Source organism: Mustela nigripes, chromosome 1, assembly GCF_022355385.1.
Source record: "Mustela nigripes isolate SB6536 chromosome 1, MUSNIG.SB6536, whole genome shotgun sequence".
Lineage (NCBI taxonomy): Eukaryota > Metazoa > Chordata > Mammalia > Carnivora > Mustelidae > Mustela > Mustela nigripes.
The window spans coordinates 196,992,155-197,064,243 of record NC_081557.1 but is presented as its reverse complement, the minus strand read 5'-3'; the positions used below and the strand labels follow the sequence as shown (position 1 = coordinate 197,064,243).

The window sequence follows — 72,089 nt, the reverse complement described above, 5'->3', positions numbered from 1 at the left end:
AGACAAAAGAATAACTTGACCAGACTTATATATTCACTATGAAACAGAGGGATAGTTTTTTTTTGTTTTTGTTTTTGTTTCCCTCCTGGGATTAGTGATTGCAGGAGAGGCATGACCGGGGTCATACTGGTGTAATTTATAATGATACTTTCTGAAAATGAAACCAAAAGAGAATGAAAAGCAGAGAGAGAGAAAGCACCCAGTAGTATTTTGAACTCACATTCTAGATTGAACACTGTCCCTTTCTCAGACATAGGAGTTAACAAATTACGTTTCAGTCTAAGGTAGTTTTAGTTGAATATAGGTCATTTTGCAGTTGAAAAACTACCTTTTTGCAAACATATTAGACTTAGTTTGAGTTTTTCTTAGGAATATTCTTGGATAAGAAGAAAAGGGAGCATGATACTGAGCCATTACTCTAAAAGTCCTCTGTAAATCCATAATGAGTATCATCTGGTATGTATTTATTTATTCAACAATTTTTTTTTGAGTGTCTCCTTTGGGCCAGATGTTGTTCTAGGAAATGCAGGTACAGTTATCTTCCAGATAAATATTCTGAAACCTTTAGTATGGAGTGGTATACATTAAATACATAAATAATTTCAATAATAGTAATTACTACACAAGAAAAAAAATACCAATGTCTATGGGCTGTTAAGTAATGGGTAGTTAAGAAAAGCTTCTCTGAATATAACTTTTAATGATGAGGCAGTCTAACACACAATAATAGAGGAGAACAAAGAAAAGAATAAGCCTGTCTTGCTCAAGAGACTTAAAGAAGTTCAGTGCACTGAGACACAATGAATGAGGGGAGAACCATAGGCAATGATGCTGCGAGCATTCCATTGTTGTCGGTGTTGTTGGCTATTCTCATGAGTTCATATTTTAATTTTGAAGGAAAATGGTTAGAACATTTCTAATAATACAAATGTTATAGTATTTTCTTTTTAATTCCTACTAAGTGTTCTATGGAGACTGTATCAAGAAAGAGCAGAGCAAGACTGACAAAGGATACCGTGATGTAACATGGGAAAGAAAGACATCGCATGGAGTAAAGTAGCAATGGCTATTCTAATAAGTAATCAGATTAACTGTATGTCTTGGGAAATGGTATAATAAAAATGACAAATGGTTGGGGCTGCAGAGGGAAGGGATAGTCAATACTAAGAAAAAAAATTCAAGTATGAAACGTGTTAAAACTGTGAGAGGACCTTGTATGCTCAGGCTGTTCTCAGGATTAGAGATTACCTGGACTCCAAAAAGAGACAGTCATAGTGATTTAAAGTTTTGCTTTTAATTTAGAAATGTCTGAGCTCAATTCCTAACTCTACCATTTCTTAGACTTACAACTCCTTATTTATTTGTTCGACACTTGTTAGGCAAACTGATGTCTATTGATGTGTTAGGCATTAGAGAGACAAAGGTGAGCAAGACAGCTATATCCTCTAATCGAGAGGCAGGTAAATGCCAAATAAACAAATATAGAGGTAAAATAATTAGAAATTACACATAAGTGCTACACAGGAAACAAGTAGGAATAAAAGAGACTGGCTTTAGATGACATGGTAGCCACAAGAGTCCTCTCAGATGAAGTGATGTCTATGCTGAGATCCCACTGTTGGGAGGAAACAAATTAAACAGAAATTGAGATAATAATGTTTAAGGGGTAGAATGGCATACAAAAAGTCTGGTGACTTGAGTTTCTTCATCTGTTACAGGGGGGTGATGATAATCTTTATAGAAAAATTTTTGAGAATTAAATAAGAGAAAGCCTGTGCAAGACTAACTATAGCTCTAAAGGCATAGCAAACATTAAATACAGGTTATAAAACTCTTCTAATCGGTAGAATTGCTAAAATAGGAACTAAGTATCGCATTAGTTTTATGTGCAATGGTTTAATTTTAGACAGTGAGCCTAGTTGTGAAGCCTCCATCATTTATACATAAACTTTATAATCTCAGGCCAATTGCTTATTAAGGTCATAGATTCTGAGATTCCTCTTCTGAAAAATGGGATCAGTCCTGGGATGTCAGCCTCCTCAGCAGGGAAGACAAGGGCAGAGACAATCTGGAGGGACAGAAGAAAATAATCAGCACAGGGTCATTATCTCAGGTTTATAGACGAGGACACTATGGTAAGAGATTTCATATAATCTAAAGGCAGATTCTGGATCCAAAGTTCGTGATAGATTATATAACTGCCACTCAGTGTCTCTGTATCTTAATATATTACCTTCCCCTTACATAAACTTTGAAGCTGGAAACTATGTAGATGATTCTGTATTCATGTAAGAAACTTAGAAAGTTTTTTTTTTTTTTTTTCATGTTCTAAGATGGAAATGTACAACCTAGGATAGGAGCATGAAGTGTCCTCCCAGTGGACATTTGGCAATATGTGGAAACCTGCTTAGTTGTCAGAACAAGTATAAGGAAAAAAAGAATTGCTATTAACATCCAGAGGGTAGAGGCTAGAGATACTGGTAAACATCCTATAATACTTAGGAAAAGCTCCTGTGATAAAGAATTATCCTGTTCAATATGTCACTGCGCTGGGGTTGAGAAACCCACGGTTAAGATAATAAAGAGATACATATCCTATTGATGATGGAGGAGGTACTGTATAAAACAAGAACAACAACAACTGAAAGGGATAAGATAAAAATATTCAGGAATACACGGAGTGCAGTTCCCTAAACCACAAGGGATAAAAGTTTTTACTTTCTCTGGAAGCTGTAATCTATAAGAATGGCATGAGGGATGGCCTCTATAAATAACTGCTTTTTGATGTAACTTACCCTTGGAAATATGATACTGCTTTTCAGAAGTTGTAATATGGAGGAAGATAATAAGTTTTAAAACCTAGATATTTTTCCAACTCACAGTTATGTATAATTTTTGAAGTCTGCGGTGACAAGTAGATGAAAGATCATGAGGTCTCCTTCAGGAATAAGGGACAAAAATCCAGAAGGCCTCTATTAAATCTTACTGACGTACATGCTCTGATTGGGAATTTGAAAAAAAAAAAAAAAACCTAATAATTCAAAATCTTATTTCTATCCTGCAGTGGAGTCTCTGTCAGTTTTTTGGCCATCCAATAATTGATAATTCTTCTATATCCTTATATTTTGGCAAGAAATCTTTTGGTGGGATCTATCTATTACAAACCTCATGGGCAAGGAAGATGACAGTGGGATGGGTGACAAGAGTTCGTGGGCACCACTAAAACTGTGACTCATAACCATATGCTCAGGTGTCTCAGAGAAAGTAGAAAGAGCCTCAGTTACAATGGGCATGAACTAAAGTGAATCTGGGTATGGTAAGAGCAAGAGCTCTGGATTCAGATGCAAATACAGCAAGTGACTTAATAGAACTCCACCTCATTCCCTTGAACACTAAAAGGGAAATGAACAATAGTACTTACTTCGTAAAGTTTGGATAAGGAACAAGTTATGTAATACATGTAAAGTTACTAGATGAAGGGTAAACATATTTTTCTAAGTGTTATCTTTATATAGGAATGAATGTTGAGCTAATGAAAAACGGGTATATTGTGATTTATTCCATTGTAAGATCACATACTCAAAACATGTCTTTTCATACAGATTCAAATTAAATTCAAATAAAAGCTATTGAATATGTTATTTAAAAAATAGCTGAACAGAGGAGCGCCTGGGTGGCTCAGTCTATTAAGCGTCTGCCTTTGGCTCAGGTCATGATGATCTCAGGGTCCTGGGATCTAGCTCTGCATCAGGCTCCTTGCTCAGAAGGGGGTCTACTTCTCTTTCTTCCCTCTGTCCCTGCCACCCCCACTCCCACTCGCCCCTCCACTCTCAAATAAATAAAATATTTAAAAAGAAAAAAGAATAGCTAAACAGAACCTGCTGGGATTTGGCAATATATTTATTAACAATGTAACTAGAAAATATTTTCCAAAACACGGAGCAAAAAAAGAACACCATTAAAGAATGCTTGTTCTGCAACTGATAATAAAGGTTACTTCCAGGATCAAAGGTAGTGTAGTCTCAACTAATTTGAAATGCATGTTCCTTAAAGAGAATGATGCAACAGACAAACCTGAAAAATGGCACACTTTAATATGGGATCTTCCTTTGTAGATAATACTTATACACACTGTGAAGAGTTTTTCTTCCTTTAAATAAAGGATATGAATTTGCCTAAGTAATTATAATGTTTCATGAGATGCTTTTTTGGAAAGGAATAGGACCTTCTTCACTTAAAGTTGGGATATGTTATCCTTTGGACTGGGGAGGAGAGAATTGTAGGAGAATTATTTCCTGGAGCTCAAGCCAAGAAACACATGAGATGGAGAAAATCAGGCTCTCATATCTATTTGTGAATTGGGGAGAAATCTCATGCTATTCCCAGTTGATTTGGGGGAAATGGATATTTAGCTGTTCAAATGCTGATAGTTCTCTGTCTCACTCTTCATAGTTAGGGAGGGACGTGGCAAGTTTGTGAACATCTCACATCAGATTGAGAGGCCTGTATCATGCACTTCCTTTTTATGACATGTTTGGAGAAAGAGAGAGAACTCATTATTTTTCTTTTGAAAGGAACAACACTCCTTGGATCCATCAGCGCAATGGCTCTTTGGTCTTGGTTTAGCCATTGGTCATTAGAGAATAAGGTCTTATCTAAAAACTCAGAGACAAGAAAAGTGGCTAGCTGCAGGAACAATAGATTAGCAGGAAAATGCAGACAATTAAAAGTTCTGAAGGGAAGATTGGGTCCGCAAGGGCAGGTGTTGTGCGTAGCTGTTTCTCTGGAGTAAGAGCGTGGGATCACACAACCAGACCACTGGATACCATACGAGGCTATGCATTTTATTTTAGGGGCTACCTACAGCTTGGACTCATATCAAGGATTAGTGTAAAAGTTCTAACAATAGCACAGTAATGAAACGAGCACCAATATAATGGAAGTTATTTTTCTTTTGGTTTCCTCTGAAATGGAAGGAAAATAGGAATGAGCAGTCACTCCGTGATGAATATAGAACATCACAAAATCACTTCCCATCTGCTAGCTAAACAGACAAATAACCATCAATCTTTTAAATGATAAAAACAAGAAAATGTAGTACATACATCAAGAAAACTCTTTGACATCTCCTACCAGAAACCTAAGAAGAGGTATTTGTTTAATTTTTAATGTGCTGGGGGTTTTGGTTTTGTAGTGAGATTAATGCTAAATTAACGTTTTAGAAAATAATAAAAAATATTATAGAATAATAGAGAACTTTGAGGTTTTTCTGATGGTACTCTCTAGGAAAGTTGATTTTTAAATGAGAAAAGTGTTTTAAGTTCATGGTTATACTGTCAATTATAAAGAATATTACTATCTATTTTTTAAATAAAATACATGAAAAGTTTTACATTAGTCTTTTCCTTATGCATGGTATTTTCTAAAGGCAGATTTATTGAAATTTAATTGATACTACTTTTGCCTTTTTATGTGCATAGTTCTATTAATTTTAACAAGCGTGTGCAGTTGTGTTTTATTAACATTTTAATACTGGTTTCTAGTGTCTTTGGGGGAGAAAATTGTCAATAAAAGATGAGGTCCTATATTCCCAGCTTTTAAAAACTGACTGAAGCTTACTCAAAAATGCTTAAGAGAATTTCAAAATTGAACCTTTAAGAGACTGAATATACATACGCAGTCTTCTCTTAGAGCTGGGGAAAGAAAAATGCATATATGTATATTGACAATAAAACATACATGTTAGTGGCACTACAGCATAATACTTAGAAAATGGTCACTATTATTTATTATTACATTTGACTTTAAAGTTCTACTCATTTTTTAAACCCTTGATACCACAGGTATATATTATTAAACACTTTTATATATCAGTGATTTAGTGTCTTAATTGAATACATGTTGTCCTCTAAGAAAATTGTATCTTGTTGTAAGTAACTATTGGTAAATTAGCTTCCCAATATACTTTAAGTTGATGTGTTAAATATTCAGTGCATGTACACATATAGCTTAAAATAAAATATAAATGTCTTTCATAGCTTAATGGTTTTAAGAAAAGGACACATCCTTTATTAAGATCCATAAATGATAAAATTGATAAATTTTTCAAATGTTTTAGGATGGTTGCACAAGAAAATAATAATGATAATGATATGATGCCAGAATAATGTTATCTATTATGGCAAACTAATAACCTCCAGGGTGCTCAACTTCCATGAAATTCATTTCATATCTCATCTATTATGGAGGATCTGTGAAAAATAGTTTACGATTCCCCTTTCGAGGTATTTGGCAATGCAGGCCTGGCTTATGAAAGCAAAGAGATTAGATATTGTCATTTTCAAAGGGTAAAATCTGTGAAAGCTGTTTTCTAATTCAAGAAGTGTCTGAGTGATAAAAATCCCTTTATGCAAATAACATGGGAGGAACAAAACCCAGTCGCTTTTCTCAGCTTCCAAAATAGATAAATTCTTTTGTTTTAAGCAGTACACTTCTCAGGGGTTGGGGGCTATTTCTATATACACACTATCAAGGATATATGCTCACCTAGGTGATGTTTACCTCCTGACAGCATCCACCCTGGGAGTTGTAGAGCCCTTTTCAGAGAAGGGTTTTAATCCTTCCACATCTAAGCAGTACCATCAGAATTTTAAGTCCACGTTGTACTCAGAGTTCTAGTTGGTGATGACGGGATTCACATGGAATACAGAGTTGTTCGCATTTTATCATCTTACTTTCATATTCTCACTGAGTTCCCGTTGCCTACAATCAGAACCTATCAATGGCTCAAGGCCTCCTGTGAAATCCTGAAACTGTGCAAAATGTCCCATGAACGGGTACATGTACTTGAGAAGTAAAAGCTTTCAGTGGATCTGCAAGGGAGTTTATAACCAACCTAAAGCAAATGTCTTTTAACTGGACCTTCAGGTTTTCAGACCTTCCATATTTTCTCTTTGACCTGAATAGCCAGTTTTATCCTCCACAAAAGGCACCTTCCCTGGAAATTGTCTCCCCTTTTAATACTCCTGGGGTCTGCTGATTCCCTTCTGCTCCATCTCCAACTATACATATTCTGCACAATCCTCCTGGCCCAATTTATATGCAACCTGATCCATTAGTCTGTGACAGGAAAAAAAATAAACCTCTATGTTCCTACAGCCTCATTTCCCAGCTACGGCTCAATTGAGCACTCCTGGTTTGGGTTTCTCTTTTACGCACATCTCCTCTCCCTTTGTTTTATAGTGAATGCTTATGGCGACTTGTTTATTTTATATCTTCAAAAGTCTGGTCCTGAGCCTTGAACACATATTGAGAGAAATCAAGTTGTGTTCCCAGTCTCTATGCATTCCATGATGAAGTCAGAGGAAGAAAAGGAGTAAAATGACCATTTAACCTGAGCGATCATTGTTTATCCTATTTCTTAATTTTTTCTTCCTGTCTTCATCCCAGAATTACTTTTTTAAAATTTTTTCCCTTCCTCTACTTTCTCCTTTCAGTGATGGTATTAGAGAGCAAATTTTGTTGAATTCCATTACTTTCTGCTATCTTCTGGAATCTTCTATGGAAAACAATTTATTTCATAGGAACTTAACATTTGACAATTTTTTTTATTCCCTGAATTCAAATATATAATTACAAAATTGAACATGTTATACAGGGTTTTGTTGATTGTACTTCAGAATCTCAATAGATGTGAAAATGCAAATAAATAAATAAATACATAAATACATAAATAACAGAGGTTCTCACTCATTTGTTACCTTCCTATCACCTTCATGGCCACAGAAATGATACACCGATGTATTTACACATGTGCTATCTCCAAATATCTGGGTTTTTCTTTCTCACAGATTTGAAGACTATTCTGCAAAACCTATAAACTCCTACTAAGTCAGCAATGTCCTTCTCCCTCCATGATGCAATGTACATCTCCCAAACCAGCTCTTTCTCAATCTCATCACTTTATGTTGTGGGAGTCCTCATCCTTCACACACTCTTCCATTCTTTCCAACTGCTAGAAGTTGTGTTTTTCTGTCGCCCTCTTTATTCTAGTCCTTTCCCAGCTCACAGGGAAATAGCCTCATATATCTCATTGGATAATCCCTGAACTCTCTTGGCATAACTCATACTGGCTTTTCCCTTAAAATTGTTGATTTTATTACAAATCCCATGACACTAGCTAGAATCATAATTTTCCTGTGTCTCATGTCATTTGAATAGGATGTAATCTCAATATTCTCTTAGATCCTACTGATACTCCCTCACCACTAATCTCCTTTTTCTGAGAAACCTTTTGCTCTTTGAAGCTTACTTCATTTGATTATATTACAAATTATTATATTATTGTCTCTCTTCTTTGTTTCTATCTACAAATACTCCAATCACTCTCTATCATTCACTGAAAACTTTGGTATACTGAACTTTGGATTCTTTTGTAACCAAACTCCTTCCACTACCACATAAACTTTTTGTCTCTAAGGAGGTCTTCCAAATGCCAACTTCAAAGTTCTCTGACTTTCCTTAATAACTATTCCACTTTACTAACCAGTCGCTTCTAACTCTGATAGTTATAATTCTTAAAATCAGACGACCTACCATAAAATATCAGTAAGATCTCAGCCGTTTCACTAACGCATCACATTTATTAAATGGGAATATGGGTACTTGCTCTTCTCAACTTTTAGTACTTGTGGAACAATCAGAACACATAACATGTGAAAATACTTGTACACCATGAAATTCTCATGAATATAAAGTAATATGTCTTTGACAACTACCCTTTAGTCCAATAGTGACCATTATAGAAGTATATGATTTCAGGTGGGTCCATGGAGGAACTTTGATTTTTATGACAATGATTATGTGATTTATGTGTTGCATGTACAATCTTTTGTGTCAAAATTAGAGGTCTACTGAAAATGATGGTTCACTCATATTGAAATGGCACTGCCTGGGAGGATTTGGCAGACTCGAGAATACTGAAAATCAAAATGCTGAATAACAAACCAGCTTGAACAATCCCTCTCTTACCTGAGACAGCAAACACAGCTTTTTATTGGAAAAATATAGCCATATCTCAAAAGTCATATCTAATTGCCATTTGGCTGATTATCAAATCCAAAATGGTTAGGAGTGAAAAAAATAATAAGAAAAGTAAAGGGGGTGGTTATTTTTTGAATATATATAATTTTTCTTCCCTATGTCTTCAAAAATATGGTAGAAATACATTTATTTAACAAAATAAAATTCTGTATTGTGGTTTGGGCATGGTACTACTTGCTAGAGACAAAATGAGATGCAAAGCCATTCATAATCACAGACCTCCTAAAATTTTGAAGGTAATAGGACAGAGATTAGTCAAATAGTCACAAAACCAAAAATAATCACTATTTTGACAAGAGCTAAAATAGAATATAAAGCTGTAATAAGGTGATTTGACTTGATCGAAGAGGTCAGAAAAGACTTTAGGCTCTGACTAAAATATAAAGAATAAACCAACATTAACTAGCTATCAAGAAGAGGAAAAATTATCTGGGTCATGGTAATGATAAGTAAAGGCCCTGTGATGAGGACTCAGAAAAGAGTACAACGGATTGAGTGATATTTAGTGTCCTTCAGAAGATAGTGAGGGGAAGTATGATAAGAGAAGCTAGAAGGGTAACTAAAGTGTGGAAATATACAAGGTCTTATAAAAGTCCATAATGAAGGGCTATTGATTTAATCATTATCTTACTTTTATTTTAAAATTATGGATTCTCTTCATTGGATACACTTTTTTATCTGGCAAATGATTAGGTTTTCCATTTGTTTTCTTTACCACTCTTTAGACTAATATAAGTTTTATTTCTTAAAATTTTTAAGTGAAAATATTCAGTCAGTTTGACAAAAATTTAATTTTGTGAAATTAACATAGTGCTCAGATAGGATAAAAGCTTATAGGTGATGCAAAAAGACTACAATTATGAAACATTGCTTTAGTCTAATATATTTTTTTAAGGAAAGAGTAAGCTTTTCAGAGATATTTTATCATTAAGTTTGGAATTTGCATTATAATTAATCAAATTTGCTTAAGGGAAATAAAATAATAACAGTAATTTTGACACAATTTTAAAATATTTTGAAATCATTTGAAAATAGAATGTCTATATTTCAAAAAATCTTGTTTATCTTATGACATATGATATATAGGACTGGAAATTGATCTTTTTGTTCTCAGAGACACTTTGTTGCATAACATGTAGATTCTTATGGAAATATTTGAGACAGTTCTAATCTGAGGGTCCTGGTTTATGACAAACCTAAAGAACCACATTTCATCATTGTTAGTTGGGGATGGGGAGAGTCACAGAATTTTAGACTCTTCCTTTAAGACTAGGTGGCTTGAAACAGAAATTTTCAGGCTCCATAAAGATAATTCAAGCACAGAAAGTAACAATACTGAGAAGAGTCTCTTCTGAATTTAACCCTTTCCTCCCTGTATTCATAGTCTCTCTCTATACTATATTCTCTAATAATTCATTACTCATAATAAATGAGTAAATTACTAATCCTAGTTTACCTAGTTCATCACTTGCTGAGTACGGTCTAGGTGACAGAAACTGTGCTAATGCTATAAATTCATTACCTTCCCTAATAGTCACTGTAAAATTTTGAGGCTGGGATTTTAGTGTCCCAATCTTAAAATGAGATTGTTGAGAATCAATGAGTATCAGTAAGTTGGTCAAGTCTACATGACTAGTTGACGGCTAGAACTGGAATGAATCCCGGGAAAATCTAACTTCTTAGTATTTGTGCTGTTCACCATTGTGAATTGCTTCTCCTCTCTCTCTGTCTCACACACATATTGCTACGAACTCATGTACACACGTACATTTATAAATTTGTATAAGCATATTCATATAGGTATTTGTAAAAAAATATAAATACTTGGAAATAACATGAACAGATCTTATAAACTCATGACCTTGGGTAATTAAAAGAACAACTTAAAGATTGAGCTTAATTGTTAATGAATATGTTTCTTTGATCATTTACCATTTTCCTTCCTTGTATTCTAATTACTCGGGGATCTATTTCTCACCTATTAATTACACAGTATTAAATGTTTGCACTTCTACTAACCAAAACACAAATACTGGTACCAACACTTTAAAAATTACTTCCTAGTACTTTCAGATTGTATGTCAGATTCAGGAAGGACAGTTGCCAGAAAGCCACATTGCTTGGAACAAATTCTGAATTACTGGCACTGCATATTGCCATATTGATTTATTGATTAAACCAACAACAATAACCTGCAAGCTTAAGTGGCATCTGAAAGAAATGAGTGATTTTTGTGCTAATTGTACAATTAGTTTTCTTAATATAAAATTATTACCACACATTTAATTAACTATAGAAATTATCTTTTAGGATGCTTATCAAAAAAAAAAAAAAAACCTAAGGGTTGACGTGATGCTTTTTTACTGAATTAATTTTTTTCATGAGGATTCTTTAATCAAACCTAGCCACAATGCCATTATCACGTTAAAAAAATGCTTATTATGAAAAATTTCCAATTGTTTTCTTTCTTTTTTTTTTTAAGCTTAATCTGTTTTTTTGAAATGTGAATAAAAAGAAGGGCCAAATTTTGTGATTAATTGAAATGTCTTTTAACATGAAGTTTATCACCTTGTCTCTTTAATTTTACCACATTTTTCATTGAAGATCCAGGTTCTCTTTCCTATGGTTTCCCACACCGTGGGATTTGTTGACTGCATCCTGACAGTCTCTTTAGTCTTTCCTGTATTTCCTGTAAATTGGTAATCCAGAGGATTGAATCCTTTTAGGTGTTTTTGGCAGGTCTTTTTTCTAGGTGGTGGTATATATTCCCATCAGGAAGGACATAATGGCTCTGGTTGTCTCTTTGTACTATTATTGGTCATTGATCATTATTGCCTAGATCCCTTACTTCATTAGAGATTGAAAAATGATGGTATTCTAGTTTTAACAAACTGTAACAGACTATAATGTCTTTATCTTCTCTTATCAGATGGAATAGCTCCTTAAAACAGTCCCCATATCAACCCTGATTAATAAGAATTAGAGGTTATTTAGAAAAAGGAGGAAAAAATCCCAATTGTTTCCTCTAAGGTATAAGCTATTTGGTTCCTTAGCAGATTTAAAAGGTGACCAATAAATTTTTTTGTTGTCATTATGAATCCTTAGGTTTAAGCATTTTTTTAATGTATTTCAATACATCAAAATTATTATCCTTAATAATGCTCAACTGATTCCATCTTTGGCTAGTGGGTGTCTATTCCAGTTTGCTCCTAAATGGTAAAGACATTATCCTTCAGGACTTTGCTGACACTTTTATTTTCTGTTATGACAAGATGGCCAGGTCATCCTACACATTTCCTACCTCAGACCAAGAAGTAACCATTCCTCCAAGGAAGACTAGATTATTTCAGTAGAAAAACATTAGTGAAAGATCACAATTAGACCCTAAAGGAATTCATCCCTATTGGATTGGTCAGTGATTCTGGGTCTTTTCGGTGATAAGAAATAGGAAATGTAGGGCACCTAGTGGTTCAATGGGTTAAGCATCTGCCTTTGGCGCAGGTCATGATCGCAGGGTCTTCTGATTAAGCCCCATGTGAGGCTTCCCTGCTGAGCAGGGAGTCTGTTTCTACCTCTCCTTCTGCCCCTCCACCCTGCTTGTGAACTCTCTCTCTCAAATAAATTAAATAACTAAGAAATATATGTATGAATTATATAATTTTGGAAATATTAAATATATATTTATGTCATCTTTTTCATGTTATTTTTATTTTAAAATACTTTAAAAATTTATCTGTTTTATAATGATAACACATGTTTATGTGATTTTAAAGTTTAATAAATAAAAAGGATGAATGCAAAGAAATTCAGCTGATATCCTTCTCACCTTCACCTTCTTCTCTCCATCCTTCATCTCTAAGCTTTCTAAAATTGTGTGGATTCTACTTCTGAAATGACTTGCAACCTAGTCTAATTTTCTCGATAACCTGATGATCTCTTCATAGAATGGCTACTCGTTCCAGCTAGGTAGTTTTACATAAGATGGATTTTTTTCACAGTTTACTCAAACAGCACACTATTGGTAGGTATCTGTGTTCTACTTTAAATTGATTTTGCGTGTGATTATAATAGAGCTACAATAAATGGCTTTGTCCCAATAATTTATTTGTATTCTTGTCATTTAATGACTTGATTTTTATAATAATCATTTTAAGGTAGGTATTACTTCATTTTTTTTTAAGATTTTACTTATTTATTTGACAGACAGAGATCATAAGTAGGCAGAGAGGCAGGCAGAGAGAGAGGGGGAAGCAGGCTCCCTGCTGAGCAAAGAGCCCAACGTGGGGCTCCATCCCAGGACCCTGGGATCATGACCTGAGCCGAAGGCAGAGGCTTAACCCACTGAGCCACCCAAGTGCCCCAATTACTTAATTTAATAAAGAAAGATAACTATTGGCCAGAAAACAAAGTGCTAAGAATTGGCTGACCAATTAGATTGATCTAATCGAATAATTGTAATGTATACTGTGAAAGAAATTAGGACAGAAAGAAAGTAAGATCGCTTCGCATTTAATTTTCCTGAAGGTCATATCTCCAATCAGTGGAAAAGCCTGTGGTAACTTAGACCACCTTCAGCATAGTGTCTATCAGAAGTCTTCCCTACTCAGACTTTTGTCTCTAGTTCTTTCAAACCATGCCTCTACTTTTATTGTGCTCATCTTTTTTTCTCTTTTTTTAACACTTGCCCTTTCCCTTTTCTATCATTTGTCGTCCATAATACATCATTTAAGAGAAAAATTAATGTTTAATAATTTTAGTACTTGAACTCTACAGTGAAGTATCAATTTCACATTACTCAAGTAACTTGGCACACATTAAATAGTCTTCCAGGCACTTCCCCATAGTGATGGGAAAAAAGAAATCTCTTTAACTCTTTAAAACTCGACCCTCTTCCACCCTACGCACCCCCCCCTCACCTGGCCTAGCTGGATATTCCATCTCCCTCACACAGACTGCCTAATTCAGTTTCCTCAGAAAACCACTGCACTTGTTTGCACATGTTTGATAGGGATATGTGGCTTACCAATTTGTCTCAGAGAGACTTTATTTGTCCCCATTTCATAACATTTTAAATTATTTAAAGTGTAACATTTGTATTGCAACACATCTATCACCATTCCTCTCCAGGATTGCCTCTGAATTGACAGTTCATTTTTCAGGGAGAGTGAAGGTGACTTTTAAGCCAGATTCAAGGATCTGATTTTCATACTACTAGAAGACTTGAGTGGAAATGTGTGACATCAGCTATGAATCTGTGAGTACTGACTCCTCCTCAGTTAGAAAAGCGACTCATTACTAGGAAATCACAAAAACCTGGTCTGTTTCCAATTTAGCCTTTTTTTTTTTTTAAACAGGGCAACAAATACCTGTCCTTTTATACTGGTGTTTTGTTGTTTTTCTCTTTCCAATATACGATTATTTATACCCAATTTGTATTCTTAAGTGAATCATAAGAAGACAGAGGATTGTAAGGTAGAAAAGTCTGAGAGAAATGCTTTACCTCTGCATATCTGTCGCCCTGCATTACACACCTACTCGCTTTTCCTTTCTGCTCCCAAAGATGCTCATGCCTCTTCCCCTTCCCCTCTTTCCTTCCCAAGACCAGCATCCTTTGTGTGCTTTCTCCATTGCTGTACTCAAATCTCAAGTGAGATAAGTAACACAAATTTTGCCATCAAATCACAAATAAGTTTACTTGTTTCAATATTTCATGCATAACACAGACATAATCTTTGTTATAGTCATGTTGCTGTTATTAGAAAAAGTAAAATAAAATAGTTCTCAACTTTGACTGTATATTACTGTTAGCTGGGAAATTTCTCAAAAATACTGAGGAAACCAGGCAAACCAATTAAGTCAGATCTCTGAGAGGGAGATCCAGGCATCAGTAGTTTGTAAAGCTCCTCGGGTGATTCTAGTATCAACCAAGGAGAGAACCTCTCACCAAATGCCCTCTGTGAGGATCATACACGAGCAGTTGAGAATCCACTCAAGGATAAGTTAATAAGGAAAGAAGTTAATAAGGAAATAAGTTAGTAAGTTAATAAGGAAAGTTGTCATGGCCCTGAATAGAAGGTGTGTGAATCAATATCATCCATTCTATAAAACAACCATTCATCAAAAATCTCATTGATTCATCTTCTATTTATAATTAAAAATAGCTAAAGTAAAATACTATTTTGAAGAGTAAAATATAAACACCTCTATGTTGTGATTTTTTTTTTTAAAGAGTTAAGCCTAATATTTAAACTACCTCTTCAAGATACAGAATATAAACTTCAGGAATAATATTCAGCTTACTCAAGGAATTTGACTAGTGTAGCATTTATAATAGTTACACTCCAAATCCATTTATACCCAGATATCCTATTATATAGAGTTTTGCTTTTATCCACATACAAATGTCTTTAATGGAAATTGCCCATATGCCATACAATGCATGGTTGACTTATTTTACATTTGCTCAACAGCCTATTCCATGATTTAAGGGGACTTTTGTAAGGGCAAAACAGTCAAACAATATCTTAATAACATGATGGCTTGAAAAGGGCACTCAAAGGCAAAATGTGAATATGACATTTCAACATTGATTAGCAACATAAGTATAATGTAGATATTCCACGTAAAAATGAAATTCAGCACATCAATTTTGTTGGTGGCATACACAGAATTTTTTTTCCCAAGTAAATGTTAATATTTTGTTTTTTAATAAGGAAAATGATTTTTTCACTCATAAAGAATAAGGTAACATTTGTTGATATTTGCATATATGCTAGAGTTTGAAAATTTGGTTACTTCTAATTCTTATTATGAAACTTTTAAAATTTGTATATTTTTAATTTGTGAGAGGTGATACCAGCTGCTTCATTATGCATTGTGTCTGTTTAGGGATTTAACTCATGTGCCTGGGAGCATATGCTTTTTTAGAAAACATTTTAGTAAACCATTTGGATGTTGTCATACTTATAACTCTGGAGAGAAAGTACGCTCTATTATTTTAATTATATTTTAGTATGTGGCTGTATGTCATTATATTTACTCTAAGAGTTATACTGATATATGAAAATTCTATAAAGTAAATTAAAAATATATGTGTATACACACATATCTACATGTGTATGTTTATGGTCATATTAAAATCCTTAGAGAAAATATGGTATTTTTGTTATAATGGTGACACCTGGTTCTTATTTTCTTTAGCATAATAATTTAACCAACTACTGAAATTGACTTATTTGATATACCCTGGCTTATGTTTGTTTTATTTTAGTCACAATAAGAAAATGATACCTGAAATTCACTAATACGATTCACAAAGATAAAGCATAAAGTTGTTGCTTTTGAAGATCTAATTTTGAATTAATACATGCTTGTGTTCCATTATTCTTAACAATAGTATCAACATCTGCAATACCTAAAATAGAATATAAGCAGTTGGCATTGTTCAGTTTCTATAGAGTTCCCATTTGTGTAATGCATTAACAAATAGAATTATGACAAAAATCTCATGTATGTTATGAACATAGGTAAGCATGATGACTAAGACTTGGTCAGCACATAGCACAAGATCAGGAGGGGAGAGGATCTATATCCAGAATCTCTTACTGGAGCACAGCAACTTCTAGGAGTCTCATCCAGAGCACGGAGATCCAGTGCAGTGGGGAGAATATCAGTGGGTCTGGCAGTGGACCACGAACGGCCGTTCTATGAGCACTTGGCAGCATCACATGAGATTGTTAGCACTTTCATAGGCAGGTGGTGCAAAAGACGAAGATTCCAGGGAATATTCCCAAAGGAATGTCAGCATCAAAGAATTTGACCAGCTGATTAAAAGACAATGGACAAAAATTCTAGAGCCGGAATAAGTAATTTGGATTTAGAATGGCACAAGAATAAAACTATCAAAACTAGGGGTACTTGGGTGGCTCAGTGGGTTAAGCCTCTGCTTTCGGCTCAGGTCATGATCCCAGGGTCCTGGGGGTGAGCCCCACATTGGGCTCTCTGCTCAGCAGGGAGCCTGCTTCCCTCTCTCTCTCCCTGCCTGCCTCTCTGCCTACTTGTGATCTCTCTCTGTCAAATAAATAAATAAAATTTTTAACAAAAAAACAAAAGCAAAAACAAAAAAACTATCAAAACTAAGGAGCATCCAAAGGTCAACTTTAGAATAAGGACAATAAATGCAGAGGGCACATCAAGTATAAGAAAGAAGTTTAGTTAAAGCCAGGGACCAGGCTTAGGGACAGACTCAAGAAAGCATCAGTTACTGGTGGACACCAACATTTATGCATCTGTCCTGACTCAGGACAAGATTGGTTCCAGATACACTGGGGCAGACCTCTGGGCAGTACAAAGGCAGAGTTCAAATAGTGCGGAATGTAGAACAAGAGATACAAAAGTTGTAATGGAATGAGAGAGATACAAAGGTTGAGGACCAAACAACATTTTATATGGGTACCAGAATTCGAGAAACAACATAAATTTCATTCCCATAGATGCAAATTTCAAAATAATCTGGTACCATGCTTCTACGGAATAGAGTTAGGATCTGAGTCTACAGCCTGACCGTGAGAGCCTGTGTGGACTTTCTAAGTACCAGCAATTTACACTAGACCCCTAGCATACACAAATAACTTCAGGCATTTCATTCTAAGCCGTGAAGAAATTCTAGGTACATAAAGTTTCTTTGTGGAGCGTTATCACTTACAGCAAGACAAGATAGAAGGATTCAGAAACTCATTTTTATTTTGTCTAAGCAGCCTGCAGCAATGCATTTTCTGCAGATTCCATTATATATTACCTATCCCCCAAATATGAATTGAATTATAACAAACAATAAGCATTATGATACTTAATGTGAGGGTTGGTTTGTTTGTTGTTTCTCTATTCACAGGATGATGAGTTTGAATTATATCACACCCTAAACATTTATTTTCTCCCATGTTTTACTTGAGAAAATGGCATTTGGAGACAATATAAAATGGCATATCGAGTTTGGTGACTTAAATTTATAATAATAAATTTATAATCTTAAAGAAAATGTCTTTATTCCTCCTAAAGCCAAATAAATTATATACACAGAGAGAGATGAAATTGTATGTTTTGACTTGTGATGTTTAAAGGAAAAGCAATATAATCAGGATCAATAAGATGGTTTCCCATTTCTAAGACAATACAAAGCTCAATAAATGAGAATTTTTTTTAGTGATATCACACATACTATGATTTCTCCTAATTGTAGTCACTGGAATAAAGTTTTACTTATTGCAGAAAGACCACTGTGTAAACTTTCTCTCTCACAACCTAATTTGTTCATAAAAGTACAAATAAAGCTTCACAGCTTTTACCACATAGCACAGCTTCCCTCACTTTTAACAGCCTAATCTTTCTTTTGTTGTTTCAAACAAAGGAGCCTTATTCCATTTGAGCCAGATTGTTTTAATGCTTTTTCTTCAAAATTAAGTTTTTATCTTTAAGAGAAGGTGCAGTTTTATATCACTTATTTAGTAACAAGGAAGGAGATTTTCTTTTAACCTCTTTGTAGTCTACATGTCAATAGTGACAGATTTCTGCTATTTAAGCTAGAAAAAAAAGTCATACATTATCACCTCGATCTGGCCCAACATAAACTTGTTAATAACTGCAGTTTATGAATATTTATTGTGAGACAAGTGGTTAAAGAGACAGTACGGTTTTAATTTTCAGGTAGCATTCCTGATAATTATGCGACATAACACTGGTTAATCAGATTGAGTGAGGCTCTAAAAATATGGGCATGCCTGATTTTGTCATATCTTTTGTGAGTCCTTCCCTCCTTGCATCTCATGACACTCCTCTGAAAATTACTCAAAACCCTTCTGGAGACACTTAGTCTTGACCAAAGCTTCTACAGGCTGCAAAATTGGAACTGGGATCAATGAGAACAGTTGACACAACTGTTGTTAACTAATCGTAGTTCCTTAACTGAAAATATTAGGAGATCAAACAGAGGTCTTTGAAATGTGATACAGTCTTGAAAGATGTGACATGCTGTTAAGAACTGGAATAAGATTCTGCATTCCAGAACCTCAGTTCCTTCCAGGTGTTTCTTTGGTCCTTAGCCATTTCTCTGCTCCTTCACTCTCCATTCCTAATGCTTTCCTGTGTGAGATCTGTTTTCCTGAGAAAACTTTCCAGGGAGCTCAAAGCCTGAGAACTCTTAAGTTCAGATGAATGATAATGAGCATTGTCAGAGAAGCAGTAAAATTGAGTCCTTGGTTCTGGCTGCTGAGCAGAGAGCCACAGGAGTTAATTGTGTGAATGGTAATGAGACCAGGGAGGCAGCAGATGCTCGCGTGCCTTTACAATCCAAATCCCACCAACAAATTCCTCCCACAGAAACTTTAAGGGACATCTTGGCACCCTGGAGATGGAGATAGACCCAGCCATAGCCACATGCCACCTGCTAGACCTATTGTTTAAAAAAAAAAAAAAAAAAGCTCCATTACAATAACAAAGTTGTTTGCTGTCTTTTGCAATGACTTTATGGCCCTGGTTTTACCATGCTTTAGGGCGGGAAGGAAAAGGAACATCTGATTCTTTATAGAGAAACATTTGCACCCAAAACAGTTAAAGACTTGCATGGAAAGACTGACTGATGGGGAGTACATGATGCATATTCTTCGGATAAGCCATGCCTGCCTTTTCCTCTTGCTCCTCCCCCTAGGCTGTTTATTCTGCAACAGAGTTATGAGACCACGTGGTTTTTGATGACATTAAGAAAAGGAGCCATTTTTGTCCCTACAGAAAAATCAAGAGGAAAAGGTTAGGATGTAGAATTGTTATAAATATTCATTTCTTAGTAAAAATAAAAACGCTTGACCTTTTGAATAGCCTTAGCCCAAATGCTCTGTTTTTATTGAGTTAGAACTGTTGTCGCTCACTGATCATTTAGTAATTTTTTGTTGTGGTGGTGGTTAGATATCTAAGACTAGGAAGGCAGCATGCCCTGACTTAGAAAAAAATAAATGATCAGAATGGAGGCAGGCAAAATTAGAAAGGACTCTCACCTACTGGGCATCTGAAGGCTTGTATGGCAGTATTTTCCATATGGAAAATTCTCCATGAGGAGAGCAGAACAGCATGAAATAGTAAGAAACTCTATTATGCATTAGTGACGTTCACATTTGAAGATGTATATACCTGTTTGGCAGAAATGGTGGTATTCTATTTCTTGTAGGAAAAAGTGGGCTTATTTCTAGTAGTAGGGACATAGGGTTTGTTTTGACAATGACCACAGGTCTGGGAGATGTGTCATGTTTATATTGCCGGAAGAGAGTGGCTCAATGTCTCTATGGAGGTTCAACAAAAGCTGCTTAGATTCTCACTGTCGGTTGACCCTCATTACTATAAAAGCAGTTAGTGAGGCTGGAATGTCTGCATTCATTGTGGATAACCTTTGTTGATCTTGCATTAACAATACAGATTTTTAGACTGAAATGCTTGCATGCTATGTACGTTTATATTGTTATTATCAGTTCAGATTTCAGCTCTATAAACTCTATGGTGCTAGATTATTCTGCTTGTAAAAACCCAAGATTCTATAGTAAATAAAAAAAAAAGAAAGAAAGAAAAAAAAACCTGTGCTCTTTCCATAACAATAAAATATGTGCTTCTGACTTACTGAGAAGTCAGATATGGAAGCATGTGGGAGCAATATGTAAATGCCAAGCAAGCTGTTTATACTGGGATATGCTCCTGCATAATAATCATAATCCAATTCCAGCAGAAACCTCTTGAATTTAAAACATCGGAGAGTTAACAGCAAAACAGAAAGAACCACAGCACATGTTGTAGTCGCTGATTATTTGTGGAAAAGCTCAAATATGTTTACTTTTTTTGCACATCAGGAATATCTATAAGTTTAACTCTATACAGGAAAATCACTTTCAAACCATTTAATTGTGCTTTGGTAAACCACACTGGATAAATATGGGGGGAGATGAGATTTGCTTTCTATATTCCTGTTACTAGAAGAATCCATTAAAAAGAAATGTACAGTCATTTTTGTCTAAGAAAGTTCGTACTGGGGCTTGTGAAGAAAGAGATTATTATTTTATTATTTCATTAAGTTAATGTTAGAAATTCAGAAACTGGATGTACAGAATTGATGTGCACACCATATATGCTTCTTAAAATTGAAAGAAAGATTTTTTATTGTTGTTTATTTGGATTGCTAAATTCAATACTTTGGGCAGAGAAACATAAAGCACATTTGCTTGCCTTAAATTGTGGTACTTTCTTTGCCAGGAATGTTAGTGTCTTTCATTTAGCCTCACAACGGAAAGCAGAGTTTCTAGAAAAGTTTGTCAAAATAAATAATATTCTCTTGAGTACTCAATGTAAGCAGGATATCCAGGTGCACTTTTTATGTCTTCCTCCCAAATATAGGATTCATTACTTTATCCAAAAAAAAAAAAAAAAAATGTGGAGACGTATCTCTGGGAAGACTGGTGACGATATGAACAATGATGCAACATCAAAGAGCTGTTGAGTGGGAAGTGGATTTCTTTGATTTCAGGTCAGTATCTCTTGTAATGCATTATGCTACTCCCTTGTGTCAGTCCTCTGGTTAGCTTTTGCTCAAACACTGGAATGTTTCTGCTTATAGCATACATGTGAATCTGAATCTCTCCTCTCCTTTTCTCAGTTTCCCAGACTTTCTATTTGCACCTTTTAATCTACAGATAATTCAAGTGTTTCCTTCAGGCCGAGCTTGGTCTTCAAGAAATATCACCTGGTAGGTGAAAATGTCCTAAGGGATCTGAGATTTTCAGAGTCAGAAAAATATCACCTCTACCTTTGCTTCCTCTGTTTTCCCCACCCCCACCTAAGAATCAGTTTAATTAATCTTGTAGCATTAATAATTTTCAAGGATAATATCCAAAGGACAGTGATCATTTTTTTGTTGTTGCATGGATGACAGTATTTTTCCATGAGGTAATTCACCTTGATGTGTACTGATATGTTTTCCCATAGCTCCATAGTTTTGAAAAAAGAAAGAATTCTAAAATGGGACAGGTTTTCTCATTTAATACAAAACAAAAACAAAAACAAAAACAAAAACAAAACAAAAAAACCCAAAACAGGTATTTATTAGTGTACAGGAAGATTTTGGAGGCAGATATAAATATATAATTCAACATCAACTATATATTAGCTGTGTGAAAATTTATTTAAACTTGTGAGTCTTGGTTTCTTTATCACAAAATTGTTCTAGGATTACTGTGTCAGGAAACACTTCCTTTGCTCTCCACTGTACTTTGTTAACTGAACCACAATATTTTAGCATTTTGTGTGATGTGAAGGAGCTATTCTTATAACCCAATCCTAAAACTTTATTAATCTAGGCCAATCACAGCAATTCTGCTCTTCCTTGCTGGAGGTTAAGGAGTGATCATGTGACACAAATCTGACTATAAGCATTAAAAGGGTATTAGTAGAAGGCTCCTAGAACATCTTTTTTTCCTTCTCATTATTATTATTATTATTTTTAATTTGAGTATCCTTGACACACAATGGTACATTAGTTTCAGGTGTACAACTTGATGATTTGGTAAGTCTATACATTATGCTGTGTTCACCAAGCAGAGCTACCATCCGTTCCACTCCATCACTGTTTCAGTATCATTGAGTATAGTCTGTATGCTGAGCCTTTCATCCCAGTGACTTATGCATTCCCCCTCCCCTTCCCACATTTTGCCCAACCATCCGCTTGTTCTCTGTATTTATAGGTCTGATTCTGCTTTTTGTTTGTTTCTTCTTCTTCTTCTTCTTCTTCTTTTTCTTCTTCTTCTTTTTAAGATTCCACTTTAGAGTGGAATCCTATGGTATTTGTCTTTATCAGTCTGACGTACTTCAACTAACATAATACCATCTAGGTCTATGCTTTTTTTCTTAATGAAAGAAGATCTGTGAAGGAAATGTTGCCCTTTTGTAACTCTATTCTGCTGATTGGGGAGATATTTCCTGGAATTGTAACAACCATCTTGGGAAGGTGAAGGAACCCATGAAAGCAGGATAAGGCAGCACACTGAAGAAAAAGGGGCAGAAGGATGGGAAAAACCTGGTTCATGATGGTATTGCTGAGTGGCTTACTTATTCTGTGTCAGAAATCTCTTATCTCTGTGGATTTTTGTGTCTTGAGATGATAAACTCCTTGTTGACATTTAAGGTTCTAGTAACTTGTATCACATATGCTTCTAGCAATCATAAACATTTCATTATTGAGATCATAGTGAAAATTATATATATAAGGAAATATAAAGAAAGCAGTTGACACATAATGGTGTTAAGTAACTACTGCCTTTACTTTTATTGTGTTCCAAGGCCCTGACATTTAACTGCTATGTGAAATGTTACTATTTCAGATGGTATTTATAAGAAATTCAACCTCAATGTAAACTCTCAAAATTTGTCCTCTTAATTACATTTTGGAGTTGATATTTTTTAAGATGCTTTATTTTTTAAGAGGAGAATATTCTTTGGAAATTAAATTCCTGTAAATAGAGAATATAGGTCATAATTGATTAGTTTATTATAGCTTAATTAAATGATCTAAATTAAAAATAAATATTAGATGATAATAAAGAGGCACCATGTTGTCACAAAAGGTAGCCCACTATGTGCCTTATGGAAAATAGGCAGTATTTTCAAAGAAGGCCTTACAGCACTCCTCAGTTTTATTACAACTGAAACATTTTTCTGTAGTATAATTAATATACATTCAGACATTTATTATTTAGAAAGTTTGTGCAAACTGTTCGTTTTCATCCTAGTTTTGTAAAAGAGTAGGAAGTACACACATTTCAGAGAGCAGCTGTACAGCTAGGCAGATATCTGTGTTCTCAATCTATAAATCAAGTGTTTCTTTCATTTTGTAAAATTTTAAATATTCTTGATAGAAGTTGCTGTTTGAGAGAATACCTGGAAACTTTCCTTTTCCTTATAAGATTAAGTCTCCCACAATGTGATTAGCATTGCTCCTCATGCTCTATAAATCCTAGATTGCTTCTCACTGAAAGTGGCTCAGCTTGTGGATGATAACAGGAAAATAAATAATTTCCCACAACTGCTAAGTAAATAAATAATTAGACACCGAAGTCACACTTAACCAAGCTGAGTTTAATTATAGTACTTTTTTGCACAAAATGGAAGCTAATATTCAATAGGCATTTATTTAAGCTTAATATACAATATTAAAGCCTCCTTTCAAAAAGTTTGAATCTAATTATATATCCAAAATGACATTCATTTGATTTGCATCACTTAAACGGACGCTTAGAGTTCTAAGTCATATTAGTTCTCCTTTTTACTTTCAGAAAATTTATCTTAAGAGTAGACACCAGACTATGGATAATGGGATGCTCCTAGTTGAAAAACAAGTTGGATATATTAGATATTTATGGGAGGTGTCCAGAAGTATTGTACATGAAATGGAAGCATTGGAAAGAAACTTTTTGTCCCTTTCTATTTCTTTTTTTTTTTTTTTAAGATTTTATTTATTTATTTGACAGACAGAGATCACAAGTAGGCAGAGGCAGGCGGAGAGAGAGGAGGAAGCAGGCTCCCTGCCGAGCAGAGACCCCGATGTGGGGCTCGATCCCAGGACCCTGGGATCATGTCCTGAGCTGAAGGCAGAGGCTTTAACCCACTGAGTCACCCAGGCGCCTCTCTTTTCTTAATCCTGAACTAGAAATATTTAAAGATAAATAAATGGTGTACCAAGACTTGCATTCCCACGCCACTGAAGGATGAAGGAATACTGGCATGAAGATAACATAAGGTAAACTTGTCATTTATATATACTTGCTCGATGCAAAAACACACAACCAAAGATACCCAGCCATATACATATACAAATGTACATGTATGTAATGACACTGGAAATACTTTTACCTTCAGGAATAACTCTTCAAAATGAAATAAGAATAATTCTTTTCTTCTGAGTATATTTCCCACTCTAACACAAATTATCTTGCCTAAATGGTTGAGGACAGAGTATTAAGTGATATAAAACAATGGATGCAGAGGAAAGCTTAATTTTCCTTCTCTATGAATTTAGCCAGATAAATAAGTTTTCTTATGTCACTTCCACTTATATTTTTTAATAAATGGTATTTAAATCTGGCCTTTTCTGTGGTAATCTTCACCATATGCCAATTGCTTAAACTCTCTAGAGCAGCAAAATCTTACAGCACATAAGATGGGAGTACTGTCTTATGTTTCAGGACTTCTACCACTTCAGACAATAAATTGCTCTTGTAACAATGTGTCTCAAACTTGTATGTGCATAGGAATCAGCAGAGGATCTTATTAATATGCAGAATCTATTTGAGTAGGTCTGGGGTGCTGTCTGAGATTCCGCATTTTTAACAAACTTCGGGATAGCACCCATGCTGCTGCTCTATCTATACTACCCTGTTGGCAATGCTTTAAACTAAGAACTGAGAATCAGCTCACTTAAGGGCTTAACCCACCTCCCTGCAAAGTCCCTCACATCAGCAGCAGATTTTTGGAACACAATTTATAAGCTTAGTTTTCTGCCTCCAGATTCTGCCCTATGGAAAAGGAATTTAAGAGACTATAACAGCTCACACGATTAATTTTAAAATCAACCTGCTGCCATCTCCTTTAACTTTCTGATCTGGTCTCATATTTTGACTTGGTTCCCAGTATATGCCCATTTCAGAATACTGGATCTTGGGTGCCTGTCTTATTCTCTCATTTTAGTCTCTAATTCTACAACCTGTCTGCCTGAGAAGGCTTAATGTCTGAGAAAAAGCAGTAGCTCACCTACATGGCTCACATCCAGACTTAGTTGATAACCTGTTGCCAGACCCTAAGTCACTTGCTGGAACTTGGTGTCCTACCTTTGGCAGGACAGCCCAAGTACCATTGCATACTCAGACAAAATTGACCTAGCACCTGTCACTGCATTTCATGGACTCCCACTCTTCCTGGCCCTCTACTGATGGCTTGCACTTGGCGCTTGCAGAGCTATGCCTCCAGGTGTGTGACCCTCCTGTAGGCATTTAATCCATTCAGTTTTGATCAGAATTCCAGAGAGTCCATTTCAATTCTACAAGTCTAATGTTAGTATAGGGCCCATTCTCATTTCCTAACCCTTGATCTTATGTTGATAACTTTGTTCCAATAAAGAGGTTATATTGTTCAGTGATTTTTTATTAGTATACTAGTGAATAGATTAGGATGGAATGAATACAAGGAAACCAACATAAAGAGGTGTAATATGATTGATAGAAGATCTAATAGTGCTTTCTAAATGAAAATCTTGTTTGATAAGTTTTATCTTTCTTTGTCATTGCCAAGATACCATATCAAATTATATTCTTTTGCCTTCCCAGTACAGTATGATGTATTTAAAACAAACAGACAAACAAAAACCTGTTCATTTCAAACTATTTGAGAATAGGCAAATACTAGATGCAGCCTACCAAATAAAAGATAATTAAACACCTGATAGACTTCTTTCAACTGCATTATTGGATATGTTTCTATAGTAAGAATCTGGAGAAACACTTCAGTGTATTTGCTGGATCTTTCAAAATTTTCTTCAGTGAGCCAGCAAGTTTTCAAAAACATCATAGATCAGTACTATTAGTTTTGTTGATTATGTTTCAAAGGTGACATTCATAAATCAAAAATGGAGAGAGCTTCATCTTTCCAGCATAAAATTATATAAGCATCTAAACCAAAAGTTTAAAAAGCAACAAGGACTGTGAATATAATCCACTTTTCTTTTTCTCTTCAGTGCATGTTAGGAAGAAAACAGACCCACATAGTCTATGAAAAAGAAACTAATCTTGGTTGTATATTTACTCTTGGCCAGCCTCTGTGGGAAGCTCCAATCATTTAATTCTTACAAGAATTCTTTGTGGCATGTTATTATTATTCCCAGAGGTTTAGACAGACTCAAGAAAGCTAAATAATTTGTTCAGGATTATACAGCTACCAAATGGAGGTACCTGCATTCACACATATATTGGGCTCATATAAAAGTAAAATTCTTTATCCTAAACAGTTCCAAAGTACTGGGATTCCTTAATTCTACCAGCTTATGTCTGATAAAACTTTTGATCTTATCTAATTTCCCAAGATACGTAGTAGAGTAATTTTTTAGGTTTGTTCAAGACACGTGGTATCAGACAGGACCCGGAATTCCTACTACAAAGCATTTCCAAGCAAATGCTATGAGTAAAGACTGTAATGTTATCTCAATCTACAAGGAGATTGTGAGATTCTTATTATTCTTTTGATGATGGGAAAGATATGATATGGTCAGACAGAAGTGAATTTTTATCCATCTCCCTAGTTTTTTTGCATTTCATATGCTCCAATAACATACAAATAACTAAGAATTTTTTTAAGAACACCGCATCTGCTTATAAGTCATTTTAATGACTTTAATTTTCTATTTCAGTATCAAATAGTACACTACTCACGTAGTGACAAGACATTTCAGCTTTGTAGTTGAGCCTTTCATTCCCGTTCCTCTTCAGCAGTAAGGAAAACATTGAAGATTTAGAATTATAAGGCTTGATTTTCTTTAAAACAAAAGTAATCAAAATAAATGGCATAATAAAACTGTTATTAGAGGTGACAGGAGGTATTGCAAATGTCAATGAGTATCTTTTCTCTAGTTTAGCAGTTTTCAGCCAGCTTAGGCTCAAGTGGTAAAAGGAGCTTTGTAGATAAAATATACACTACAGGATGGAAAAAAAACAAGATTTTCATTTAGGAGGTCAGGAGCACATTGCTCTCCTACCTAACATCACTCAGAATGCCTCAAGAGGTGCAGCCATCTCTTTTTTTGTCAACAAAGGCTGCGGTACCAAAGGTGGATGGACTTTAAGGAGCATTCAATCCTCCTTCACTGGATACCTGAAAGTAATTTTAGAACGTCGAAACTTTTTCATGACTACTTATTCATGACTTTGTAAAATTCTCGAAGACCAAGAAAGTTCGATGAAATCACCATTAGATGACAATTAACAGACATAAACCATTTCACACATAGCAAATGATATAAGAGAGAGTTGTGTGTGTGTGTGTGGTTGGGGGAGGGGCAGGAATTTTCTTTGCAGCACTACCAAATAAGGACATTTTGAACTGCTGAAGCTAATCAAACGTGCAAAGGAAAATTTATTTTCTTCTTTGTACTTTTTGAGCAAACAAGTTTGAAAAACAGAGTAGTGCACACTAAGGAGAAATCAAAAGCCAGGTACAGTATCAGGTAGGTACATATAATTTCTCAGGGAGGGACTGACAAGCTGATCATGAAAAGGTATTTGATAAGGATGATACCACAAGTGAAAACAAGCTATTCTCCATGAAAAATTCCAAATTATTTAAAGACTTATTCATAGAAACACACTCTTTATGAGGATATATTTACAGCCTATTCTAAATATTTCAGTAAGGTAGTCTGAAGCTATTTGGACAATGATTAAGTCTTTGTCAGGAATAAAAGAAAGATTTTAAAATTTATTTTCACTTTTTAAGGGGGAGGGGAAAATGCCCTCTACGTTAAGGTAATCAAGTCCATTGCTCTTACAGATTTTGAGGGTAGACTTATCAAATCCACAAGGGAGACTCTCCTAGAACTCCTGGAATTAGATTACCTCTGAATTCTCACCCCAACTTTGAATAGTTACTAATTCCTTTCTTTGCTCTTTTGGTGTTTGCAAAGGGGTTTGCTAAAGCCTGAATTGATATAATTATTGGCTCAGATTGTTCGAGATCTAGGCCAGATGGCTATGGATTTCTAAAGTCCCAGTTGCTTGTGGGACTTGTGTTTCCCTGGTTTGCCTATAGGGTTTGGGGATCAGCAATTTGAAAGGGCTACAACCTTGTAAAACAGTATTATTCATGGGGGCAGAATGTTCATCAGCGTGACCCAGTGCTAAATACATTCATTATAGGCATTTCTATTCTGCACAATTTGCCACACAGCCCTGGTTTCTGGAGGGGGAAAAAAGACAATGGCTTATAAAATGCTTTTGAATGCCTAAAAAGAAGGAGAGTTCACGCTGAGACTCCTCTGCTTTCTTTCTTGGAAGGAACCTTCTTCGTGACTTTAGCTGAGCTCTGCTGAGAGTAAGCAAAGTGGAAAAATCAGAAAATTACCTTTTTTATATGTTTCTGGGGGGCAAAATCGAGTGTGGGAGAAAATAAATGGAAAAAAGTGACAGTGAGATTATGTGAAACAGCAAATCTGCAGGTGGATGAAGACAGCTGAGGAATAATGCAAGAGGTACAAGAAAAAAAAAAGCAGCAACAGAGCCATGATGATAAACTTAAAAGGAATTGCAGAGCAGAAAGAACATCATAAATAATCATATTTTCAAATAAGAATACCATATCAGTTTCTGTGACCTGGATAGAGCACAAGCCTCCCACGATATTTCCTAGCATTTTGATGCACACAAAATGCAATTTTCAGCTCAGGCATTTTATTCTTCAATGTAAACAAGCTTTGGGTTCTTAAAATACATATCTGAAAAGTGCTTTCATAAATAATACATATATTATAAAAATTTGACTTGTAAACTATTGAGTCCACGTCCCCCCAGTATTCATTGTGAAGACTCACTATGTATGGATAATGTCTTTGGTAGAAACTGGCACGCTAAAGCATGAAATATCTTTTGCTCAAGGTAAATAGGATTTTTTGAAGTACAAGACAAAGAAATATCATAGCCAATTTCGCCGGAACTCCAGGAAAGAAATGCTATATGGTAAAACTCTATTGGTAATTAGTTTCGAATCCTAAGGTGCTCCTTTAAATCTTGCTAATTAAGGGAAATCAAGAGTGGAAAACAGCCCTTTTCTTATCTTCAAAGAATAAAGATGAAAGAAAAACAGAAAATGAAACCTCCTTACTTGTTCTGTTCTTTCAAACAGAGCCCCAAGAAAATCTGCTGGTGCTCACAGGAGAAAGACCCAAGTATTTACAGAGGGGGAGGGGAAGGAGGCGGCCTGGGAAGCCTAATTAGAAGCAAGTTTTCAAATTTTATTAAATTCCTTCACCAACAAAACGCACTTAGAGGTATTTTAAGTTAAACCAGTCCTTAAAAGGACTATGAAAGGCAGGATGATTACATGTTTGTGGAAGAAGAAAGGGCCATTAAGAAAAGCAGAACGATTTAAAATGCCATATAAATAAAGGCGACCCGAAGTTGGTTTCAAGTTTTTCTTCTGTAATTTGTCTCCCTTTGTCGTGGCACGCTCGGAGAAAGTGAATGCGGGTCTGAAAGGGGGGGGGGGGGGCCGGGGGGGGAGGGGGGGGCGCGGGGAGGGGGGGGGCGCCCCCCCCCCCCCCCCCGCCCCCCCCGGCCCTCCGCCCCCAGCCCCCACCGGCCCTCCGCCCCCAGCCCCCACCCGCCCTCCGCCCCGCTCTGCCCGCCGCGCCCCCCGCCCCCGCCTTCCTCCTCGCCGGTCTCTCTCCCTCTCCGCCCGCCACTCTCGACCGCCCTCGCTTTGGGGACTCCATCAGCTTTTGATTTGGAAGGACGCTGATTGGCTGGAAGCGATTCAACACACGCCGGGCCAGAGAGCTTTGTCTGAGTTGAAGTGAAGTTGTACAGATTTTAGACCGGAGTCAGCGATCACGGGTGTTTCGTCTGCAGCCGCGCAGAGAAAGGGAGCAAGAATCGCTCGAGAAGGATTCACTGCAGACTGCCGGCCCCTTGCACTAGATGGATTCCGACGACACGAGGGGGGCAACGCGGAGGTGACACTCGTCTGCCTGCAGAGAGGACAGCCGGCCAAACAAGCGCAAGGATCGCACTCCACGCCGCTAGTAGCTGGAAGTCGTGACACGGTGTGTATGAAACAAAAGTTTGCGAGCCGTTAATTGCTGTTCTGTATTATTAAGAGACGCTTTCAACTTTCAAGTACCAAATGTAGCGTAGCTTTAAGTTGCCAAAGGAAGTTGGGGGAATTGCTTTGCCGTTTTAACTTGGTCTGTGTGAGGAATCTCCTCCAACTGACCGATGTGCCAAATGAATGCTAAAATGCACTTTAGATTTGGTTTTGCACTCCTGATGCTATCTTTCAGCTACGATGTACTGGGCAAGAATCTGAAATACAGGATTTATGAGGAGCAGAGGGTTGGATCAGTAATTGCAAGACTATCAGAGGATGTGGCTGATGTTTTAGTTAAGCTACCTAATCCTTCCACTGTTCGTTTTCGAGCCATGCAAAGGGGAAATTCTCCTCTCCTTGTGGTCAATGAGGATAATGGAGAAATCAGCATAGGGGCTAAAATCGACCGTGAACAACTATGCCAGAAAAACTTGAACTGTTCCATAGAGTTTGATGTGATCACTCTACCCACGGAGCATCTGCAGCTTTTCCATATTGAAGTCGAAGTGCTGGATATTAATGACAATTCTCCCCAGTTTTCAAGATCTGTCATACCTATTGAGATATCTGAGAGTGCAGCAGTCGGGACTCGGATCCCCTTGGACAGTGCATTTGATCCAGATGTGGGGGAAAATTCCCTCCACACATACTCTCTCTCTGCCAATGATTTCTTTAATATTGAGGTCCGGACCAGGACTGATGGCGCCAAGTATGCAGAACTCATAGTGGTGAGAGAGCTCGATCGGGAGCTGAAGTCAAGCTATGAGCTTCAGCTCACTGCCTCAGACATGGGGGTGCCTCAGAGGTCCGGCTCATCCATCCTAAAAATAAGCATTTCAGACTCCAATGACAACAGCCCTGCTTTTGAGCAGCAGTCTTATATAATACAACTCTTAGAAAACTCCCCCGTTGGCACTTTGCTCCTTGATCTGAATGCCACTGATCCAGATGAGGGCGCTAATGGGAAGATTGTATATTCCTTCAGCAGTCATGTGTCTCCCAAAATTATAGAGACTTTTAAAATCGATTCAGAAAGAGGACATTTGACTCTTTTCAAGCAAGTGGACTATGAAATCACCAAATCCTATGAGATTGATGTTCAGGCTCAAGATTTGGGTCCGAATTCAATCCCAGCTCATTGCAAAATTATAATTAAGGTTGTGGATGTTAATGACAATAAGCCTGAAATTAACATAAACCTCATGTCCCCTGGAAAAGAAGAAATATCTTATATCTTTGAAGGGGATCCTATTGACACGTTTGTGGCTTTGGTCGGGGTTCAGGACAAGGATTCTGGGCTGAATGGAGAAATAGTTTGTAAGCTTCACGGACATGGTCACTTTAAACTTCAGAAGACTTACGAAAACAATTATTTAATCTTGACGAATGCCACACTGGATAGAGAAAAGAGATCTGAATACAGTTTGACCATAATCGCTGAGGACAAGGGGACACCCAGTCTTTCTACAGTAAAACATTTTACTGTTCAGATTAATGATATAAATGACAATCCACCCCACTTCCAGAGAAGTCGCTATGAATTTGCAATCTCAGAGAATAACTCGCCAGGGGCCTATATCACCACTGTTACAGCCACAGATCCTGATCTTGGAGAAAACGGGCAAGTTACATACACAATTTTGGAGAGTTTTATCCTGGGAAGTTCCATAACTACATATGTAACCATTGACCCATCGAATGGAGCCATCTATGCCCTCAGAATCTTTGATCATGAGGAAGTGAGTCAGATCACTTTTGTGGTGGAAGCAAGAGATGGAGGAAGTCCAAAGCAACTCGCAAGCAATACCACAGTTGTGCTCACCATCATTGATGAAAATGACAACGTCCCTGTGGTTATAGGGCCTGCGCTGCGCAATAATACTGCAGAAATCTCCATACCCAAAGGGGCTGAAAGTGGCTTTCATGTCACGAGAATAAGGGCAATTGACAGAGACTCTGGTGTGAATGCTGAACTCAGTTGCTCCATCCTAGCAGGGAATGAGGAGAATATCTTTTTAATGGATCCACGATCATGTGACATCCATACCAATGTGAGCATGGAATCTGTTTCCTACACAGAATGGGAGCTCTCGGTTATCATCCAGGACAAAGGCAATCCTCAGCTGCATACCAAAGTCCTCCTGAAGTGTGTGATCTTTGAATATGCAGAGTCAGTGACAAGTACAGCCATGACCTCAGTAAGCCAGGCATCTTTGGATGTCTCCATGATTATAATTATTTCCTTAGGAGCAATTTGTGCAGTGTTGTTGGTTATTATGGTGCTGTTTGCCACGAGGTGTAACCGAGAAAAGAAGGACACTAGATCCTACAACTGCAGGGTAGCGGAATCCACTTACCAGCACCACCCAAAACGGCCATCCAGGCAGATTCACAAAGGGGACATTACCTTGGTGCCAACCATGAACGGCACTCTGCCCATCAGATCTCATCACAGGTCATCTCCATCTTCGTCTCCAACCTTGGAAAGAGGGCAGATGGGCAGCCGGCAGAGTCACCACAGTCACCAGTCCCTCAACAGTTTGGTGACAATCTCATCCAACCACGTGCCAGAGAATTTCTCATTAGAACTCACCCATGCCACTCCTGCTGTTGAGGTAAGATCATACCCTACACCAGTTCACTGGGCAAGTCAGCTGTTAGTGTTCAGAAGTTGTGTATCTGTTAGTTCTTAAATGTTTCTCTGAAGAAGTAAACAATATTTGAATTAAAGAGGGTACAAGTTGCATTATGTGTATGTAGCAAGTATACATGCCTTAGTGGGCTGTTTTGTTTTTCTTAAAGAATTTGCTTGCATGTATTATGTATATGTATAATATTGAAAAATAAATGTGGAGCTCTCAAATGACTATCTAATTAGAAATACCCTTGCTTCCCAGATTGAGATACTGGAAGCCGAAAATAAAAGGGCTTGTTGTATTCTCATAATTGTGATTCTTATTAACACTCCCCCAAAAAACAAAAGAATTTTTAAAAACCCACAAAAAAAACAAAACTGAGGCCTCCACAATGCCATCTAAATGCATATCACGTTTGCTCAACTTTTAGAATTTTTTAGACTATTTTAGCTGCATGTGTTCGAATGTTGTATTTTACAACATTTTCCACGTATTTTTATAACTGCTCACTTTAATCTGAACTAAAAAAATAAAATAAAATGAAGGAAATCAATCTGTTATTTATCAAGGAGTTCTCTTTCCAAAAGAAAAAGTCAGTGTATGAGATCATTCAAGTCTCTCTGGGATGGAGTCAGTTATGTGTGGTGGCTGCCTACGTAGTCGGCCACATTCCAGCATGTGTAAATCTTTAAAACAGAGGTAACATGTTCAATTAATTAGGATGAGATAGTGAGCAACTGTTTTTCCTTGCTTAAAGCTTGCGAGTCTTTGGGGCTTTGTTTCCAGAAATCAGTTCTGTCTCTTTGGTTTCCAGCAGGTCTCCCAGCTTCTTTCAATGCTTCACCAGGGGCAGTATCAGCCAAGACCAAGTTTTCGAGGAAACAAATATTCCAGGAGCTATAGGTATGACTTATCCTCCTGCTCCCTATTGAGTCCCACTAACATGAATGCTGAAGAGTAAAAACCACACTTTCTCTGATTCATCTTTCTAGATATGCCCTCCAAGACATGGACAAATTTAGCTTGAAAGACAGTGGCCGTGGTGACAGTGAAGCAGGAGACAGTGATTACGATTTGGGGCGAGATTCACCAATAGATAGGCTGCTGGGTGAAGGATTCAGCGACCTGTTTCTTACAGATGGAAGAATTCCAGCAGGTAAGAGGGTAGGGACAGATGATAAATCCTTATTTTCAGATCTGCTACACAAATGAAGTGAAAAGTTTCTCCCATGCTTCTAATTTTCGTTGTCCTTTGCACTGACGTGTCTGTCACTTGTACACTATTAGCAATGAACATGACCTGGCACCCTTCAGAATCATTTTCTTAAAATTCCTATGAAGCAGTTGGTAGAGACGGAGTAAGCAGGAGAGCCCAGCAGGACAAGAAGGAAAGAGTGGGGAGAGGCGGACAGAAAACCACACCACTTCTTTCCTCTTCCTGCCCCGTCCAGGACTGCCGCAGGACACTCTTGAGCAACTCTTTATGAAATTACTGGGTGGTTGTTGTTATTCAAACAGCCTGTTTTGGTGCCTCGTGGTGAACCGGACTATAATTTGGAGGACACAAATTTCCTGTGATGGAAACCTACTCGCAGAATCAGAGATTAAAATACACTAGAAAATGGTCCACTTCTATCACCAAAAATAGGACAAAGAATGCATCTTTGTAGGTGGTAAATAGAATATTTTTGCCACACCTTCATTTTCTATCTGCACTATAGTGGAAAAGGAACAGGGGTTTAAGAGGGGAATTTTAAGTCCAGAGCTACATGGAGGAGATCCTAGTAAGTTATGAGCCACAGTTTCCTTAGAGTCCCCCCCTCTAAGTTGTGTAGTAGAAACCCTGAACCAACTGGGTAAATCCCGACTACCTCATTGTAGCAACCCTGTTTCTAGAGACTGTAATATTGAAGCAACTCTTAGGAACACATAAATGTTGCTTTGGCTACTTATGTTTCTACATTCCAGGGAATGTTGATCAAACGACTGCCATTTGATAAATGAAAGACAGGCAGAACTATGCCCCATCTGAGTTCCATCAAACATCCGTTTTCTAAATATAGATAAGTAGGAGAGTTTAGGAAATAGTCATGAGACTGCTTCAGAGAGCCACAGAAATGCAGGTTTTCACCGCATGGAAAGTTCTAGTGGTGGTGGCAGTAGTTGCCACCAGTAGTAACCAGCAATGTCCCAGCACTTATGTAGGCCCCAGGAGGACATTGGTACCTGCATTCTGTCTCCGAACACTTCGACAGACACAGGAATTCATAGTGGGGTGGAAGTGAGAGTAGTGTTCTTGTTTTATTTGTTTGTTTCTTTTGTTTAGATTTGAGAACTGAAGCTTATAAAGGTTAAAGCAACGTGTCCTAAATCGGGCCGTTCGTACATGGTGGAGGTGGGGTTTGAACCAGTCCCCGCACACATAAACACTAGCTTAGGAAGAGCAATATGAAGCAACAGTTGTTTTAAAAAAATAAGTTCAGTAATGTATTTGTTCTCATATTCTTACCTCATCTACCGTCTATGAAACGATTGAATGCTGCCTATTTCATTATGATAGAACAGCACGAGACAGTGCGTCTCTGGCAGGGTGAATGTATGGCAAGGACTTCTAGTAGCATTGAGGGCTGCAGTGTACACAAGAACCAATATTTGCACAGTAGTGTCTTTGCTTCTTTGTTTTATTCCTAGATTCCCTGTTTATAGGAAGGAAATAAATCTCTGAAAATCTAGTGGGATATACACAGCCTCAGAAAACTTGCAGTGAAATGAAAGAACCATCTGGCTAAATTTCTATGATTCAGTGATATTGATGGAATTCTAAGGTTGAATATTGATCCCTAATTTTGAATAATGTCATTTCCTAAATGACATTATTTCATAGAACAGAAAAGTAATATAATGGCCATAACATTAGTGTTGTATTATAATAAGTTATTTTTTAAATTGTATGAAGGCTATTCATTGAAATTTTAATTTATTGGCATAGTTAAAAGGAAAAAAACTTTCCCTATTTAGACAACCTTTCCATCTGGGGGCCTAAATGGTGCCTAAAATCCTTTTTAATTCTGAAATTGTGTAGTTGTAAACAGCTAACCGGTTTTAAACAAAGACAAGATTTCTCTTTCACTCTTTCAAAGCTACAAACACCAGATATGTTCATGGCAGGAGAGTTGCCTAATGCCTGTATTAAAAAAATAAGATAAAAAAAATGTAAATAAAGCCATTGAGGAAATAATGGGTAGATATAAAGTCTAGGTAATAGTAAGCTTTATTTAGTGAATAGCTTTAAACTCCTTATAAGTTATCATTTCTTTTCAAAGTTGGAGGTTCACTTTTATATTATCAGTAATAACACAACTTAATATATAAATAGCCCTTTAAAAATTCCACATTTACATAATTATACTTAATCTAGGTGTCTAGCAGGAGAGCTATATTGCTGGTACATGGTGTTGTTTTATAATACATTTCTTTCTTACTGGCCACTTGCATCCATGTAGAGAAAGCATTCTGGTGGCATAGAGCACTGGGATATTGCCAGTGATTTATGAAGTATTTTAAACCTTATTCATGTCTGGCTAGTATGGAAAGAAATAAGCATATTGAGTATTTATACAGAGATAACCGTCCTTTAATTATGACCATCATTCTGATTGTACTTCAACCATTTTCTGGTTTATTACTCATTCTGGCAGCTTCCGCCAGCATGTTAGCGTTTAAAACTTGTGCTGTGTAAACTTATATTCCCAGGAAATAGCCCAAGTAGGGAAAAAAAAAATGCAAGTCCACATCTGAATACCATTAACAGAATCAGTGCAGTTTTCAAAAGCATGTATATTTTTAGGACTTAAGTGTCTTATTCCAACTATTTTTCTGCACTGAACTGTGATCAAATATAGATTATGTTATGTTGCATTGCCTGCCAACAAGGTCATTTCTGGTCATCCATTCTATTAATTCCCACAGAAATATCCTGCATTCTGAGCAGTAAAATCAGCAAGCATTTTTGTCTGTTAGCTCATGTTTGTCAACATACTTTCTTCCTTACTCATTCAACTTTGAACTACAGTGCTACACATATTCCTGCAAAATTTCCATTTTCCCAATCTATCAGCTGCACCAGAATGATTTATAAAGGCTTTTGATTTTGTTTCTTGTGATACTCCTTTATTAGGCTCATTCCACTTTTTATTCATCTGCTATCTGTGATTACTTAACTCAAACATCTCTCTTTAAATCCATGTTCTGTTCATTGTAATGGCTGGTATCCCGGTTCTGGCCTTTCTTCCACGGCTGGTTTACTGTACCAGCACAGAAGCCGATATTCACTCTCTAGCACCTCCTGCGTTCATTAAATATTTCTTTTATGCAGCTTGAACAACTTTTTCAGAATGTTTTAATTTACATTTTTTTTGGTTCAAAGTCAATAATTGACTTTTGTTGCCCAGCAACACCTAATAAAACTACTTCCCTTGGCGTTCCAAGGCCAATAAAACCCACTCCTAGCTTATTAACTCTCCATTCTGCTTCTTCCTTTCTTTCTTCCTTTCTTTCTTCTTCTTCTTCTTCTTCTTTTTTTTTAATATTTTGCAATGGGCACAACCATCTCTTCACATAACACACCAGTCCTTTGCTCATGTTGCCTTTCTTCCTGAAAAAATTAGTTTCTCTTCACCATGTCGGAGACCTTGTCAGCTCTCAAAATTTGTTTCAAGTTTGTCTTCCTTTAACTACTGCAACCTCCACTTTCCCCCCTTTTTTCCCTTTCTTATCATTTCTTATATAATAATGCATGCCCTCAGCATCATACAGCCTGGCACTCTAACTGGGCATTTGGGGCATCACTTGTTACACTTGACTCAGAACTGGATTGGAAACCATTCGAGGACAGGGAGCTATCATAATGACTTTGCCTACGGCAGGCTCTGAAGATGTAACCGATTGGCTACTCAAATCCCTAATGGCTTGATAGGAGTTAGACTCTGGGTTTTTATCTCTTCTTCTTACTTTAGGTTTGATGTATAAGATATAGTACAGTCACAAAATTGATAGTCCTATGGAGTTCTCTGCTTCCTTACCTCCCTCCCCTTCCCAGAGGAAATTTAACCACCTGAAGAGACAGAAAGATTAGCCACATGCACCCCTTGCCAATAAGTTCTAACTTACTGGATGTGGTATGAAACCTCTGTGGCACTGAATTATGTGTATACTGAGCATGTTTTAAATAGTTGAGTCTCCAGGGGAAAGGTTGAACATATCAATGAAACAGAAATACCCTATTCTGTACCACTGCCCCCATCTCTATTAATTTTCCCCAACCTTCTCTCCATTAGCTTTGCTTCGTCAATTTTACCTATTTATGAATTTGAAAAATGGTATGTTAATTTATTATTTTATAATAAAAGTTTCACTTATTTGCTGCAAAGTTGTTAAATAGCATTCCCTGTTTTAAAAATTCCTGTAATTAAATTACTTTTGGACGGGGACTACCATTTTAATCAAACAGGTTGTATTTTTGGTTATATGTTCATTATATTCAGGTCTTTAGAAAGTTGATCATATGCAGGATTCCTAGAAGCCTAGGTAATTTTTCTACCCCCCGTCATTAAATATTAAAGGAAAACAAAATCAATCAGACAATCAATCAAACAATTAAGTCCTTCCCACAGAGTTAAAGGCTGGAAAACAAATGAAAGTTGTCATCAGATCTATTTCCCTTCCTTCTCACAGGATGTGTATAGGACAAGATAGACAGATCTTTCCATTTTCAGAGATCCGGGGAATCAGGGAAAAAACTTCATTACCACTTTGAGAATTATTTCACTGCTGAGAAAACCTCATGGCTATTAAGGCATTCTAATTACTTTCAACTCCTTTTGGTTTTTGTCCACATTAAATGATGAGCGATAATTGGTGAGTTTTACCAAGCAGTAATAATGCATGAAGTCAGTACATCTAAACATGCTTTTATTGTTTTTTTTTTTTTTAAGATTATTTATTTATTTATTTATTTGCTAGACAGAGATCACAAGTAGGCAAAGAGGCAGGCAGAGAGAGAGGAGGAAGCAGGCTCCCCGCCCAGCAAAGAGCCGGACTCGGGGCTAGATCCCAGGACCCTGAGACCAGGACCTGAGCTGAAGGCAGAGGCTTTAACCCACTGAGCCACCCAGGCGCCCCAACATGCTTTTATTCTTAAATCATCCATCCTTATTTAAACTTAGCCTTTCTTCACAGCAAAAGTACGCAAGGATTCTCAGTATTTGCCCTTTGTCTTACCCCCCAGTTAGCACTCACTCTATCTCTGCATTTTCCCTACTCTCTATTTTTAGCTTTCCTGCCAATCAGACTTTTGTTCTCACCCAGTATACTTGCTGTCATTTTTGCAGATAAGCCCCTTCTCTATTAAGAACTGAGGTCTAGGGGCGCCTGTGTGGCTCAGTGGGTTAAGCCTCTGCCTTCTACTCGGGCCATGATTCCAGAGTTCTGGAATCGAGCCCCACATTGGGCTCTCTTCTCAGCAGGGAGCCTGCTTCCTCCTCTTTCTCTCTCCCTCTGCCTGCCTCTCTGCCTACTTGTGATCTGTATCTGTTAAATAAACAAATAAAATCTTTTAAAAAAATTTTATTTTACTGCATAAGAACTTTTAACATGTGATCTACCCTCTTAATAAAATTTAATTATACAGTACAGTATTGTTAACTACAGGTACAATGTTATATAGCAGATCTCCAAAACTTACTCTTCGTGCTTAACCAAAACTTGATATCCATTGATTAGCAATCCCCCATTTCCTCAACCCCCTAGCATACACACATACCTACTAGTAACCACCATTCCACTCTTGGATTCTATGAGTGTGTCCATTTTAGATACCTTATATACATAGAATTATGCAGTATTTGTCCTGACTTACTTCACCAAGTATAATGTCCTTAAGATTCATCCATGTTGTCACATAATGTAGACTTTTCCTCCTACTTTAAGGCTAAATAATATTCCATTGTATGCATATACTACATTTATTCTATCCATTCATTTGTTGGTGGTCATTCACGTTGTTTTCCCATCTGGCTATTGTGAATAGTGCTGCTGCCATAAACAGGAAAGGGCTAATATCTCGTTGAGATCTTGATTTCACTTCTTTTGGGTAAATACCCAGAAGTGGGATTGCTGGATCATATGGTAGTTACATCTTTAGTTTTTTGAGGAACTTCCATATTGTTTTCCATAGTGGCTGCACCATTTGTATTCTTAGTAACAGTGTACAAGTATTCTAATTTCTCCACATCCTTGTCAACATTTATTATTTTTTATAACAGCCATCCTGACAATTTGAAGTGATATCTCATGGTGGTTTTGATGTGCATTTCCCTGATAATCAGAAAATATACAGTGATTGCTTATTCTCTGTAGACACTTCACCTGGTAATGGGGACTATATAGATTACTTGCTTCCCGTGATAAAGGATTTGACATTGTTCAAGAGTCATCCTTTTTCACAATAATTTGGGAAGAAGAGAAATCTTTCTGAAGTGGTCAGATCTAGAGAATTAGCTTGAATAGATAGGTATGGTTGTTACCAATCCAGTTGTCATTCAAATGTAAGATAACTACTTTGTATTTTCTGCATTCTGTCTCTGGCTCTAAAATAAAATCATGATACTGAAGAGACCTAATTTTCAGAGAAAGAGATAGATGGTTTGTAGAGTATATTTTACATTTTTGCATTTCTTCATTGTTGTGTAATTTAGTTATATTTGGCAAATTTAGAAATTTTTCTCCTTTTTATTTTCTGCTTCTCTAATATCACCTATTATCTTCTGTGAGTGTGGCCACTCACATTCCAATAGGGCATTATAACAACTGGAAGAGATAACCAATGGATTTTTTTGTACTGTTCAGCTTTTAATGACTTTTCCATCTACTTGAATTTCAAACCTCTAAAAAAAGTTTTCGTAACAGATTAACTAGGGATGCCTGGTAGTTGAGGATAATTTGCATTGCTATTTTAAGTAACAAATAATCCAGAATACGTTGGAGAGAGATTAATAAGGATAATGACCTGATAGTTTATTATATTCCCAATACCTCCATTAAAAGTAAAGTTGATCAGATAGACCTCAATATCTAGAAAGCTACTCATAGGTAGTACTCAAAAATTATCTGGTGGCATTCTAAAATTATGGATGATTTCACTTTACAGCCCTGGGTTTTCAAGAATTTATGTTCAGCAAACATCCCATCACCCATACCTTTGCTCCTTTTCAGTCATCCTCATGTATAAGTTATAAATCCATTTTCTCATTACGTGAGTAGCAGAAATAATATTCCTGAGAAGTGTGTGAGTCATAACCCTCCTTTCCTTATTTGATAAACAGGAAAAAAAAAAAAAGTCCATAAAAATGATACTCAAATCCGTAAGTGTAGTCCATTTAGTGTATAAAATAACCGGTGAGTATCGTGTTCGCTGTTTAAAACGGTCTCGTCTCACTTTTTAAAAAATGAAATTACCTTCTTTTGTATCATTTGGAGTTACGCTAAGTATGATCATGAATCCCTGTTGTTTTCCTCGGTGTAGCTATGCGGCTTTGCACGGAGGAGTGCAGGGTCCTGGGGCACTCCGACCAGTGCTGGATGCCACCGCTGCCCTCGCCGTCCTCCGACTATCGGAGTAACATGTTCATTCCGGGGGAGGAGTTCCCAGCACAACCGCAGCAGCAGCATCCGCATCAGAGTCTTGAGGACGACACCCAGCCCGCGGATTCTGGGGAGAAAAAGAAGAGTTTCTCCACCTTTGGGAAGGACTCCCCGAACGACGAGGACTCCGGGGATACCAGCACATCCTCTCTGCTCTCGGAAATGAGCAGCGTCTTCCAGCGCCTCTTGCCCCCTTCCCTGGACACCTACGCGGAGTGCGGCGAGGGGGATCGGTCCAACTCTCTGGAGCGCCGCAAGGGGGCGCTGCCCGCCAAGACTGCGGGTTATCCGCAAGGCGTGGCCGCCTGGGCCGCCAGTACGCATTTTCAAAACCCCACCAACAGCTCGGGTCCCCCTCTTGGAACTCACTCCAGTGTGCAGCCTTCCTCCAAATGGCTGCCGGCCATGGAGGAGATCCCTGAAAACTATGAAGAAGATGATTTTGACAATGTGCTCAACCACCTCAACGACGGGAAACACGAACTCATGGATGCCAGTGAGCTAGTGGCGGAGATTAACAAACTGCTTCAAGATGTCCGCCAGAGCTAGGAGGTTTAGCGAAGCGTTTTTGCTTTCCATATGTGTGGAAATGGGGGACAGAGAAGACCCTGAAAAGAACTGGCATTGCCGAATAGTTGCATTTATCATAAATGTGTCTGTGTATATTGAATATTAAATACTGTATTTTCGTATGTACACAATGCAAGTGTGATTATTTTAATCTGTATTTTAAAAATACATTTGTACCTTATATTTATGTGTAATTTAACAGACAAATTTTATTTTTTTACTCCCATGACAAACATGTCTTTCCTAATCATGTAGAAACTAGCCACTGTTCAAATAGGATATATAGACAACCACAAAGTATAAAGGCACTGTGTAGATTAGTTATGTTGGGGAAGAAATTGCTGTGCTGTAGGAACAACCCCACTAAAGCATTATATGATTCTTAGTTTCATTAAGTGATCCAGTTTCTTTTTATAGTACTTAAAAAATAAAATTATGCATCAATAAAAATGTTAAACCATTTTATTATTATCATTATTTTCGCTGCTCTCTTCTAGTTTTGATAGTTCAATTACGGCAGAATTCAAACATGAGGTGAAATTTCATTTTAGGACTGGGAAGTGTCTTTCACAGACAATGATGAAAATAGGGCTAGAGCGAATGCTTCCCAACCCCCAGGGCCCTACTATTCTGGGGCATCACACTGGCCTGTTCTTGAGAATATTTCTCCTGAAGTATTATTGTCTATTTGTAATCAAGGTAAACGATGAATTTCATTCTGTCCTTGTAACAGTAGACATGCTCCAAGGAAATGGAATCTGTCCTATAAATGGGTTAACAGTATGTATTCTAACAGCAAAAGGTATTAGTGGATGAAGACTGTTATGTCAGTGTCCCTCCTAGGGTAGTAAATGTAAGTGATTTATTCTGAAACTGTTCTATTTGAATCTTCTCTCCTTCACAAAACTTGAACATTTTTATCTTTTGCGATGTTTTTGTTATAACTATTCACTTTTAGCTTTTGTCTCCAGTGCATGATCTCATATTTTTGCTTTTATTTTTAGTATAAGAATGTTTTTTAAAATTATGATTTTTGTTACTGCAGTTCTGTTGTATTTGTTGTGTGACAAACAACAAATTCTTTAATTATTGTGCTGTTATCTCTCTGTGTGGAATGCTTTGGTAAAGGAGATCATTATTATGACTGTTCTCATTTATGACCAAGCTTCTATTAATGTTATTTCTATGAATACACTATCTTGATTGTACTCTCCAAAAAATTTTGCTGTCAATGAAAATAAAAGAAAAATTAAAGTAAAGCTAAAGAACTGTCCATAAGTCAGAGTCCTGGTCTACATATAAGTTCAAAAGCTTTGCATGAAGCATATCTTTCATGAGAGAATAATTCTCTGTTGAATTTTGAGTGATACAGAGGAAGCTTTCAGCTGGCTTGGCAAACAAGAAAAACACAATGGAAAAGGAATGAATTTGAGACCTGTAATGGGAATGAAAGAAGTCTATGGTATTCCCAGTAGAATGAAGAATTTAAATGCATTTGAAGTGTAAAGAAAAAAAAAAAAAAATAATGAAATAGTAACCACTTGAACATTTTTCAAATTTAAAAAAAAAATCTCAGAACATTTTGTATTAAGTTAGGTCAAAAAAAGATGCCTTACAATGTTTCCAAGAGGTAAATATCATCCTCCTTGGTTTACTAGCAGGGAATTGAAATATGAAGAAAGTTAAATAGCCTAAAAAAGGCTGAACTCAAGATATTTTAAATCTCAAATGAGCACCACATCAAATAGATGTTTTATGTCTTCTGAAGGCATATTTTCCTTTATAGGAGGGATTTTAGTTAACAAGAGAAATTTCCATTTATTTTTCAGTATATTACACACACAAATGCTAACCACATTTAAAAACATTTTTTTTTTCAAATTCACTTCCTTTCAGTACATATTATCATTAAAAATTTTTCATAGCTTCGCTGTTCTTAATTTAAAGCACAACTAGAAATTAGGAAGCAGAGATGGAAATCAACATGTAAATAATGCAAAGGAAATAAAATGCAATACTATATTAAATACAAAACCTTTGTGTATTGTGTGTATAGTAAATTTTCCCTGTTTCGGACTCCTTGCCTCCAGCCTTCTCCACTTACTATGGCTTTCCGGATGCAACAGTAAAGGGAATATTGGTGCAAGATTTTCACTTTTCGCTCCTGTTCCTTTCACAGATACTATAATCTCAGTGAAAGCTCAACTCTCTGGTGCTATCATAGCAATTTAACCTTTCATCAAGTTTACATTTTCTCTTCTTTGATACCATGCCCCTCTTCAGACTGAAACAACTGAAAAGCACTTAAACGGAGGAGGTTCTTTTTGAGTTCTTAATCCCTTTGTCCCCATTCAGTTCCTTTAAATGTTCTTCAGTGATCAAGAGAGAGACAAAGGCAGGAGCAGAGGGAAGGGCAGAGGGAGAGGGACACGCGGATGCCCCACTGAGCAGGGAGCCTGATGCCTGACTTGGGGCTTGATCCCAAGACCCCAACCAAGATCATGACCTGATCCAAAGTCAAAGGCTTAACTGATTGAGCCACCCAGGCACTCCAGTAATAATCTTCTATTAATTAATAGGATCATCTCCCAAAAATGTAATTCAATACTGAATCTGTTGCTTAATAAATCTTCTTTTAAATGTTTATTTATAGGAGGATTAGAAATGGCTTTATTCGAATCTCATAGGTTATTAACATTGTTATTCATTTATCATTTCTCTCTTTCTTAGTATTTAGCAGATGAGACTTATGACTTTATTAATTATTTAAATTTTTTCTCCTTCTGTCATACATCTATCAAATTTACCACTTACCAATAGATAACTATTGAGACAAAAAACAGTTAAGGTACTCTTACTGGAGTTATTGAAGAAGTGTCATTTGTGAAAGAATTTTAGAATCCTTGTTTCATTGCTTTGATACCAGCTAATGTCAGAAAATATTCAAAACCGAGTTTGAATTATTAACACATTAAAATTCAAACACTGTGGGTGAAAAAGGTATTGCCTGACATAACAACTCTCAGTCCTCCATGAAATCACAGAACTGGACCCACACAGTTCAGGTAATTTGCCAAACTATTGAAAAGGTTTTGATGTTCTTATTTTAACTGCATATATACCATGAATGTATCATCATAGTATCAAAAATTGGGAATGCACTGAACTCTGAAGGGCAATAAGCATTGCCATGTAAAATTAAATTCAAACCACACAAAAGTCTTCAAGATTTATGTTGAGTTTTAAAAAGAATAAAGACAGTACAGACATTTTTAAAAGACCCAGCATATTGACTTCCTTAATTGCAAGTTAAATTCATAAAATAAAGCTATCTTAAATATAGAAACTATCTTATATATTATGAAAGTAGGAGTTGCCCTACTGATTGTAATCATTTTTAATGTATTAGGGTGTCTCCAACTGTGAAGGACAGAAATAATTTTATGTGGTTACATAAAGTTTTAATTTGATAAATTAAGCTCTTTGAGCCATTGAAGATTCATCTCATTCAGTTTAGTTTTCAGAACAAACAATAAGTCACTTTTTTGAAAGAAATAAAAGATATCTGAAGTACTAGATTGCCATTGAGACACCTGTATTGCCCGACTTGTGGTTCAGTTTTCATCTGTGTAACTGGAGTCATATCAATATATACAATCTGTTTGCCAGGAATAATGGGACCTTTAATATACTCTAAACCAATATAAATAGACCAGGTAGACACTGTATAACAGATCTGAAAGTGATAGTATATGCTTCTCTTTAATTTAGATTTTTATTATACACTAACTTATACAACTTGTGGAACTGTTAGAAAAATTTTATGAAGAGCTGGCATAACAAAAATTGCTACCCAAATTTACATACTTCTTGACTTTTAAAATTGCAATAACATCCTACTCTGGCACTTTAAAATAATAGTTTTCTATTTCCTTTTATGACTTCTGCAAGTTGCTCCTAATTCTTGTTTGCTTTTTCAGATTTTATCTTTTCAATTTATTTATTTTATGGTATTCTTCCTTGATAATTTACCCTACTGTCCACATTTTATAGCAATCTTCTCGAAATTCTCACATGTACATAGCTCTTTATATAACCACTTAGATTTTATCAATTTTTCCACATCTTTTCTTTGTTATTAATACAATAAGGATCATATTTTTGAGATATGAAACTAATACCTTTTCATTCTCAATAAACCTTGCTCCTCCAATTCGTAGTTTAATGGAAGGGTAAATTTATACAGTTAAGAATGAAGGGGCCATTTCTGTTGTTCTGTTTTAAATTAAATGTTTTTTAGTGCCTAAGGAGACATTAGTGTAGAAGACTTATCTTATTGAGGAGGATTTTTTTTCCTAAAAATAAAACTCTTCTCTTTATGTATTAAGGATTGGCCTAGGAAAGGTAAGCTTGGAATCTTAATATAAGCCAAAGTTAAGGGTGAGGAAATAAATGTGAAAGTAAGAAAGATCCATTGCCACAGAAAAGAAAGATAACTCAGGCAATTGTTGACAGCATAGAGTCCTAGGAATAAATTGAGAAAGGCAAAATCTCAGATGTTAGTATCTTCTATATTCTTATCTCCTGTGATCTTTAGAAGAACCTTCAGAACAAAGCATTACTTTGGGAGAAGATGTTTCTCCTTTCCACAGCTCTCCCTGCCCAGGAGTGCAGGTATGGACAAACTGGTGCCAAAGTGTGTGTGCCTCTGAACCGGCATCCTTCCTCCTTCCTCTCTCTCTCTCTCTCTTTTTTTTTTTTTTAAGATTTTATTTATTTATTTGACAGAGAGAAATCACAAGTAGATGGAGAAGCAGGCAGAGAGAGAGAGAGGGAAGCAGGCTCCCTGCCGAGCAGAGAGCCCGATGCGGGACTCGATCCCAGGACCCTGAGATCATGACCTGAGCCAAAGGCAGCGGCTTAACCTACTGAGCCACCCAGGCGCCCTCCTCCTTCCTCTCTTTGGCTGGTATGCAGAAGATTCCGATTTCCTTCCTTACCAAAATAGGGGAGGGGCTGATAGGATAAACTGTAATACATTTCAAAGCGCTTTTATCTAAATGAAGGAAAGCTTTCTAAAAGGCCAGGTACATTCTTGTTTTATTAAAAGGTACAATCTGCAGCTTAAAAGAACTAACCACACAATATTCTAGACAGAAAAAATATAGACATTTTTAGATGTAGATCTTTGTGTTAGCCAGAGTTTTAGGTCCCCAAAAATCTACACAACCTGCAGTGAATCTTGTTACCTGAGATGCAACATCCAAAAAAATGCAATTAAGAATATTTTATGAATTTTAACCAGAAAAATATTTGCCAGTCCCTGATTTGTGATTTGGATCTCTTCTGCAAACTCATACCCAGAGGCTGTGCATGTGGGTTGCATGAACATACTCTGTAGAATTCTGGTAATTGCTGGGGGTAGGCTGGCAAATACACAGAAAGATCATCTGATGACAAACAAAGTGTCATTGTAGGAAAAGTCTACAAAGGAGCAACCACCACAACTGAGCTCTTCACTGCATTTCCTCCCTTTCCTTTCCCTCCCTTTCTCCTTGGCTGGCAACTGAACAGAGGGACAGCATATAAATCATTCCTTTAATCATTCAGCAAGCATTCATTGGGCACATACTATGCATCAGACACTGTTCTAGGTGTTTGAAATACATTGATGAGTAAAAAAGACAGAAGAGGACACAAAAACTGCTATACACCTATTAGAATGGCCAAAATTCAATACCAACTGCTAGGGTGTGGAGATACAAGAACATTTCATACACTGCTGGTGAGAATACAAAATGGTACAGCCACTTTGGAAGGCAGCTTAGAGGTTGCTTTAAGAAAAAAAAAAAAAACAAGTGTAATTGTGCCATATGATCCAGGAATCATGCTTCTTGGTATTTACCCAAGGGCTTTAAAAACATGTCCACACAAAAATCTTCACGACGATGTTTTTAGTAGCTTTGTTCATAGTTGTCAATTCTTGGAAGCAACTAAGATGTCTTTCAGTCAGCGAATGTATAAATGTAACTGGGTCCCCTCTAGGTAATGAAATAGTGTTTAGTGCTAAAAGGAAATGAGCTACCAAGCCAGGGGAAGACATGGAGGAATCTAAGATGATATTACTACGTGAAAGAAGGCAATCTGGAAAGGCTATCCACTATATGATTCTAAATACAAGACGTTCTGGAAAAGGCAAAATAATGGAGAAAATAAAAAGATAGATGGATCTCACGGATCAGGCTGGGGTGGGGAGAAGGAAGAACAGGCAGAGCACAGAGACATTTTAGTGCAGTGAGAATACTCTGTATGATACCAAATGATGAACATATGTCATTACACATTTGTCCAAATCCCTAGAATGCAAAGCACAGACAGTGAATAGTAACTTAAACAATGGACTTTGGTTAATTATGATGAATCAATGTGGGTTCACCAACTGCAACAACTGTACAACTCTGGTGGGGATGTTGCTAATGGGGGAGGTTTTGCATGTAAGGGTTAATGGGAAATGCAGGAAAGCTTTGTTCTTTCCTCTCATTTTTGCTCCCAATCTAAAATTTCTCTAAAATAATCAAGTCTTAAAGGGTGTGAGGACTGGGGAGGAGAAATGAAAAGCAAAGCCTGTAGGCAAATACTTCCCATCCAGTATAATAAGCAAGAAAAGGAGAGTAAAATGACCAGAGACCCTGCTTTGTTTACATGCACATCTCAGTCCCTAAAACAGCACCTGGCCCATCATAGATGCTCAATAAATTGTTGAATGTATGGTTGATACACATTTTTTCTGAAACCAAATACTACTCAGGGAGAAAGGCTGAAAAAAATGTTGCATTATTACCATAAAGATCTGAGTCATTATGCAAACACGCTTAAGTATTAGGCCTCAAATAACTTAGACAGTATAAAAGAAAATAAAATCCAGGGTTTTCTGCCAGCAGCAGGAACTGGAAATCAAGAAAAACTGACACTAGATATGACTGCATATGTCTGTGTATTTTTCACTTTTCTCAGGACCACTTAGATATTTTGGGATATTTTGCCCTTTTCCTTGGGTGTTTTTTTCTAGGTCAGGTGGTGCAGTCAAAATCTCAAACTTGATGTTCCAGAACTACCTTTTTCTGGCAGAGTAACTTGAAATAAGTCACATGACAAATGAGCAATTGGATCTTCATGCTTGTACTACAATGTTGATAATAACATTATTCACCTCAATTGAAACCAACAATGAACTTTAAATTAGATGAGGAAAACACAGAAGAATTTAAAACAGGAACAATTCATTTCCTTTTGTCATTTTTCTATAGGATAGCTCATCAGCTCAGGTGCAGATATGAGGAATTAAATAAGTTTCTTCTTCATCTGTGATTTTAATGGATTGTAAGGAAAAATAATTTTACACGAAAAAGAGAAACTATGACTTATGTTGTTACTTTTAGTTGGGGAAGGCTAAAAATTACAAAAATAAACTCAAAATGAGTAACTTTTCAAATATATCAGAAGTTTTTTTCTTCTTATAAAACAGTCTTAAATGAAATTTATTTGAGGACAGTCTCATGGAGACTCTAGCGTCATTAACACACCATTTCCAGGGTTACCTTGGGAAGGATCTCCTTTCCAGTTAGACACAAAGGAAATAGCCATGGAGTAGTAACTGAAGAGGTTCTTAGGGACCAAACCTGAAGATGTCATGTGTCACTTCCACTGTTAGCTCATTGGCTGAAATAGTTATATGGCTATATAGGGAGGCTACTAAATGCTGCCAGCTATATTTTGGTGAGCAGTATAGTCCCTACCACACAATCTTTAGGAATTCTACACTCTCAGAATGACAATACTTGTCATTTGTATAATTTTTACAGTTATTTCCAGGTTATTCCTCTAATTCCTGCCCTAAAATCTCAACACCTTGACAGAGGGAGTGTAGGCTTTTATATTTTATTTATTTTTTGGTGTCCCAAGAGACTAGTATAGTTTTTGGCCTGTTAAAGATAATCCATCTATGAATAAGTAAAATAAAGTAATAAAATAGAATTTAAATGTCGCACCATAATCCTTTTTTTTTTTTTTTTTTAAGATTTACTTATTTTAGAGGGAGAGAGTGCATGTGTGTGAATGACAGAGGAGAAGAATGAGAGGGAAAGAGAATCCTCAAGAAGACTCCATGCTGAACAGGGAAGCAGACCGGAATTCTAGCTCAAAACCCGTGAAATCATGACATAAGCCAAAACCAAAAGACCGACATTTAACTTACGGAGGCACCCAGGTGCCCCTCTTTACATCGTGATCTTAGTGGCTGGGGGTGAGGACAGGGAGTGTGATGGGGAAGAAATAGTGGATATAATTAACCTTTCTTCAAAATGAATATGATCTTTCTAAATTCTGATAGATATCAAAAAATGACTCCCCTGGTTAGGTTTATGGAGGGTGGAGAGTGGAGCTGGTGAAGACTGCCCGCAAAGCAAAGTAACGGAAATCTTTTTTTTTTTTTTTTTTTGAAGATTTTATTTATTTATTTGACAGAGAGAGATCACAAGTAGATGGAGAGGCAGGCAGAGAGAGAGATGTGGTGGGGGGAAGCAGGCTCCCTGCTGAACAGAGAGGCCCATGTGGGACTCGATCCCAGGACCCTGAGACCATGACCTGAGCCGAAGGCAGAGGCTTTAACCCACTGAGCCACCCAGGTGCCCAAAGTAACGGAAATCTTTATGGTCAAGAAAACGTTCTCTATTCTGAGTGGGCGTAGTAGATTACATTTGTCAAAACCTATCTAAATGTACATTTAATATCTGTGGATTTTATTGTTTGTAAATTATACTTCAATAAAAATGAAAAAAATCATAATTAAAAGATATGGCTCAGAAGCAAAAATTAAGAAGAATATGAAAACTTCTCACTGAATCCAATCACCATCTTCTCTAATTCAACAAGTCAGTTGTAGAACATCCCCAGCAGGATACTCTATGCAATGTTGCACTGACAGTGACAGTTTCGTGACCTAGCTACTCATTATAACTTCAGGCCTCTTAGGGTAGAGAGGGTCTATTAGACCTAATCATCTTAATCCCTATACCGTTAGCTGTGACAAGGACAGCAGTGAGGAAGAAATCATCATGAACAATGAAGATCAAAATTCTTTTAAGGAGCCCTCCTACCTTTAGGAAAAAAAAAAACTTGTGATTTTATTTTGTTTTGACAGAAACCCACGTTGTCACACAAAAGTCTGTGTGCATCATCAGTGTAGCAAATGTTGAGAAAAAGTAGGTATATTCTCCCCCAACGTATATTGTGTACGTGTATATAAAGTATTTAGCAGAATTCTTACCAAGTTTTCTGAAAGTACATTTGAAACATTTCATGTCAGCTATAAGAGAAACCTAAGATTTATCCAAAACTACCACATGAAGATTTTGAGCAGCAAGCAAAAAGATTGTTACTCCAAAATTATAACAATGGAACAGCCAGAGAAGCTGTCAGAATGAGAGGTAGACTCAGACTGTCAGTTTAGAGTTTACACCATGCATTACGTGTCCAACCAGCCCACAGAGGATTAAGGGATACACATGAAATTAATGATGATGTCACTCACCACTGGAAAGTGTTTGCAGAGTGCTTCCTCTCCTATTGAGTCGGTCATTGTTGGAGGTTTGTGATTCACAGCATTAGCTCTTTTATGACAACAAAGAAGCAAATAAACAACTGGCAATACCAAACAAAAGCATAATCTCTTCCATATTCTTCATTTTTACTATAATGTATGTAGTCTGATAAAAGCAAAAACATGCCATACATTAAACTAATGTCCTAGATGAAGGAACATATAATGCAATGGATTTACAGAGTATCTAGCCTTCCATGGAAACAATCTCTCAACTACATAATTTCTTTTACTTTTATGCTTCCTGCTTATTTAGGGTAAAAAGTCTCCACTGACATTTAACTCTATGAATTTCAATGAAAATATCAAAATTCAGTAATCGCACATATTTTTGATGGTGGTTTTGAATATAACTCAGAATAATCCTGTTTAGTCCATGAGAGAACACCTTTTCTTAAATTAATTTTCATTCTGAGTGCTTTTCAATTTTCTCTTCCTGCTAACATGCCTTCAAAAAGTGAACCACTGTTCAGGATGTCGTATCCTGAGTCTCACCCCCTTCTACAAAAAGAAAATTTGATTTAATCACATCTCTCTTTGACTCTTCACACTTTCCTCATTTTATTTGATTCTAGTTCAGGCAAAAAGCTGTGGCTGATACATGTTCACCTTCAATTTGTATAACATATTTTTTTTTTCCTATCAAGCTCTCAACTGTGTTTTTCATTTAAACAATCTTTTGACTAAAAACTCATAAAAATGAATCATATGATGGTGAGTGATTGATTAGTTTCAGATTTTGAAAAGCTAATAGCAATAACATAAAAATATCAATGCTTGTAGTGCTTAACAGTACAGAAACTGCCTTTCTATTCAGTATCATGCTGTTTAAATTATTCTAAGTTTAAAATGATAGAGCTAGAGAAACATAATCTCTCTCTTTCTGTCTGTCTATTTTTAGGACGTTTCTGACAATTTTATTCCTATTTTAACTTTGGAATCAATTTATCTAGTTTCCAAAAATATTCTGTTGGTATTTTTACTAAGATAATGTTAAATTTATAGATTAGTTTCAGGGAAAACTGATGTTCTTATGGTGTCACATATTCTATTCCAAGCATGTGTCTTGGAATAGACAGTGGTTTAAGCCTCTGCCTTTGACTCAGGTCATGATCCCAGGGTCCTTGCTCAGGGGGAAACTGCTTCTCCCTCTGTCCCTCCCTCCCTTCATTCTCTCTCTCTCTCTCTCTTTCTCTCTCTGACAAATAAATAAGATCTTAAAAAACAAAAGAATGTGTCTTTCCTTCTGCTAAGGTCTTTGTTATGTTTTCCAGTGGTATGAGTAGTTTTCTTCAAACAAGATTTTGTTTCTTGTTAAGTTTCGTATTTTATTTTTTGATGTTTTACTCTTCTACCTAGTTATTGTCCATGAGAAACTCATTTATTCCTGTGTGTCAATTTTATACTCAGACCCGTAACTGCTTTGTCTTACTATTTATAATAATATGACAATTATTACATATTATAATCTTCTAATTGATCCTTTTAAAAAAAAAGATTTATTTATTTAACAGACAGAGATCACAAGTAGGTAGAGAGGCAGGCAGAGAGAGAGGGAAAGCAGGCTCCCCGCTGAGCAGAGAGCCCGATGCGGGGCTCGATCCCAGGACCCCAAGATCATGACCTGAGCAGAAGGCAGAGGCTTTAACCCACTGAGCCACCCAAGGGTTCCTAATTGATCCTCTTAGATTTTCCAAGGGACAAAATATATTATTCTCAAGTATTAATATCTTTAAAGTCTCCTTACCTATTTTGTTTCTAAATTCACCGTGCAATGTGTTCTCCAATATAATTGTCTAATACCTGTAGAAAAATTTATAATCAAAATATTGATAACCAATTTTGTTGCTTTATTTTAGAGAGAATGCTTCTAATGTTTCCTCAGTTAGCATATTATATATGCATAATTGTATATACATATAAACATCATCACATAGAACTTACCCTACAATATTATGATTTTTAAATCAACAATAGATATTGGATTTTACTAAAAATTTTTTACTTCTAATGAGATTTGTATGACTGTCTCATTTGACTTACTAAGTATGTTGATTTATATTTATAACTACTCTAATATTTAACCACATGAACATTCCAAGAATAAATTGCACTTGCTTTACTATTTATTAAATAAACAGCTGAATTTTGCTACTTATTTTTAAAAGGTTTTTATTTTAACACATTTGAAAGTTCTGTGGTTTACTTTTGTGTATCTTCATTGGGATTTTGGTATCAATGTGATACACACTTCCTAAAAGAGATAGGAAATTTTCTTTTCTTTTTTTTCCTGTGGTCTGAATAATTGAAGCTTAATTGCAGTTGTTTATTACTTGAAGTTTTGGAAGAATTGCCTTGTAAAACCATCTGGGTAATAGCTATTTGGCAACTTTATTTCTTGAATGGTGAATCATATATGCATTTGTCTAAAGCCACTTTCTCTGGTTAGTTTTGATAGGTTATATTTTCCAAGAAAAGCATCCATTTCACTCATGTTGAACTAATTTGAAAAAAATCTGAAAAGATTAGTTGTTTAGAATTCTACTAATTTCTACAATATTTGTTATTATTTCTTTATTGTCATTTACAAGGTTAGAAAACAGTTCTTTTGATGTATGTTATCAATTTTATTCACAAAAAAGAGCAACAGGCTTTATTTATTGGTTCTAACATTTAACCACTTAAACTTAATTTTTTTTTTTTTGTTTCTCAGTTCTTTCCTTACAATTGTTTTATCTTCTTTAAAACATTCAGAATCGATCGCATGATGCTTTTGTTATTATATGTTTCCTCTGTGCACTATGTTAGCTGTGTTTCTCATAGGTTTAGAAATGTAAATTTGAATTGACATTATTTTCTAAATCTTTTCCAAATTTAGTTTGATTTTTTTGTTGCATAGATAATTGGCTGGTATGTCTTTACACATTTATTAATTTTTAGTCAATATAAATACCTTTGTGTTAAGAATGCCTATTACAGAATATTGTGCTTTGGAGTCTAACATGAAAAATTTTTTAATTTTTTTTAAGACTTTATGTATTTGAGAGAGCGAGAGATAATGAGAGAGCATGAGCAGGGGGCAGAGGGAGAAGCAGGCTCCATGCTGAGCCAGGAACCCAACCTGGTGCTCTGTCCCAGGGTCCTGGATCATCACCTGAGCCAAAGGCAAATGCTTAACCGAATGAGACAACCAGGTGCCCAAAAATGTTTTTCTTCAATATTCTTCAAAGTGTAGCTGTGGCTCTTCAAATTCTATGTTTAGATTATCCTATTCATTATTTCCTTTTGTGATTTTGATATTAATTAGTTTAATTTTTCTTTTTTGTTGTTGTTTTTGTTTGTTTGTTTGTTTGTTTTTGTTTTAATTTGATCTCCTCTTTAGACAATGTCTATTAACTTCCCACTATGGGCAAAGGTATTATTCAGTGTTTCTATTTCGTTTTTCTCTCTTTTTGTTCCCTGTATTTCCCTATCTTGTTGATTTTTATGCATTAAAATACACATGTAGCTTTATTTATACCATTAAATGGTATCATTTAACTTATATTTATGGAAGATGAAGCATTCATCCTCTCCACCACAGTTCCCATTGTTTTCCTTCTACTATAATTGAAGCACTTCATCCCTACATGTTCAAGGCATGTAATATTTTCATTTTATGTATAATCATATTCTCCACAATTGTTTTATCCTGGCTGTTCAGGGAAATTAATTTAATGTCCATTGTTAGTTCTTTTGCTAGCATCCTTGATGTTTAAATAAATTGACAGAATATTTAGATTATCCACTCCTACTTCCAAGGCTTTGCACACACTGCTCTCCTGCTTCCAGTGGTAGATGATGCAACAAGAAATAAGGAGCCAGAATAATTTTGTTCCCTTTAGAGATGACTTGATACTTTTTGCTTGGATTCCAAAAGATTTTTTTTCCTGTTTATTCAAAATGCAATAAAATCTACTAGACTGTATGTCAGTGTTTATATAATGATTGTTCTGTGTCCATTTCTCTTGTGTTAAGGGTCTTTTCTTAGTCTATATATTCACATCTTATAATTTTGGAAAGTTTGTATTATTTTTATTTTATTTAGGAAAGTGTTGCTTTATTTTATCTTAGTTGTATTGCTTTCTTGTCTAGTAATTACTTTGTATTCTTTCGGGACACTAACTTTGCAAAACAAAATACTGTTTGCTTTTCTTTCCTATCATTCATTATTCTCTATTTAAAAACAAACAAACAAACAAACAAACAAAAACTATTGCATTTTATCGTTCATCTATGTTTTTGTTGTTGTTGTCCCAATCCTATCCTCCATGTCAGCTACTGTATTTTCAGCAGCATCTGATTCATTAGTTGCTAAATCCAATGAGGATTCACTTCCTCAATGGTTTTGTGTACGTGTGGATCTGTATCTGTTCCTAGGCTTTCTTCCTATGCTTTGCCTGTTCATATTTTATTTTCTTCTGAATTCTCATGGTAAATCCCTGAGCTTTCTGAACTACAGTTGGTGTTTTTGTTTTTTCTTAAGGTGGTCCCTTGAGAAGGCTTCTTTGCAAATATAGTTTGTATTTGTGACTTTCCTTTCAGGCCTGTCTTGTATGAATCCTGAAGTTTTATTTCCTGAGCGGTTCCCCTAAGGGTTAGCTGTTGAACCAAGTTTCTAAACTATTGTTTGATTGATCAATTGTTCACAAAGTAGGCCATTATTTGGAGAATGTGTGTTGTTTCTTTTTCTGAATTCTAAGACTGAGGGAATCTGTATTGGTTTCCTAAGGCTGCCATTATAAATTACCACAAACTGGTTGACTTAAAACAACTGAGATTTATTATCTCAGAGTACTTTGTGCCAGAAGTCTGAAACCAAAATGTCAGCAGGGCCATGATTCCTCTGATGGCTCTGGAAGAGAACCTTTCTTTGCCCCTTCCAGCTCTGGTGGGTCCAAGCATCTGGCATAACTCCAGTCTTAACCTTCATGACCTTCACCCTCTTGTCTTTTTCCCTTTCTTTAAAAGGACATCTATTCTTGGATTTAGATCTTTTCCTGAGACCATTAATTTAGTTACATCTTCAAGACTTTTCCAAATAAGGTCACATACCCGGGTTCTAAGTGGGCATATTGTTTTGAGGTCCACTATTCAATCAACTAGAGGATCTTGGCATGTTTCTATCTGGCTTTCTGACGTTGGCAAAAATGGTCATTCTCTCTTCATAATTTATGGTTTGAGGTTATCAATATCTTTATTTTTTATCAAAACATGAGTCTTTTTTTCTTTCTTATTACTTTTTTTAAGTTTTATTGAGCTTCAGTTGACATATAACAATGCACAAGTTTCAGGTGTACAAGGCATTGTGCAAGGCAAGTGTGTATAGCAAAATGATTACCACCATAACATTAATTAAACCTCCATTCCATATATAATTACCATTTCTTTTCTGAGACAAGAACACTTAAGATTCACTCTCTGCAACGTTCGGGTATGCACTAGAGTATGATTATCTTTAATCACTATTCTCTACAATAGACAGCCAATTATAGTAATTATCAATAGGTAAGGGTTTACTAATGCTATCTTCTTTATTGTTTTCCAGCCATTTTCTAGTTCCTTTGCTCCTTTCTTTCCTCTCTTACTATCTTTTTTTTGTGACAGTGATATCCTTTAATCTCTTTCTCTTTCTCTTTTGTGTATCTCCTATAGATTTTTGGCTACCATGAGGCTGACAGAAAACATGGAAATGCCATTTATTTAAAGCTGATAGCAACTTAAAATTATTGCATATAAAAGATGTACACTTTCATTCCCTTCCCTCCACATTTTATGCTTTGATATACAGTTTGCATGCTTTTATATTGTGTATCCATTAACAATATTGTATCTATAGCTATATTTAATACATTTGTCCTTTATCCTTTGTATCCCAGAGTTAAGTGATTAATACACAGTATTGGAATATTCTGAACTTGACTATAATCTTTACCACATGTTTACATGTATTTGTTTTCACGTTACTAATTAGCCTCCCTTCATTTCAGCTTGAAAAGCTATTTTCAGCATTTCTTGTAAGGCAGGTCTAGTGGTGATGCAAGCCCTCCATTTTTGTTTCTCTGGAGAAAGCTTTATCTCTTCATTTCTAAAGGACAACTTTGCCAGGGACAGCATTCATAGTTGGCAGTTTTTTCTTTCAGTGTTTTGTATATATTAACCCAGGCTCTCCTGATGAACAAGATTTCTGCTGAAAAAAAAAAAAAAAAAAACACTAACAGCCTTATCGGGGCTCCCTTATAGATGGCTTTCTTCTTTTCTCTTGCTGCTTTCAAGATCTTCACTTTATCTTTGATTTTTTACAGTTTTATTAAAATATATCTTGAAGAAAATCTCTTTGCATTGAATTTATTTGGGGGACACAGGAACTGCATGAACTTGGCTGCAAGGGCTGCTGGTGTATTCAGTGGTGCCTCAGGGCTAGCGGCCAGAAGAAGCAGTGGTGGTGGCTGGAGCTGATGGTATGCACACACTTGGCCGTGGGGGCTGGCTAAAGGTGCCCATGTGGTGGTGGCAAGGCCAACTGCAGACACGAGGGCAGTGGCAAGGGATGGGGTCAGCAACAGGGATGGGACCAGCTGGGGATGTGAGAGCTGCCGTGGGAGCCCTTGGTTTCAGTGCGAACTTGAGCTAGCTGCAGATGCAGATATGAGTGAGGGCCAGTGTTGGGAGTCAGGGTAAGCAGCATGCAAGTGTGGAGCTGCAGGGGCTAGCTGTTGGTATATGTGCTGGTGCAGCATAGTGATAGGAACTGGGACCATCTCTAGGCGTCAAGCAGCTCTGTGAGCCTGGGTGGTTGGCAGGTGCTTATATTGCAGGGGCTACTACTCATGGGTGTGCACATGGCTGCAAAGGCCAGTGACAGGAGGCAGGACCAGAACAAAGCCCACAGCAGCTCAGGAGACCTTGGGAATAAATACACAATCACACAACTGTAAATGGTAGCCATGGACGCACACATGGCAACGGGAGTCTGTGGGCCCTGAGCTGGTGTCTTGTATGCACAGTCACAAAGGCTGGGGCCGGCTCCTGGTGCTGATTCGGAGCCCCAGGGTGAAGGTGGTAGAGGGAGCAGGAAGGGACAAGGGCAGGTGGTGTCTGCAAACAAAAGAAAACTTCTGGGGCAAAAATCTCAGTTGTTGAAATCTGCAAGGGTCTGGGGTGGCTGTGGCAGCCACTGGTTTCCTCTGTGATGACAGCTGCTGGCGTCCTGTGTGGAGCAGCCTGCTAGGATCCCTGACAAGGTCCTCAGTGATGAAAGGTAGGGGAGGGGGTGGTCTGCAACATTGGCAAAGGCTGTTCAGGTCCTCGGCGGGGTAAGCTGCTGAGGTCTCCTGCCAAACAAGCCTGTGAGAACCACTGTGAATTCTGCTACTGGGCTGATACAGGCAGTCCTTGCCCTGCTTCCTGTTCCTAGCTGTCTCTAGACAGCTTTGCTCATCTCGGGGTGGGGTAAAAGTGAACTGGGATTTAGTGCAGTGTCCTGAAAGGCTGGGAAAGCTGGTTGCTCACCAGGTCCTCCTTTTTCCAGTTAGGGGAAGTGTCTTGTGCCAGGAGTGTCCTCTTGCTTCTGAGCAGAGCTGGCCTGGGGGATGGGGCTATGGGAGAATTGAGACTACTCTTCCCACCCATTGGCTGCATCTCTTGGTTTTTTCCTCTGCTTGCTATGTTGCTGAAGCTTCGGAAGTGGACTCCCAAGCTCTCTCAGAGCTGTTTTCATTTGCGGATTATTGTCTAATTGTTTTTCGTCTGGAGGGTGGAGGCTAGGGTCGCCTACTTCACCCTCTAGTTGACACTACCACTTCTCTGATTACTTTTGTTGATTTTGAGGTGCTATGCAAACAATGGAGAGACTTCTGTCATTAAGCCACTATTTAAAAATTCCCAGTCTTCCTTTTTAAAATTTTTAAAATTGTTATTTTTATTTTTATTATTATTTTTAAAGATTTTAATTAACTATTTGACAGAGAGACACAGTGAGAGAGGGGGCACACAAGCAGGGGCTATTGGAGGGGGAGAACAGGCTTCCTTCTCACTGAGGTAGGACCCCAATGCAGGGCTCAATCCCAGGACCCTGGGATCATGAACTGAGTTGAAGGCAGACCCTTAACGACTGAGCCACCCAGGCTCCCCTTCCTTTCTTTTTTTTAACATGTACTTCAACTTTACAGAGGTAATGCAATCAATTGCATAGATACACTTTAACTTTTTGCGTGCAAATCTACTCCAGCTGCAACCATAAGTTGTATTCCCTTTATATTAAGAATGAATAATTGTAAATAGATGGGTTACCACCATTTTTCTACAACATTCCTTTCCCAGGAATATTGCCATATTTTTCCCCTGATTTTTCCAGACTCTACATTTTTGTTCTTCACGTGTCAAATCCTACATTATCAATATACTCTTTTGTGTATTTCATCTTAAATCCTCTGGAACACATGCATTACTCCAATTACCACACTTTCTCTCCCCTGCTATGTTCTGTAACCAAATTTCTTGAATACATTCTGTAGACTCACTAGTCACATTTTCAAACTCTTAGTTCTTGATAGTCTTCTACCTTCCATTCCCATTTTTCATCAAACGGCTCTGACCAAGGCTATGAATAGCCTCCAGGCTGATCAAGCCAGTGGATGCTTTCTGGTCCTCCTTTTAGATGACTTTGTACTACATTTGACACTGTCCACTATCCCATCTCTCCTTAAATCTTGTTTTTCCCTTGGTTCTTTGTATTAAGTATATATAATGTGCAACAACTTACCTCAAAACTTAGTGACTCAGAGCTACAGACATTTGTTATCTCATGGGTTAGGAATTTGGGAGCAGCACAGATGGTGGTTCTGGCTCAGTATCTCTCATGAGGTTGCAGGAGGAAGTTGGCAGGGGCCACTGTCATCTGAAAGCTTAATTAGGGCTAGGTGATTTTGCTTCTAAGATGGCTTACTTGTGTGGTTCTTAGATGGAGGCCACAATCCTTACCCTGTGGACATTTTCTTATAATATGACAGGTGGCTACCCTCAAGTGAGTGACTCAAGAATGAGTGAGTGACTAGGAATCCATAGTACCTTTATGATACAGGTCTCCTAAATCACAACACATCGCTTGGTTTTATTCCAGCCATTGGAAGTGAATCACTAAGTCTAGCCATACTTAAAATGAGGGGGATCGGGTTCTACCTCTTGAAGGAAAGGGTATCAAAGAATTTGGGGACTTACTTTAAAGTCACTGCAATCTTCTAATCATAACGTTCCAAGAAAACTTTCATGAAATCTTTCTGTGCTCCCTTTCCATATATACCTTTTCCTCAGTTCTTCTTTTCTACACACTAACAGAATGTTGATGTACCTCAGAGATTTACTCCAGCTTCTCATTGACTATCTGCCCATTCCACAGAATCCAGCCTGGTATTTTGACATATAGATATATAAATAGAAGAAAACAGAAATTATCATTATAGCTTAGATGTGTCTACCTAAAATGAGAAACCCAGCCAAATAGTATGGTCACAGTAACTCTCATCCTGGGCATCAGGTTGGGATAGATAGGGGAATTGGGAAAATATAGCATATATCACATATAGGTATAAAAGACTCATCCCACCATTTATTTCCTTTTATTTGTTAGTAGTCATAGTACTTATTCTAATTAGAAATTTCACAGCATTATAAAAGATGAATCGTTTTTACTTCTAATTACTTTTGTCTATGTTTCAAAAGGGAGACATAGACTAGAACGGTTTGAAAAGTACAGACTTAGAGAATGTTGTTTACCAAAGCTAATTGCTTTTAGAGAATACTACACATTATTTAAGGAGCAATATTTGGAAGGAACTAATAACAAAATAGTATGCATATTCCTGTTTTTTGCTTAAAGAAAATGAGTAGACCTTAATGAATTTACCCTTTAGAATGGGCCAGGAAATGTCTGAAGAATACAAATTGTCTAACAGTACAGAAAAGGGTAGTTAGCAATTATTGTTAAAACCTTTGCCTCCCCACTCTCATATTTTAATGCTTAGGCATCTGGAAAATTTAACCTTTTCCCCTCAGGCAGTATTTTGTCTTGATATTCTAGATCCCTGAAACTTTGTGAAAAGATCATTATCCATTTATCTCTTTTCAACGAATTTTCAAAGGACACAAGCCTCAAATGTATACTCCAAACCAGCCCTGGGTCATCAGTTCTCTCAGTTTTGTACTTCTAAGTTGCTATACTTCTTCACTCAATCTGCAGCCTCCATATTACCTAACCCGGACATTTCTTTGTTTCTAAATGGGTTATTTTTATTTTTTTAAATTTTTTTCTCTTTTCTGGCACAAATACCAAGGCAGCTATGTAGACTCTGCAAACTGATGGTTATTTTTAACTTTCTCCAGTTAAAAGAAATAGTCTAGTTACATGCCAAAGTAACTCGAGCAAAAAAAAAAGCCCAAAAAACAAAACAAAAAAACCCCACAAACATTTCTTTAGCTGGTTTCATAATGTATGTTTAATGCATTTTCTTTCCATTTGCAAGTTACACTGTGGGAATCTTAACTTTTTAATTTTCTTCCAGGTATAGAATAAAAATGGCAAGAGGTTATTTCAGGGCAAATTTTTGGAGAATAATTTGAATTAACATAAAGTTAACATTTCCTAAATGGTTATTTCAGAAACTAGACCATTAACCTTTAGAAAAGACAAAAAAGAAATATATTGTAACTTTGTTCTAGTATTACTGGCTGCAGACAGAACTTGGAATGAGAAGTCTATCTCCTGGACCAACTAAAAAGAGTACTATTCATCAGAAACTAATACAATTTCATAATAAAACACTCTTACCTATAAGGTAAACCCATTCAATAGAATGTATTTTAAAAAGTGTTATCTAGAGCTATGAAATAAAAGAACATGAAAAAATAAAGATATATATTTTTCCAGTTAAATTAGAACATTTGTTTTAGAAGAAGTTGAGTCTGATCGAAGGAATAGAATGTAAAGGGGAAGTATAATATTTGGGTGATGAAAATGTTATAGAAGAGGGGGGATGCCTGGGTGGCTCAGTGTTTAAAGCCTCTGCCTTTGGCTCAAGTTATAATCTTAGGGTTCTGGGATCGAGCCCTGCATCGGGCTTTCTGCTCAGAGGGGAGCCTGCTTCCTCCCTCTCTCTCTGCCTGTCTCTCTGCCTACTTGTGATCTCTGTCTGTCAAATAAAGAAAATTAAAAAAAAATGTATAGAAGAGTGACAAAAACTTCTAAAATTAAAATATTCTTCTGTAGAACATTATGTAGAAGAATATAGATCACACAGAACCTTATACATATGAGCTAATAACCTGCTTTTTAAAATGAACTCAGACACATTTGCATCAGTGACTATGCTACAACACTGAGTGGTAGCATGGGTTGAGGTGGTAAGGGTTGTAGATGGGGGAGGAGACACAGAGGCCATCCTTTGGAATCTGGTGTGTTGACTGACTATTAAGAAGTAATGTGTACAAGGGGGAATTGGTCTCTTGTAGAATATCTGGGCACTAAAAACTACTGCAGTAGATAGCTGAAGCTTAAGCTACAGTCTTAAGTGCTAAGACAGTCCGTTTCTAATGAAGTGTTGAGAGGATGGATTAAGGCTGGAAGCCACTGGTTCAGTCATTCACACAGCCGCAAGCTCACTCCTGACTCACTTGGATGCCAGCCACTCCTGAGCAAGCTGCTAGAAGTCCTTGTGCTTCCTCTAATATGATGCCCGGAGGACTAGATCTCTTCTCCAGAGTCTGAATTCTTGTTCCACTGTTTTACCGCGTGCAGACTTTGAGTGTGACCAGCAACAGAGAAACTATATAATTCCTGCTCTTGTCTCTTTATTGTCCCCAGTCCTATTTTTCCGGTCTTCTGTACTCATTTGCTAATCAATCAGCCTTCTTTGCTTAATAGCCTTTTGGATAAGTAAGGCAACATGCTGGTGCTGTTCACTTCTTCAGAAATTATACCTATTATGAATACCTCAAGAATGAAATGAGACTGTGTCAACATATGAGACAGTATTATTATTTATTATTATTAAGATGTTGCAGTAGTTAGGACTTAGTGTCATATTTTCATTACCTAGAACAAATGAAATTATTCAGATTTGCATTATGTCACCACATAAACTGTTGGAGTGGACAGACTCTAAGATAGTTCCCCTTTCTGTTGTTCTTGCCTTTGCATGATCCCCTCTCCTTGAGTGGGCTCTGTGATCTGTTGCTAACCAGTAGAATATGATAAAGATCATGGGATATTATTTCACGTTTATGTTCCTTAAGATCGTGGCAGCCGTCTTGCTAGAAGACACTTTCTATTGGTTTTTGCTGTGAGGTAAACTGCCAAATAGATAAGACCACATGTCAAGAAAATGATGGGGCTCTCCAGCTGGCAGCAAGAAGGGAGCTGAGGTGCCCAATTGGTCAGAACACAACAAAATCTTGCCAAAAACCACCTAAGCTTAAAAACCAGCCCTTCCTCACTTGAGCCTTAAATAAGGCCCCAGCTCTGGTGGGCACTTTGCAGCTTTGTAGAGAAGCTGAAGCAGAGGACTCAGGCAAGCCCGCTCTAGATTCCTGACCCACAGTAACTGTGGTAATTTGTGATGCAGCGATGGATAGCTAATACAGCTATATTTCTTTAGTCATACTTAGCTCTATCTATGTGCTTTGTTTTAGGAAATGACTGATTTTTATTGATACTATCTCTTTAACTTATTCGATGGAAACCTATAGAGAAATAAGAATATTTGTTATTCAATAAGATGCAACATGAAGACTTTTTCATTCATTTAAACCTAACAAAGCACTAAAGAACATGGTTCAGTCCTTTGCTATAAAATAAAATCAAAATGAATTACTTAATAATAGCACTAAACCTAATTCTCTTACCATACTACAGTAACAGTTTGAAATCAGTGAAGATAGTTTATATGTCCCTCCTCAATATTCTATATTTAATTATTACCTCTCAGTTTAAACTTATGTTGACATTTAGAAACTTCTCCCCATTAAAATAAGGAAATAAATGCATAAAACTCCTTTACTCAGGTGGGCAGGTGTGAAAGAAGTCATTGGCTCTACTTGCACTGAGTCTAGAGAGTGAAATCATTCCTTGTTTGCCTGCCCCATGTCTCTGGATGTAGGTGGGTAGCAGAGGAACTGTATTCTTACCAAATTAGAATGAAACCTCTGTCTTACCAGGGATTTTGACTGTCTCCTTGATCACCATATCATCAGAGGCCACCACAGACCTATTGTACAGGAGATGCTAAATAAGTTTTTCTTGAATACATTAAAGACTATGCATATGAAAACTCAACTAGTCAAAAAAAATGAAAAGACAAATTAATAAGCAATATAGAAAAAGGGCATGAGAACATATTCCTCTATATTGCCTAATGCTGTGTAACAAATTACTCCAAAACCTCATAGTGTAAAACAATTATCTTTATTACTTCTCATGGTTCCATGGTTCAGAAACTTAGACCACAGCAGGAGTTGCTTGTCTGTCTGGGGCTTTGGTGAGAAAATGCAAAGATTGGGGGCTCATATTATCTAAAAGTGCACACATTCACCTGTCTGACAGATGATGTGGGCTGTTAGCTGAAGGTGGCCAGGGCTATGAACCTAATAGACACATAGTCTCTACATGTGGCTGGGGTTTCCTCCAATACAGTGTGTGTACGTACCCTAAGGGCAAATAACTCAGGAGAGATGAGAGAAAGAAAATGAAAGAGAGAGAGAGACTACTAAAGAAGTTCCATTGGCTTTTAGGACTTAGTCTCAAAAATCACATAGCATCACTCATGCCACACTGGTTGAGATAATTGCAAGGTTCATTTAGGTTTGTGGAAGGTAACACAGACTTCACTTCTTGATGGGAAATATTAATGACACATCATACAGTTAAGGGTATGAAATGAGATACACATTGGTGCACCAATTTGGGGGGCAAAAAAATGATCTGGTACATTCCCCCTAACTATATAAAGTAATTATATATATATATATATATATATATCTATTCTATATATGTAGAATAGATATATATATATATATATTTTTCTTTAGCAAATATAAGGAGAAAGAACACTGGCTCATGAGTCTGGCAAGAGACTGACTTCCTTTTCTTATATTCCTAATTTGCTCTGTAAAATTTATTAACTTAGGGTGCTACTTTTATAAATTTTTTTTTATCTGTGATAAAATGACCCCTTGGATTCTGGATTCTAATATATTCATTATCAATAATTGAAATATACTGGCTAATCCTCAAGGTAAAGTTAAATAAAGGTATTGTAATCTTACACTTCCATGGCTTTTGGAAATATGAGCATGGAAATTTTCTTACAGAGGGCTAAGATATCTTTTTCTGGACAATCTTCAAATTATATTACATGAAAGGATACAGAGTATAAGTAAGGGTTCTGAGGTCAACTTGCTTGGGGTCAAACCCCAGCTCCTTCACTTGTATAAGCTGGAGAAATCACTTTGTATTTCTGGGTCTTTGTTTCCTGATCTGTAAAACTGACAAATGGAGTTGATGTGAGGAGTAAATAGGTCAAAAGCAGTGTGCTGCCCATAATGGTATTCAATATATATTAACTGTCATAGCCATTATTGTTATCATTAAATAGTTCAGTTTATTGCATACCACTCACTGTATTAGAGAAATAGGCAGAGAGTCATTCCAAAAGAAAATATAACATGACCACTAAACTCATAAATAGCATAATATAGCAACATAACCAGTGATAGTAGTTGTGTTGGGTTGAATTGTGGCTCCCCCCCCAAAAATGGCCATGAGAATGTTATCTTATTAAAGGATCTTTGCAGATGTAATTGAGTTAAGGATTTTGACATGAGATCATCTCAGATTATTTGGGTATACTCTAAATCCAATAACAAGTGTCATTATAAGAGACTGAATTAAAGAAGACACAGAGAAGAGAAGAAAGCCATGGGAACATGGAGGCAGAGATTGGAGCTCTTTTGCTAGATGCTAGTGAATACCAGGAATCACCAGAAGCTGAAAGATGTAGGGATGAATTTTCCCCTGGGGCGTTTGGTGGGAGTGCCACTTGCTAACACCTTGATTCTGGACATAAAAGAATAAATTTTTGTGGATTTAAGCCACTGAATTTGTTACAGTTACCCTGAAAAAAAACTTACACAGTTGTGGATCTGGAGGTTCCTCTTTTTAGTACACAGGATAGTACTTGATAATACTTGATAATACTTGTCTTGATAGCAGACAACAGCTAATACTCAAGTTCAACTTCAAGTTCACAGGCTAGTAACTGTATCTGTTAAATGTTTTTGATTAAACTGCCATGTATGGCTATCATTGGACCCAGTTTAAAAGCTAGAACTTGGAATGTCTGTTCAGCTCATAACACAGCCTCTAAATCATTCCTGGCTTAGTACTTTAGCCATAACCAGCAGTGAGGTGGCCATATGTTAGTGAGGGATGCAGGTGTCTGTGAAAGTGATCTACTTAAGGTATTTTAATACCTCTGAGAAACATGCTGCTTTTGTTAAAAAATTGTTATTTTTCCATAAGAAAGCCAAACATTTGTAAATACATTTCTAAACTACCCTTGATCATTCTTTCTCTCCCAAAAGAAGTTGTTCTGCTAAGAATATATGATATCTTTAGTTTGAAATTGGCTATTAACGTTGCTGGAAAATGTGTTTCAGGAGCCCAACTGAATGGATATTATGGATTAGATTTTTTAACTCACCATTACTCATACCAATATTCTTATTAGATGTGTGCTACTTTCTGAATACTTACATGTAGAAGAAAAATCAATGTATATCTCTTCTACACTTGTGCAAGTTGTAGTTGAATTTACCTAGATGCATTATTTACCAAGGTTATTTGTAGAATTAAGAACTCAGTTTCTACAGCCTTGATCAATTTGCCTTTACATAAAAATAAAGTTAGAAAGTCAATGTAACTGCAGAAAGCCCATCTGTAAAAATGAGTGCTGAAGCTTTAGAGCAGTCCCCTATGCTGCCTTCTATCTTAAAAGCTACTTTCTGGAACACACTGTAGACAAGACACTTCCAAATCTTGTCTCTGACTGACCAACTTTATTGGGCAAAGTGTCTACGTGTAATCCTGTGAAAGCATTCCAAATCATATTTAGAAATACATATGTTTCCATAAAGTCCTCAGGGTTGCTTTCAATTCATTACCATAAATTGTAAACTAATGCTTGATCCTTTCTCTTTATATCCATATTTCCTGTGCTATATAAGCAATAAAGAGAGTGGAAATGTTTTTTACAATAATTACAGTACAAGGGCACATCACGTGTTTCAAGAAATATTTCTTAAATAAGTGATAAAAAGCAATTCATGTATTGAAAGTGTGCTTCAAAATAATTAAACATAAATGTATGAATACTAATTCTAATTTTTGGCTTAAAATATGAGATTACCAGGAAAGTTAAGATATAATTTTTATACAGCACATACTATTTTTTTTAATTGTAACAACATCATCTAAAAGTGAGTACAATTTTAGATGACATGGATGAGCTGTATTTTTCTTTTCTTTCCAATTTTATTAATTTTTGTGTTATCTATAATTATTTTTATTAGTGAAGAAAACTTTTTTGGGTGGGCACCTGAGTGGCTCGTGGGTTAAGCCTCTGCCTTTGGCTCAGGCCATGATCTCAGGGTCCTGGGATGGAGCCTTGCATCAGGCTCTCTGCTCAGTGGGGAGCCTGCTTCCCCTTCTCTCTCTGTCTGCTGCTCTGCTTACTTGTGATCTCTCTCTCTCTGTGTGTCAAATAAATAAGTGAAATCTTTAAAAAAAATAACTTTTTTTTTGCTTTTAAATAAGAATCTGTTCTATAATTTAATTAGACTGGATATTAAAAAATATAAACTTTACAAAGTTTTAGGATAACAACTTTTTCATAATATTAAGGGACTGTTCATTTTAATTTCTAAGGCTTTTCTGATTAATATACTCTTACCTTTATATTTAACCAAAGGATTAAAATCTCTGAAAACCATAGTCAGATTTCCAACTTAAGAACATTATCCCCAAGAATCTATTTATTGCACTAAATCATTTTAAACCAGGCTCAAATTTAAAAAAAAATTAAATGATATAAATGTTCAGATTGAATCATCTTATAACACAAATTCAGAAGTAATTCATATATAAGAATACCTTTTTATCTGGAGGGAAAATGTACACTAAAATCAGTTAGGAAGTCATACGCTTAATCAAAATAATAAAATTCATTTTTTTCCATATGTAAAATTGGGAACGCAATCAAAGTGTTATTTAAAAATTATAATCTCTTGGGATGATAAAAAAGTTTTGAAGATGGATGGTGGTGATGGTTGTAGAAGAATGTGAATGTACTGTTCACTTAAAATGATTAAAATAGTGGGACGCCTGGGTGGCTCAGTGGGTTAAAGCCTCTACCTTCTGCTCAGGTCATGATCTCAGGGTCCCGGGATCGAACCCTGCATCGGGTTCTCTGCTCAGTGGGAGCCTGTTTATCCTCTCTCACTCTCTCTGCCTGCCTCTCTGCCTACTTGTGATCTCTGTCTGTCAAATAAATAAATAAATAAACCCACATTTAAATAGTACAATATTATGTATATGTTATCACAGTTAAAAAAAAAAAGCATAGCTCTCTGCCTCTCTGCTTTTATTCATCTGCAAGAAGAAAAATCACTATTAACAATAGCTGCAGTTTCTTCTGCATGGACCACTGTTAGATTGCCCTCATGGGTGTTATAATGCATTTGCAACACAGAATGAATGGGTAAGAGTACAGTTTTACAAAATTACTGCATTTGGATTTTCTTGCTTTGTTGAAACATGTTCTCTGGAAATACGCAATTTAGGATCATGTTCTTAGAAAATTGCACAAATTCATAAGCTCTTAACTAACATTCCAATTCGGTATTCAATTTTAATTAATATATGACTTCAACATGAACAGGGCCTTTGAGACCTATCCATGAATGTTTATGTTAAGAATTCTTCCAAAAGAGGCAGAATATATCCAGTAAGATGGTTGCTATATGATGGTATATGCTGAGTTTACAACTCTAATACAAAGGGGTTGACCCACCTGAGATTGTGATGAAAGGTGAATCACCCAGGGAAATACTAGCACTGAAAGAATTTGCTCTTAGTCAAAAATCCCACCTCCCTTTCATGGTGATATAGGTATGAGGTATTCTTAAATTGATGTCACAAAACATTGTATAAACGGCTTTACTTTTACTGGGCAAACAACTTCACTCCTGCTCTGGAGATCTGTATTCAGCATGAAAATTCCTGACTTTGAACAGATTTTTCATAAAGATTGTCTGCTTGGCACTAATGTATTTGCCAAATGATGTAACCAATTTCATTTCCTTGGAAATTTATAGTTCTAGAAGTCTTATCTTGAGAAGAGACTAACCAAGATTTATATCAGATTGCAAATTGAAGTAATGTTTTCTACAAACCACCTTTAAATTTTGTCATCCAAGGCTACCAACTGTTCCTGAACCACTGGTTCTAGAAGGTTTTGGGAAAAGAGAAAATTATTAGATTTTCTTTAAAATTGTTATTAAGAAAGATAGTATGAACTCTCCAGCAAGATTTTATTATATATTATGAACTATAGGATGTATGTAAAGTCATGGGGGAAACATAATTTGACTTAAGAAATTCACTTCTTACTTAGCTTGCTTTCCTTTAAAAAAAAAAAAAATCCGTATTGCAAAAAAACCTATGTACTTAGTGAACAATACAAAATATTCATTATAATAGTGAGAACAAGGAATATATTAAGTTCCTCTTTAGAGGCAGGGAAATGCTATGGATGGGCACAAGGGCTCTGGAGTTCAGTCTATGTTTGAATTCCAGACTAGTAGCTATATTACCTGGAATAAATTACTTATCCTCTTTGAGCTTATGTTTCCTTATGGGGATAATAATGTTATTTGCCATATACAGTTATAAGCACTGAACATATAAAGTGCTTAAAATAATTTCTAGAACAAAAATAAGTACTCAATAATTGCTTATTAACTAGCTGGCATGTAATTTTGGAATTTATCCAAATGTATACCACTGTATAGGGAAAAAAAAACACGTAATCTACTAGAGAATTTTCAACAATAATTTCGTTTATGTTTTCACCTTAACTTTTACTACATCTATGACTGTTCACATAACAAATCTAACAAAATTCCAAAATAAGAAATTAGATCTATAAGATGTCAGATTAACCATAAATTTGAGATTTTTAAGTTTTAAATTATTTTTCCAAACTTAGAAACACTTAACCAGATACAACGTTTGTACTAAGCCAATATCTTTACAATTGTTTACGTTGCTGGATCTTTTTAATAATAGTTTTGTTATTACTGAACTTTGAGCCCAGAGGGGAATGTATGATGGGCTTCTTTTCCTCCTTTCC

The 72,089-nt window shown here is 36.4% G+C and overlaps 1 protein-coding gene across 1 annotated transcript; it reads left to right on the top strand.

Annotated features, from left to right (window-relative positions):
- Positions 1-30,888: 30,888 nt before the first annotated feature.
- On the top strand, positions 30,889-44,966 carry PCDH18 (protocadherin 18). Its single transcript, XM_059378420.1, has 4 exons — positions 30,889-33,641; positions 34,480-34,565; positions 34,655-34,818; positions 42,244-44,966. The coding sequence occupies exons 1-4, from the start codon at positions 31,155-31,157 to the stop codon at positions 42,909-42,911; spliced, it is 3,405 nt and encodes a 1,134-aa protein (XP_059234403.1). The 5' UTR covers positions 30,889-31,154; the 3' UTR covers positions 42,912-44,966.
- Positions 44,967-72,089: the final 27,123 nt, after the last annotated feature.

Excerpts from the sequence above, each read along its gene's own strand:
- PCDH18 (XM_059378420.1), top strand. The coding sequence starts at position 31,155 with ATGTGCCAAATGAATGCTAAAATGCACTTTAGATTTGGTTTTGCACTC. Across the intron at positions 33,642-34,479 it reads ATGCCACTCCTGCTGTTGAG|GTCTCCCAGCTTCTTTCAAT; the intron begins GTAAGATCATAC and ends GGTTTCCAGCAG. Across the intron at positions 34,566-34,654 it reads AAATATTCCAGGAGCTATAG|ATATGCCCTCCAAGACATGG; the intron begins GTATGACTTATC and ends TCATCTTTCTAG.